Raw genomic sequence first — 72,089 nt, 5'->3', positions numbered from 1 at the left:
GCGACTCTGGGACGCGTGACAGATGTAAACAGTTGATGAGAAATGCCAATTTTCCACTTGCACCCACTGTGTGTTATGGTAACATTTTTTCTGTTCTGATTTTTTTTTCTTTCACACCTACAGATTCACAGTCCTTTCTCAGCAGGTTTAAAGGCCACGGGCCTCCCAAGACTGCACTCGGATAAAGGCTGATTTATGCCATGGCTTGAAGGGGAGCAACGTGGGCAGGCATCCTGAGCTATAAAACCGTCCTCTTCAACACTCGGTTATTATTATAGATTTCAGAATGGCATCTTTTAGTTTCACTGATTATTATTATTTTTAATTAAGTGCAATTATTGACTGAAATAACGTGTTGTCCAAAATCTGACACTACTAGTGGAAAAAATATAAATTATGTAGCCAATATACATCAATTTTAGTAAAACAAACAAACAAACAAACAAACAAAATAACCTATTTTCATTTTCTAATTTCTAGCACTTGAGCTGCTTGAATTCTCAAAATTTGTGTAAAACCTGATTATTTGAGAATCACACAAAAAGCATCTTTATCTTTAATGGAAACAAGAAAGCAATGACGATTTTTATTTATTTATTAAAAAAGTTTAAGAAGGAAAAGAAGGAAATACAGTACTTCTTTCACAAACATCTTACCGATCAGCTTAAAGGGGACATATGATGCAATTTCAAGTTTTATTTCTCTTTGGAGTGTTACAAGCTCTTCATGCATAGATGAGATCCCTAAAGTAGACTGAAGTCTCAAACCTAAAGAGATCTTCCTTATAAAAGTTAAGACTCATCCCTGTCCACCTAAAATGCCTTTTTTAATCACACCCCCGCGTCTACATCACTATGTGGGAAGATTTGCATAACACCGCCCAAAATGTTTACGCAAAGAAAGAAGGCATAACTTTTATTCTCGCTGTAGTATTGTTGCTGCTGCCACCATGTCATGGAGAAGCTGGTTTTCATTGTGAAAGCAAAACTACTTTGTTTGGCATCCCAAAAGAGGACACAACTAGAAATCAGTAGTTAAGTTGTATATACAACACTGTTCCACAACAGATCAACCCAAATATTCAGATGTGTGCAGCACATTTTACGGAGGACTGTTTCCTGAACCTGGGAAGGCTGTGCACGAATGTTGTGGGGCAATTCCAACTTTGCAAGGACAGTCAAGAAGTTTCTGTGTGGTGGGATCATAGGGATCTAGTTGGCCTTTGTTTCTGGATTAGATCAGCAATATACGATGGAGCTATGTAGTGATTTAAAAACAAATAATACAATTTCATAGTTAATCCTAAAAGAAATGTGCAATACGGTAATATGATCTAATTTATGAGTGCTTGTTAGCAGTCTTGCAGATGCATTTTGGACCATCTGTAACCTGTCTAAAACTAAAAGTACCATAGTATAGTGAGGTGCAGTTATCTAATCTTGAGATGATGAATGCATGAATAACTTTTTACAAATCTTTCTGGGATTAGCAGAATCTAAGTATTTTCTGAAGATTTCATTTATCTGGTTGTCAAATTTAAGTGCACTGTCAAAAGTTATTATAATCTGTAATTATTTCCCCACTGGATGCAACAAATGCCTAGTTTGTAATGGGTTTTATTGGTTTTGTCTCGTCACACTGGAATATGACATTATGGTAAGGGACGTAACACTTCCATCACACGGATTAGGCATTAGGCCAATCACAATGCACTGTATAGCTGGCCAATTAGAGCACATCTCACTTTTTAGAACGATGAGCTTTGTAAAAAAATCAACACGTTTCAGAAAGGTGGGGCATAGAGGAGCAACAATAATGTACAGTATGTGGAAAATAATGTGTTTTTTAACCTTAAACCGTATAAAAACATTGCATTACACAAAATACACAAAATAATGTTATTTTTTGCAACGCCATATAACCCCTTTAAATCTTACCACCATCCCAAAGGTTCAGACTTATAAATAAACAAACCCAGATTTTCAGTGTGGTCCTAGACTTTTGAAGATCAAGATCATATACTGTACCTCCATATAAAAAGATCTATGTTTTGCACAAATATGCATTGTAAAATACATTACCTCCAGTGATATATGGTGTTATATGCTGTGTAGATCAAGCATGTATACAGTAGTTCTGTGTGTTTCATGGCAGGTATGTCCTTGCTGTTATTAATTCAATTAACAGTTAATTTACAAAACCTACAAGCAGCATAGCCAAAACATGCACCAAAAAGCATGAGCTCACTGGTTTGGGAGTTCCCTTACACTCTAACAGTTCACAGAATGAATTGTCTTTTGTCCCATCTAAATATCTACCCACAACCAGCTGGCCTGGCAAAATAATTTGATTATGACCTTTTAGCAGCTGGGTGTTACAGCCCAGAAATACTAAAGTTTTGAAGATGGAAGTTAATACTATCTGAGATGTGATCTTTAAATAAAACCAAATTATTCCTTTCGGATAAGAAAAAAATCTTGGTTGTCCAAACCCTTTATAGATATGATGTTTCTTTGGTCATGATTTATTGATAAATTGTGATATTAGAAGTTGGCATGAAGCACAAGTTGCTCTCATATTTTCTAACCTATTGTGACATGCTGTATGCCAAGTGAAACAGCTTCCTGAATGGGGGGGGGGGGGGGGGGTTGGGTGTTCATTTCAGTATGGCTCCTCTGACCGGATTATGCGTAGCTTTTCTCATAAAAAGTCATTTTCTTTTGACACTTTGGATATCAACATGTCAGGTGTTGTTGCAGGACACAAGCTGAAAATCATTGCAGAAATCGGATTGTGATGTTGTGAAGTTCAGGTCAAGCGTACAATTTTAATAAACCGATAATGGGCCTGGTCTACACACCTCTCTGAATTTTGAGACTGGTGGAGATGGCAGTATGAAATAAAGCCATGTATATCTGCCACTGCCAAATAAAACATATTAGTTTAACGCCCTGGATGCACAAATTGGATATAAATTATAGCGATGCACAGTGTGCACATTCAGTCATTTTGATCAGATTGTAAGTGAATACACAAATAATCAGATTTGACTGACAGTGGGAACATAGTTTATAAGATATCTTGTTCGTAGGCACTATGGCAAATCAACAATGACAATGGCATTTCATACAACACACAAACATGTATTTTTTTGGAAGAGCTGCTGTTAAATTAATGTTTTGAATAAGTCAATTCAAGAGTTTCATGTGGTTCAGTATGGAAGAGCATGAGATGGCTTATGGTCCAATTTGACATTGAAAAATAAGTTAATATGAGGCTGTATCAGATATTAGAAGGCATACTGATTTGCAGAAGGAACAGTGCTGTGTTATGAAATGTGTTTGTTGGCTCACAGCTTTTTAACAGGACTTGAAGAACCTTGAGACACGAGGGAAGGGTCCATGTCCAGCAGGGAACTCTGATACTGCCAGCCCTGCTTCCAAACACATTGAGCTTGATTGTGGTTTTGTTATGTCCTCAATTCTTTGCTAATTGTTCGACACTGGTTTTCTCCATTTATTGTTACAATAATCTTAGCATTTCATCTTCAAGTGTTGACAGTTTTATTCATGTTATGACGTTAGACATCCTTGTAGCTCCATTAGTAAATCGTGGCTCTTAGCGATACTAAAGTAGTGGGCTTGAGCATATGATCTTTTCAAATATTTACTGTGGATGCACTTTGAGGCACTTCAGACAAAGGCATGAACAGTTATGTTACATCACTGAAACACTTAGTTACTACGAACATATATTTTGCATTTACATACTGAATGGGTAAGAGAATTTGTGCACGTGTCAACATGCGTATGTGTTGGCGCTAGTTATTCTCTTGAGAAGCAATGTTAGGTCAGTGCATCCTCCCAGGCCAGGCCTTGTTTGAGGAAAGTAGGCAGGGAGTCATAAACACATCTCACTCTGTTTAAACACAGATGACTTAAAGTCTCCTATTACTTGGATGAGTGCTCTCTCTCTCTCTCTCTCTCTCTCTCATTCTCTTTCCTGTTGTTACCATGTCGCTGAACAAAGAATGATTCACGAATAAAGTGAGTGCTACTTTGAAACTATAATTTGAAAATATATACAGAATATAATTGATAACTATGTCCATCACAGTATCTTTGTCCTGCAGGAAATGTCCCCTGTAAAAGAGCCTTAGTTCCTCTTATGTTCTGTAGTGGATCACCTGGTGACATCTTAATACATCCTCTTTTATGAGGGTCTGCATGTGTTATTGAGGGAACAACTGAGAACAGGGTCCTGGACTGAACTGACACTTATTTATATAGCTGGGTGGTCTCCCCTTCCAGGAGAAGATTGTTAAAATAGTGGTTTATCGCGCCTTGATGTATTTGTAATGAGCACACTGTAGTGCTTGTGTTTTTCTTCTCCTGCTCACAAGTAGTGGGTGTCACTCACATACTTCATTGTCTAATGGAGGCTTTATTTATTTCTCTCATTCTGTTTATTGGGAGGATTTTAGCATGAAAATGTTCATGTTTTTGAAAGAAGTCTCTTATGCTGAGCAACACAGCATTTATTTGATCAAAAATAAAAACTGTAATATTGCTGTCATCTATTTCAGTATACTTTGCAAATTAAATTCATTTCTGTGATGGAGGCTGAATTAACTGCTGCCATCTAATTTTGCTGATTTGGTGCCCAAGATACATTTCTTATTATTATAAGTGTTGAAACAAATTGCTGCTTAATATTTCTGTACAAAGTGTGATACTTATTTTCGAATTATTTGATGAATATGATGTATAAAAAAGAACAGCTTTTATTTGAAATACATGTAAAAATCTTTTTTAATACAAAAAATGTTTTAGTCACTGACCCCAGTCTTTTGAATGGTAGTGTATATGTTGTGGCATTATAAATCACTTTAAAATAGCCTTTCCCAAACATCACTGAGCTCTCACTGTACCCTACCTGCTTATGTAGTGTAGTCAGTACATCAGGCTAATGCCATAGCACATGATCATCACACCGCTGTAGATGAGAGGAGAGCAGAGGAGAAATCAGCTGTCAAGTCTGTTTGGCCATTGAGAACATGTATTTAATGATGATGTGAAATATTGAAGTGTTTATAATAATTGGGTTGCACTTTATTGTACAGTACGTGTACTAACATGTACTTATAGTGAACTTACAGTGTATTTATCTAAGAAAGTTCTGGGAACACAAGGTAACTACATGAGGTAGGGTAAGGTTTAGGGGTAGGTTCAGGGTTAGTACCTAGTTATTACATAGTTATTGTAATTACTATATTAAGTACATAGTATGTACATGAGGAACAGGTCTGTAAAAGTGCTACCATAATTGTAATGGACCTACATACTGTACTTGTAGAAGATTTAAAGTGTCCTAGAGGAACACTGGAATGGAATTCCATTGTGAAAGTTTGAATGTAATGGTGCACTTTATTTCTTTTTTAATTTCCTACTTGATTTTCCTTTTTTCATTATTTGTAGATCATTATTTCCAGTCTTAGAATTTGATTTGCTGCGTGGTATTCATGAATATGTTATAGTTCACTTTTTCTTTTTAAATTGTTTTTATTGTCTTTTTAATTTTTGTAAATTATTAATTTGCAAGTTATGTCAACTATATATGTTGTATATATGTGTGTGTGTGTGTGTGTGTGTGTGTATATATATATATATATATATATATATATATATATATATATATATATATATATATATATATATATATATATATATATGTATGTATGTGTGTGTGTGTGTGTGTGGGCATGTTTTTGTGACATATCAGGACACAACTCTGTATAATGACATGGGTATGACACAGGTATTACAAGAAGAGGGTGACTTATGAGGACATAACCCATGTCCCCATTTTTCAAAATGCTTATAAATCATAAAGAATTTTTGTTTTTGTATTTTTGAGAAAGTAAAAATGCACAAAGTTTCCTGTGAGGGTTAGGGTTAGGTGTAGGGTTGGTGTAGGGCCATAGAATATACAGTTTGTACAGTATAAAAACCATTACGCCAATGGGATGTCCCCACTTTTCACATATATATATATATATATATATATATATATATATATATATATATATATATATATATATATATATATATATCATAACGTAGTAGTCATATTTTCATTGTAAATCTTCAGTCTCTACCAGTATGTCTTCAGTGAAGTTTAGTTCAGTTCTTTCTGGACTTAAACTTTTCTGTATGTGTAGAAATGAGACAGTGAAGTGACTAAGAAACGTCTCCCACCCTGTACTTACAAGCTGACTTCATTTCCCTGAGCAGCTTTAGACCATGAGGTATTTTTGAGGCCCTAGTTCCCTCACCTAATGTGACTTGCCCAGCACCCATGACAAGACAGGTTGGTCAGTATGACCACCAACTGTTTTTGAAAAAATTGTAGTTTTACATTTGATCAGCCGTACTGAACCTTCTCAAAATCTGGCAGGAGTATGGTGTTTGTGTATGTGTATGTCACATGGTAAGCCGCATGGGGTCTTCTGTTTACATGGCAAGGGGAATGGAAATATGTTTCTAAGCTGTCAAAGTTTAAAGGACAGGATTGCAAGGACCAGTGAGAGGGACAAACAAACAGAGAAAATTAAGCTTAATATAATGGAGTCAATCATCTCCGAACAAGCTTCATTTGTCACTTTTGGGTGTGTGTGTGAGGGAGGAAGGAATAAGACATGATATTAGCTTATTTCCCCACAATGTTTGCCATTGAATCACGATGCCAGACTTTTTAAATGTCTTCATTTTACGGCTTGTCTGAGTTTCTAAACACTAAAGATTTTGTTTGTAGCTAAGCTGGTGGCTGGGACCACAAATGTAGAAATCCCTAAAGCCATGTTTTCTGAAGGAAATCAAATTTACTCTATTACTGTCTGTCTCAAAATATCTGATTCATTTGTTGCATATTTTAATCTAGTGTTAAACTGAAATTCTTCTTTAAAAATGTTCTGTGGTAACTTTTACTCAAATACAGTATTTAGTCATCATAAATAAGACTAGGCCATGAGTCTGTTGACTATTAATTATTAAAAGTTAATATCTGCAGAGCATGACCATCAAAGGACTCAAAAGTAAGAGTTTGTGATGATTGTTCAAATGTTAATCAGACCAGAGCCCATCCCTGAAAAGCCACTCTGATGAGTAGATGAATAAATCCTTTCATGGTAGAGTTGAAGATGACCCTCCTAGTGCTGTTGCTGGAGACTTCTTGGAAATAACATAGTATATAGACCACTGAGTCTTCAATAAATCAACAATGAGGGCAAATTACACCCACAAGGGAACTTACAAACATTTCTTATTTTGGGAGGGGACGCTTTTGAATGTTCATTGTCTATTTTTAATTGTCTTTCCTATATGCACATTGGTGGTTACTTTAAGACTGCATGGGCTTCCCCTTAAATGTCAAAATATAAAAAAATACATCAATGTCATTAATGAATATAAAACGTCACTGAAAGTTTATTGAGTGCTTTATGCACTGTTGACAGCACTTGTAATTTAAAAGAACCACTGTACATGGAATGCTTGGAGATAGACAAGCGATCATTGGAAGTCTGTAGTGGCTTATAAGACATTATTTTAAGTCGGTTTGTAAAAATATGCTTTATTTGTCAGTTTGAGAAGACACTTTTAGGTGCAATACTGAGATAAAGTACATATAGAAAACATAAAATAGATCTCAATTCCTGTTTTACTGTGATAACATCTGCGCTTCCTTACTCTTAAAAAAATAAAAAAATAAATATATTCACCTAATATTTTCTTGAAGATCTATTATATTACTGTATTATATTACTCTAGGGTGTTCTGTTTTTTTCTCTCCCTAAAATGTTGATGTTCAAAGAGAGATGAAGTGAAAAGCTAAATAAGACAACATATTTGGAATTTGTCCTGGAAATTATCTCCATGAGCTCAGTGAAACATCTTCATGTGAAATACTTGATGAAATGTTCAAAGTACATACACATAGCCCTGACAAAATACAACAATCCGATCTTTGTTCAGGTTATAAAAAGGAAATGTTGTTTATGGTGTACTCACATCTTCCAAACCATTTATGCACACAGATTTCAGTTTACTGACTGCATGAGCAAATTTTTGGTCCTTTATGGACAGATGACTTTTTTTTTTAATTTTAAGTTTCTTCTAAGTCCACTCATTAGTTACATTTTGTTTTAATCTTAATTGTCTCAATGGCATGGTTTCCACAGACACACTTGCATACATTGCCTTCAAAAGCATTGAGTAATTATTTAACATAGCCAAATTTAAAACAATGTAATTGGTTGTTACCCCTGTGTTTGTGGAATGTTAGATACTATGCTTCTCTGGAAGGGTGTCAAAGCGTGAATTGGAGGTCAAAGGCACAGGCATGAATGGTGTCAGTGGAGTCACTAGGGTTGTCTCTGGTCACTCTCCCATAAATCAGAAAATGATATCAAGGTACAAGATGCTGTAATTTAGCTGAGGAATCTAAATATAAAACTAGATATATATTCTCCTGCAAAACAAATATTGGTAACTTGTGAAATCCACCCTCAAGGCAACCTCTTAATTACCCTTAATTGCTTTACAGACACAATGAAAGAAGCACACAGGACCCTCCTGCAAGTGTGAGTTGTATGATAGATGTGACCAGACGGAGACCATGGACACAGCTTCACAAGTACTTGTCAATGTCAGGACAAGAAATGCTGTATGTTACTGTGGACTATTACAACCAATTCCAAAAAGTTAAGAAATTTTGTAAAATGCAATAAAATCAAGAATCTATGTTAATTCTCTTTAACTTTTATTTAACCGACAAAAGTGCAAAGAAAAGAGGCTGGATACTAATGAATTTTAATGCTAATTTGATAGCCAAGGAACTGGATTGACGCTTGGTGAAAAGTGCACTTCTCAGCTTTGAGGAATAGCTGATCTTCCCAGAGTTTTTGGAGGACCTCAGAAATGCACAGGCGTGGGTGATCATAACTCCGGTGAGTGGGATTATTGATTAGTGGAAGAGCCTGGTGTTTCCGGGACAGCAACACACACCAAAAATATAGACAGAGGCAGAATAAAAGTAAAAAGTTATAGAATATTCAAATTAAACTGAAACTTAGTACATAGGTCAGTCGGTAATAGGCGAGGGCGTCATGTAAAAAGGAGCATCTCAATCTTTGCAAGAAAAGCTAAATCATGGCTCATCACTTTGTGCCAAGTTTCATGACATTTCTCAATGCAAAATCACAAAGAATTTAGCTCTTTCACAAACTGCCATACATAATATTGTGAAAAGATTCAGGGGATCCAGAGAAATCTCAGTCTCTGTAGGGCAAGGCAGGAAACCTGAATGTGTATGACCTCTGAGCCCTCAGATAGCATTGCATGAGAAACCTTGCTGAGGTGTTAAATATAACCACATGGGCTCGGGAGTTCTATGGAAAACCATTTTTACTTAACACAGTCTGCCCCTGCATTAGTAAATGCAACTTGAATCTCTGTTACTCAAGGGGAAAGCTATACATCAATTCTATGCAGTGATGCTGCAGGTTCTCTGGTCCAGAGCTCATCTTAGAGAGTCAAAAAGACAGTGGAAATGTGTGTTGTGGTCAGATGAGTCCACATATCAATTTCTTTCTGGGAAAATTAAATTAAAAGTTCCAAAGACCAAAGAGACCATCCAGATTTTCATCAGCAACAGATGCAAAAGCAAACATCTGTCATGATATAAAGGTGCAGCAGACCAAATGACATGGGTGACTGTCAAAACTTTGACAATCAGTATCCTCAATTCCCAAACAATTAAACATTGTTATTAAAAGAAATGCTAATGTGAAAGTTAAACATGCCTCTGTTCCAGTTTTTTTTTGGAGTCTGTTGCAGCCATCACAATCAAAATATGTTTATATTTACAAAATAAAATTAAGTTGGCCAATGAAAAAAATAATAGATTTATTTATTTTTATTTTTATTTAGTTAAATAAAGATTACAGAAAATTAACAAATAACATATTCTTGATTTTGTCATTTCACAAAATGTCTCAACTTTTCTGCAACTGGGGTTGTAATAGTGTTAATACAGTTAATACTGTTTATAATATTAAAACAGCTTTGATTTTTCGTAGTACAAGTATAATAAAACATCTGTCAGATTTAAAATGGTAAGTTGCATTAGGCATGCACAACAGCTAGTTACTAGTACATGAAGTAAAAGTTTGGCTGGTGTAACTTGCATTTGCTTGTCAGGTTTTGAGTGTATGCTTTTACCTTTCCTTTAAATAATGTAATAGATTTATGATTTCTTTGGTGAGCTTTCTTTGGTATGGGTCTAAAAAAGCATTCTTTGATGTTGATCCAAAATAGCACTATAGTGTATCGTATTATAGTAACAATGACATTTTAAAATACATAAATGTATTAAACTATAAATGTGAACCACATGTCAAATGGAGTGGTACATATGCATTTTTAATCTAAAGCAGGCTCAATAAAACTCCAGCTCAGCTGTGTCTCTTCTCAGGATCTCCATTTATAACAACCTTGACCTATAGTGTAAGTATATTACAGTGAATTTTAAAGTTTGGTATGGGGGCTTCTGGTAAATCGAGGGCCTTTCACACAAAAAAACTAAAACTGTAATAATACGTATAATGATAACGTTTTAAAAATCACTCTAACAGAATAGCAAAATCCACACCAGAACTACAGTATAACATAATACTGCTGGAAGCCATTTCAAATGAATTTTCGAGCCGATGAATGATAAAAACATTAACAACTAATCAAAATATATCAGACTTTACATTTTTTTGAATGCTAATATAGTTATCGTTAAAGTTAGTTTTTATTCTTGGTGTGAACACGCCTTTACTCCTAAAGATCCCAGTATAAGCATTTAAGATTGAATATGTGCTAGTGTATACAATAGAAGTCACAGGCCACTTTTTAATATATACTATACTGTATTTACAAAAGGGAATGCATTTACTTTTGTTTATACGGTTTGTCTGTTTTATGTTCAATGGGATTATGCAAGAGAAGCTGTTTGGTCATTAAAGGGATAGGTCACCCAAAAATGAAAATTCTGCCATCATTTATTTACCCCTTATGTTGTTCCAAACCAAAAAGACTTTGGTTCATCTTCAAAATGCAATTTAAGACACTTTTAATGAAGCCCCAGAGGTTTCACTGTGATTTTGCCAAGTAAGACCAACATCTTTTGTTAATCCTGGAACAACATTACTATCGAAAAACATAGACGTAACCCTTTCCCTACCCCTAACCTAACCCTACCCATAATTTAGCCTTAAAACCAGAGGGAAATGATAGCTGAATAACAAAGGTGTAGAAACACCTTACCCTGTTTGTAAGCCTTAAACTGATATTTTCCTGATTTAAATCTTCTTCCAGGATCAACAAGGATGTTGATTCAGGAACATTGTGTACTTGGTGAAATTGCATTCACTGTTGCACAAAAAGTCCAGGTAACCAACATGTACAAGATCCAAAAAGGTTATAAAGGTGTTGTAAAACTAATCCAAATCTAGGCTTTTATTAACATATAAACACACATAAATAGATCGCATTATAATGCTAAGAACTAACCCTAAGTCTAAATCTTGCCCATCTACTTTATTTAATGCTTGATATCCTAACTGCATCATTAATGTACATCTATTGCAGCTACATGTGCTCACTGCAATGTAGTTCCTGCTTTCCACAGACAGGACAGTATAAATGAACTCTAGTCCACTTTATCGCCCAGATTTCTATTGGCTTTACTGTGCTTATGAAATGGTGAATGGAGCTAACAGAGCATTACTGACAGACCCGTTCGGAATATAGAGTCAAATGTGACACAGTTGCCACACTCTATGAACCTTGAGCAGAGTGTTTAACAGTAAGACAGCATCAACATAGTCGTTGTTCGTAATTATAGGAGTTACATTATTGTGTTTGTATTATGCCTTGTACAGTTTATGTTTTTCCAAAGATCATGTTTCCCCAACATAAGTCACGTTATTATGCAGCATGTCTGGACACAGAATGTGGTTGTTGGGAAAAGTGTCAAAACCCTTGTTTCTTGCTGAAACATGCATAATGTGCCTAATAATGTAATAATGTAATAATGTAATAATGTTATAACTGTTCTACATAATCATAAATGTAGCTTGTAAGAGGGTTAGGAAGGTATATTTAAAATAAATTGTATAGCTTCCCTTTCTGTCCTTGGTTCATCATCTGGTTTGAGATAATATTTAGTGCATTTACCATGCACTGTTTGACTGTCATTGACTGAGAATGTCTGAATGATATGACATTAAGAGAATATTGTCCTTTTTGTCTTGTCACTTGAAATAATGGTAAACTAGGGAGTTTCCAGGGTACAACCTAAAATATAGCTATTCTAGCTCTTCTTTTAGACACAGTTCATTTGTATCCCTGTATTATGAAATTAGTCTGATTACTTGGAAAGTCCATAATATTTTTACTCACTTATGTACTGTAGCAGGACTTTTGGGAAATGTGCCATATGTTAAGTGATTGGTTAGATCACCTTTAGGTAACGGGTAAACATCCAGTTTAATTTGTCAGCCAGGAGCATAGTGATTCTTTCTGAGTTTCAACTGGATTACCATGTCCAACCATTTTGTGTAAATGGACGTGAATAATGGTCAAAGCACTGACCCGTGGGGTGAGGGTATGGGTGATGAGTGTGAGCTTTTCCGGGTGAACTTAAGATGTGTTATCTTGGAAGGAAATTAGACAAAAAAAGCACTGACCCGGAAATGCCCTTCTTGGCTAGATATTAACTGGTAAGGACTCTTGAACTGCTGTCTGTTCCATATTCTGTTCCATGTTCCATATCTTCCATATTCTGTCTGTTGGTGTATTGAATTTTTGAGTTGAAGAATTTAAGTTCAGTTGCTGCCTTAAATTTTTAAGTATAAACGAATTTGCTGTACATGCCATTTTTTAATTCTTGTCTTGAATCCTAGAAAAAAAAAACTAAAATGAAATGTATTCTTTTGCATGTTTCTCTAACACAATCTGTCTATATTTATGTCTGTCTATTACAGTGGTTACACTATATTTAATTAGACTAAATTAAATAATTATAAAACAACAAAGTACATATCAAAGTAATTAAAATTGCAGCGTGAACCCGTCTCAAAGTTCACTGGGTCACTTTATAACCTTGTAAACGGTTGCTCTCTGTTATCATCTAGTGATGTAGTAGTGCGGTCTCCCCCGTGTGGAGGTGCAACTGTCCGATGCATGGGATCCAATGACTGTTGAGATTAAATTAAAACAGGAATAATTCATGACTTGTAGTAAATTGTTAACATGGAAATACATTATGGATATTGTGTCATGTGAATATTTTTCAATTGGCCAGATTTAAAACTTTATCCTTTTATTTGATTCTAGTAATTTTGCTGTTTATGATCACGTGATCTATTATTCGTGATTCATTATGAAAATTAGGTTAATTTAAGCTGTTGGGATTTAAACCTAAGGGATTTTTTTTTGTTTCTTTGTCTGTTTTTAGAAGGAGCCACATTAAGAAGATTCAAAATATATATTTGTTCCAAAATAAATTAATTACAGTGATTTCATTTTTGAGGAGAAAGAGTTATTGGCAACAGCATTCGTTTCACTGCTATATGGTTAACATTCACTTAAATTCGGAGTGAGTAGGGCAAAGTGAAGCTCTCTTTTCGTCTATTTAGATGTGCTTGCATTGTGAGTGTGTGTGTCCTCGTCTGTTCTAGTCAGGGCACATGTGACGTGTGTCCCAGTCACTTTCCCCGCACCTCCCCTTTGCTTTGGTGTCCACTCACTTTTTCGGGTGAGCAGTGAGCCCCTCCTCTAAATCCCTGACGAAGTTATTTAGGGTGTAAAATGGATTTGAATTTGCTGTTAGCGTTCACATTTTGTGACCGGACCACAGCAAGCAACATACGGTCCAAAGAGAATTATCAAACTGAGGAAAAGGAGAACATTTTTTTTTTCCTTATTAGGACTCGAATGAATGTTTCATGTTGACTCACTGTGACCTGGGATTAAGTAAGATTAAGGATTTTCGTTTGGAATTATAAAAAGGTACAGTATTTCATTCATGATTTTGTACTGCAGTCTGTATGTTATGACATTGTCGTCAGTCAGAATGGTTAATTATTGCTAAATTTATGAATGCATGTCACGACATAATGATGAAATTTAAATAAATAAGAAAATAATTAACAATACTAGATGTGGTTTTTAGCGATTGTTTTTAGTTTTCGTCGTATTGTTATCATCATCATCGCCATTATTTATTTTCTGTTCCAATTATTATTTTATTATTTATTATTTTAAAATAATATTCTACAATATTTTAAATGAGACACAGAGATATTAAAAGTCCCCATGACCTCACTCAATACAGGAGTAGAATTATCCAAAGTGAACCAGTGAACTGATAAAGCAGTGCCAAAGACTCGTTAACAATCGTTAACTGATGCTGACCATAATTGAGCTTGACTAGTCAAAGCTTCCAGGTCCGTTTAGGGCATCTAGTTTAGAACAAGCAGTTCTGAATATCTTTTCGCAGATCTTATTATTACAGAGTGAGGAACTTCCAACAGCAGTGCAAGAGCGAAATCCTAGAGCGCGCAGCAGACATTGGTGCAGCGCGTGCGTGAATGAAAAATGATGATGTCTCTGACATCAGACTTCTTGGATTATAATGAGATTTTTAATGCATCATGTAATTCTTTGTAAACTTTTCCTACGTAGATACACTTTCGTCTAGTGGAGAGTATTTCGACCCCACGTGTCCGTATCTTTATTTATTTTTTATTTATTTTTTTGAATGAAGATTCCTTTTTTATACTGTTGCTGTGTTCCTGCACTGCAACATTTGCTTCCATCCATTTTTGTCACAATGATTTCTGCTATTTATACTTGGTTTTATGAGATTTGAGTAATTAAATTCAGAGTGGTCAAAAGTGCGATGACATCACCACTTTGCGTTTCACCTCTTTGATCGTTGAGGCGGCAGTTAAACTTCAAATGGCACGTTTAAGGAGCTGACTTTTTCATACTGTAACAGGCTCGGAATAAACAATAAAACGTACAAGTAACTGCATGAAATCCTATGAAGAAAGAAACAAAAGAAACCGTAATTTTCACGTACGTCATGTACTTTTAACTTTCACACTGCACTTAAGTTTTGGGTTGCTTAATGTTACTTTCTCATATGGTCAGTGGGTAGTCTCGTGAGCCCCAATTTGTAGTGTGTTGGTGGCAAAAGTTTGTGCTTCACCCCCCCGCAGGGGATTATAGCCATTGAATACTCAATTCCGCCTCCCACCCCCTGAGAGGAAACACTTTGTATGACCACCACATCGCTTTAGTCAGATGATTAAAGCCTTTCAGCATTCATGAGTCTTAATAGATAGCAAATGTTATTCAGCTCTGTATATACAACTAGAATTAAAAGACTTGTCAAATCAATGATTCAATGATTCTTCTCTTCACTTCCTAGACTGGAAGATGTTGCTGAACATAAAATGCATACTGTGGTTGATTTGCGTATACCAAACTACGACTGAATCTGGTAAGTTTTTTAATTTATTTATTATTTTGTTTTTATTTAACCTATATATCAAGGTGTTTATCTCTAATTATACATCTCTACATGTTCAGGAGTTTCAGAATGTAAGGGTTGGAAATTTGATTTATTAATGTAAGACTGGGGTTTGCATGTAGTGAAGCAGACCTTAAACTCTCATTCCCACAAACTATTGTCCCCCAGCTGCCTCTAATGGTTTACTTCCAGGCACCTATACTTTTTAATTAGGATGTTCTTGTAGTCTGGTGCAAACAGATGGCTTGTCTTCATCACTCTGAAAGGCCATGCTCTCACACGGAGGTGTGCTACCCTGAGGGGTAATCCCACCTGTCCAAAGCATTTCTCACATTGTTGGTTCAAGTATATAGTGATTTTCTTTCAGTTATGATCCTTTCAGCGTCCTCCTTTCAAGGTTATCTGTCCTTCTACAGGAAAGTATTATCTGGTGTGCTCACCCGTAGGCTTCACAGAGGCAGTAAAATAATTCTCTGCTCAATTATCATAAACACAGTAAGGCATAATTTCCTGTGCTTCGCGGTGGATGCAGCTGTGTGTATAATGTCTCATGCCTTTCATTCTCTCAGTTTCTAGCACGTTATTGGTGATGCGTCCTGTCAGCGGCTTGTTGTCCGGGAAAGTGACCCTTCCATGTTTCTTCTCAATCAACCCCACTCTTGGACCTCGAAACAGAAATGCCTCAGGAACAGACTACCTGCGCATCAAATGGACCAAAATTGAGGGGGGTGTTGAATCGACCGTTCTTGTCACCCAAAACGGCGTCATTAAGATTGGTCCAGGGTACAGGAACCATGTATCTGTGCAGAGTCATCCAGAAGACATTGGGGATGCTTCTTTGACTATGGTGAAGCTTAGGGCCAGTGATGCTGGAACATACCGCTGTGAAGTGATGTTTGGGATTGAAGACACACAAGACACAGTCAGTTTGAATGTTGAGGGTGAGATTTTTCTCAAATACATTATTCATTTTTTTGAATGTGTCTCATATTCTTTCAAATTTGTCTTGTCTTTTTAGAGACACCATTGTGGTATCTAAAGCACATATGCTGCCAATATACTGAAGGAAATTCCTTAAAGCTAATTGATCAATAAAAAGTCATAACCCAAGTAAAGTTCAATCTGTTAAGTGGAGCTGTTTATGGGAGAAAACCCACAAGCACAGATTATCTAAATTGTTGAGGGATTTTAAGGTTGTTTTGGACTCTCCCAGATTACAGTTACAGTGTAAAAAGTCACATTCATTCCAACAAACATTGCCTCTCTTAATGTCTTCCCTCTGTTTGGATATATTGTGATGGCAGTATGGGCTGATTTATGCTCAGGCCATGTGAAAGGATGGGATGGGTCAACCCTGAACTGCTTTGGCTCTAGAACTGCAGCACCACCCTGCTCTCAGCAAAGACACACTGCCGTTTTAATTAGATCCATTACTCATTTAATTTGAATTTGTTCCAAAGTGACAATTATGGGGTGGATGGAATGTCCCCATATTCAAATGAATGTCCCAACACTGCTTGCTTTATTAATTTGTTTATAAGCAGCCTGCAACTTGCAAAAAAACAAAACAAATACAAAACAAAACAACAACAACAACAACAACAATCTATTAGTCTTCATATTTATTTTGGTCACTGACAACAATGATTGTAATACAATATGTCCCCATTTAACTGAAAATGTTAATGGATGGAAGGGTCTTTGTTAGAACATGTTCATTATTGTTTGTTTTACTTCTTCTTTTGAACAGGCGTGGTGTTTCACTACAGGTCAAAGGTCAGCCGATACATTATGAACTATGCACAAGCTGTGCAGACCTGCCGCGATGTTGGAGCCACCATTGCTACAGCAGAACAGCTGAGAGCTGCTCATGAGGATGGATTTGATCAGTGCGATGCTGGTTGGATAGCAGATCAAACAGTGAGGTTAGAAGCATCACACATCACACACACACACACACACACACACACACTGTACTTCTATTTCCTCTATTGGCAAACTCATTTATAAGTTTTAGACATTATGTCAACATGTTGATATTAAAAGGAAATTGCAAAGGCTGTACTACTTTTTTAGTCATGAGAAACTTTTTCCTCTGTGTGGATTATTTCTATCTGTAGATATCCAATCACTAGACCAAGGCCCGGCTGCTTTGGAAATCTACCTGGAAAACCTGGTGTCAGGTCATATGGCAAACGCAGGCCCACAGAGACCTTCGACGTCTACTGCTATGTGGATAAACTCGAGGGTACGGATCAATACATGCTATTTTTTTCAACATTTTTTTTTATTTTAATTTGAATTCTTAATAATAATAATAATAACAACAACAACAAAAACGGCAACAAAAAAACCCTTGTTGACAAGGCCAGCAGTTCTGTGGTTATGTGAAAGAGCAGTAGTTTATCTATTTTATTTGCTCTATGCTGACATATTTAATGTGGTTTTAAACTGCGGTTAGCCATAAATGAGTATCAACCATTTTGGCTGTGGTATTAAACGTTGAAGTGTAAGCTTTCAATATTTTAGCTGCCACAAAAGAGAAGGTTTTTTTTTATGTTTTTAATTTTTAAGCAAAACTGTCTCTTTGCAGTTCTATTTTCAGTGAAAGCATGTTTTGGCAAATGTACGCTGGCTTATCAGAGCAAGACAAAAATCACGCAAGTGACATACTTATATTTAAAGTCGCATTTTCAGTTACTAATGAGGATGTGAAAATGGTAATTGTAGAGAATTAAATTTCTTACAAAACTAAGGATGTCCCAAAAATGACAAAATAAAGGTTTTCTCATAATTTGTCAAGAGACTTGTTATTCTTAATACGTGCTAAGTTCAGCTCCATGTTATAACAAAGGCATGAAAAACATCTAACATCAGCAACAAATGGAAAATGAATTCATGAAATAAACACTGTTGTATTGTATGTTGTGGTGTTTAATATGTCTCACTCTCTTACGAAAGAAGATCTGGGTATGTCTTTACTGTTCTGCTGTTAATTACATAGACATCATAAAAACCTCAGTTCTAGCTTTTGACAGCAACACCCAAGACTGGGCGAAAACAACTCCCCGTCATTTTTATTTTCATTTGATTCACCACAGCATTCGCTAATGGAAAACAATTCTTTCTTTTTTGAAAACTGTTTAACGAATTTGCATTTGTCGTGACATTTTTAACTAGGGCTTTCCCCCTCCACCCAATATCTGGATTTTCATTCATTGACTGGCACTTTGAAAATACTTGTTAGCAATCTCAAAATTCAGCTAATTTCAGATATAATATTCAGTGTTTATTTTTTTTTACTTCAGGTAATGTTTTCTTTGCGCCCACAATGCGTAAGATGACCTTGGATGAGGCCAAGGCTGAGTGTGAAAGCATGAATGCAGAGCTGGCCTCACCTGGTCAACTCCACGCTGCCTGGAGACAGGGCCTGGACCGCTGTGATTACGGATGGCTGTCTGATGGCAGCGCTCGCCACCCTGTCTCCATACCCAGAAGTCAGTGCGGTGGTGGTCTGCTGGGCGTCCGCACCATGTACCGCTACCAAAACCAAACCGGCTTCCCAGATCCCAGTATGAGGCTAGGAGCTTACTGTTTCAAAGGTAAAGACACTGAACTTATGAATTGTTTATGATGTAGTAAATTAACACCTGAATGGTTGCGAGAACAGCCAGTTTACCAGCTGTTTTGACGTCACTTCTCTTACTATGCGTATTATGGAGCCCTCACCCCATTACACACATAAACATGAGTTCCACATTTACTGTGAATGCGTCTGAAGGGCATTAAATCAAAGCAGAATATTAGTTAAAGCACCACGTTTTGTTAATTGAGGTACGCCTGGTGTGGAAAAGGTTACATGAGAGTTGCTCATTCTCAAATGATTCACTGACCTCACTCTGATGCATTCTGGGTTCCCGCCCGTTTCTAAGGAAACTAAACTGGGCTTGGTTAACAAGAGGGTTTAAACATCCAGAGGTCCGTTATGCCACTGTAGTGCTCTGTGGCTTGATGACAGATGCTTGTCAGACTTTGCCTTTCGGTGTTATGGGTCCTCAGACTTCAGAAAGACTTGATGATGTTCCCATCAGTTTTGATGACCTCATAACAATATTATGCAACCGGGGGAACGGTCTTGAAAGATAAACAGTACTGAGACTTGTCAAAGTCTATGGCCACTTTGGTAACGCATTTAAGCAAATATTTTCTAAGCTGGTAATAGGCACATCAACTAGGGATGGATGTTGCTTATTGATATCATAAAATTTGCACTGATTCTATCTAAATAATTTTTCTTCTCTCCATCATGTTTTAAGATTAAGAGTCTTTTGTTGCATAACATACATTTTTCATAACAAAGCACAAGCCTACAGCCATCAACAAAGATGAAAGAGTGCTTAGGTATCACCTGCTACTTTTCTTTTTCTGCCTCTTTCCGCTGTCAGACTCTCATTCCTTCCTGTCATGTGCACCAGCGCTTATCTGAACAGACATGTGGATGAAGGAGAACGCTACTACCAAAGCTCCAAAATCAGTGGGTGTCGCTAACCCTTGACCTGGGGGGGTTTATCTTTTCTACTGAGGCTAATTTAGACAACCTACCCCATGCTAGGCAGGGCACTCACCCAGAATGACAGCCAGTGACTGCTGTGATAAGTAATGGACCTGGGGTTAACCCTAACCCTCGACACTATGACCTTGGTGTTTGTTTGGTCTGTTTCAACTCCATCAAGCCTCTCTGGTCCAACAGGCAATTAAGTATGTTAAATTGTCTTCTCTTACATGGTGGATTTGGTTCTCATGTTCTTCTGCCATTTGATGACCATGCATGTTTAATATAGTGAAGGAGCTGCATTAAATCCCAGGCTAATCAGGCCAGATTAGGATGACAAATGTTGTGTTTTTGCCTCTCACCACACCTTGCTACATAATAGCATCCCATAGACCATCAGACAATGCATCATGTGGATGATGGACATTTTTATTACAGTTTTTCTCAGTCCACATCGTCTAGTCCCTTAGCACATCATAAAATCAGTTTCTCATTCTTTTGAAAAAGTTGCAATTGATTTGGTACATTCATGCAATTGATTATGTATATTTATCTGCAGTTTCCTACATTATCAGTTGCTAATGTCATGTTGTTCAAAATATAATATATAGTTCTCTGTGCAATAGTCTCACCCCCCAAAAATAATCTAGTCATTAGTTTATTGTATAACTCATTAAATGCAAAATGGTTGATCTAGTTGTCATAAACTGTCAAAGCATATTTTCTCCACATTTCTATTGGATTTTTTTGTAAATTTGCCATGGATTATGGAGGTAAATCTTGACTTCCACTAATGAAGAGAAATGTAGATCATGACAATTATAAACCTGTTCTCTGAAATAGTTTAAAGTTGAATCTCATGAATCTTTACAGTTTTTCTCAGTCGCTTTGGTACATTTCTCGAATCGTCCTTGACATCTGCAAAACAGTACTGTAAGTGCATTTCTCAAAACAACTCATACAAATGACAAAACACCATGGATTACCTGCAAAAGCCAGACTCTTGTTCAAAATCCTTAGTTCATCTCTCAAAAATAAATATCTGTTTCAATGTCAGTGTCATCAGAATGACAAGTCCTTGTGTCAGTTTATGGACAAGACAGTCAGATTGCTTAGTCATGTTGTCAATATAACAGTGTACTCTGGAGGTTGGATGTTCTGATGTAAACTATGGCAACATTTTGGATGACAGTTGCTCTATTGACCAGTATGCCATATGCTTATGCATGCCATATATCCATTTTAAAGGTACAAATTTACACATTACTGTATGTGGGATATTGATTGAAAGAGACTGGAATTCCCAGTTACACTTTAAAGGGGGGGGGGGTGAAATACTATTTCATGCATACTGAGTTTTTTACACTGTTAAAGAGTTGGATTCCCATGCTAAACATGGACAAAGTTTCAAAAATTAAGTTGTATGTTTGAAGGAGTATTTCTGTTCCAAAAATACTCCTTCCGGTTTGTCACAAGTTATGGAAAGTTTTTTTTGAGTATGGCTCTATGTGACGTTAGATGGAGCGGGATTTCCTTATATGGGTCCTAAGGCACTTCTGCCGGAAGAGCGCACGCTCCCGTAGAGCAGAGCACTGAGAGGCTGAGCACAGACATTCACTGATCAGAGCGAGAGCGTCGTGAAAAGTCACAAAAGGAGTGTGTTTTTGGTTGCCAGGGCAAGACAACCCTGCACAGATTACCTAAAGAGAAACAGCATTAAGGGACCAGTGGATGGAGTTTATTTTTACAGAGCATCAACGGAGTTGTGCAAGTGTTTGTGTTTGTTCCCCTGGATTTCGAAGATGCTTGTTTTACAAACAAGGCCCAGTTTGAAGCCGGATTTGCACATCGTTTATTTCTTAAGGATAATGCAGTCCCAACGAAAAAGGGTCACAATCGCGTGTTGGAACCGCATGCGAAGATTAAAAGTGCTTCAGATATCTCTGTGTTGTTAACTTAGCCATCGGCGTGTAAGCACATCAAGTAAACAACATGCAATGTTGTCATCAAACTGCACGAGTAAAACTGCTTCAAATATCTCTGTGTTGTTAACTTAGCTATCGGTGCGTAAAAAAAAAAAAAAGACGACAAAGTGGAACTTAGTCATTTTCCAAAACCGCTAAGCAAATATATACAGTTTCAGTTCATACCACATAGAGACTTCGTTGCTGATGCTGCTCTTGTTAAATTTCAGCCTCTGGATCTGATTCTGGATCTTAAATATACGCCGAATCTGACTGTAAGCCATGGTTTGTTTTGGACGCTCTCGACGCAAAAGCCTACTCGTGCTCGTGATTCTTTAGCTCCGCCCACACGTCACGCCTCCAGCCGGTCGTGTTTTTCCGGGAAAAATCGGTACAGATTATCTTTCTTTTATGAATATAATAAAACTAAAGACTTTTTGGAGTTATGAAGGATGCAGTACTACTCTATAGGTACTCAAGATTAACAGGATATTGAGTGAAAACGAGCATTTCACCCCCCCTTTAACTAGTGGTCTGACTAGAAAAATAAAACAAATAAAAATTAACAAAACCCTTAACAATGCCATTGTGATATAGAAAAGGAAAAATATATATAGGCACAAAGATGAAAATAAGTCAGTTTTCAGAATTTGTAACTCTTGTGTTGTCTATACAGATTACAACTGAAGTTTCTTGAGATGAACCTTTGAGCTATTTCAGAGAAATGGTTTCTCATTGGTTGATCTACATTCTCTTAATTAGTAAAGATTCACTTGCACAATTCATGCAAATTTTACCAAAAGTCTAATAATAATTTGTAAAAATATAAATAAAAAGTGTGCTTGGCAGTTTATGACAACTAGATTAACCATTTTGCATTTAATGACTTATACGATGAACTAAAGACTAGATGTTTTGAGGGGTAAGACTATTGCACAGAGAACTATATAATACATTTCGAGCGACATGACATTAGCAACTGATAGTGTAGGAAACAGCAGATAAATATGCGTAATCGCATGAATTTACAAAAGCAATCGCAACTTGCTCAAAAGAATGAGAAACTGGTTTTATGATGTGTATAAATGACTAGATGATGTGGAGGTTGTACAAGTAATTTTGAGAATTTCATTTCTGATTTGAGAAATGCATGACTTTTGCATAGACAGTGGACACCACACTAGTTCAACATTCTGACATTCAAAGAAACATCCAGGAAATGATCAGGATCAACAGTTGAGAGGAGGAATAGGAGTAAGGATGCATGGTGGTAAGGTGCAAAGGCAAAACAGGTTAAAAAAATAGGAGCATATCAGATTAAATAAGGGTCACTTTGGACCATGTTGACAACATACCTTAGCATTTTGACTTGATCTTGTTTGTGAACAATGACACAGACTTTTCATTCTGATAGCGCCGATATGTTCACTGGCATAAATATTTATTTTTGAGAGATGTACTGAGTAAGATTGAGAGTAAGTTACAGACTTTTGCAGGTTATCCATTTTGTGGTGCTGTTTGTATGAATTGTTTTGAGAAATGCACATACTTCTTTGCAAATATTAAGGATGATTTGAGAAATGCACCAAAGCAACTGAGAAAAACTGTCGAGGAAAAAGTACCTCATGGCTGACGTCAGTTGAATAAAGAGAGCCTGTAGATAATGGAGAACAGCTGGAGCCTTAGTTGCTGTCTTGTTATATCTAAAGATTATGCTTTTTTGTGAACACAGGGTAATTAAAAGCCATTTAAGCATGTAAGATGTTTGTGTGCATGAAAATCAATTTGCAAAACAATTGTTAGGTTGTTGTAACCATTCTGACACCATTCATCATTCATGAAAGAAATCCACTGAATGGTTTAAAACCAAGTTAATCTGAGTTAATCTGATGTGCTGTTCACACCAACCTTTACATATGTAAAATCATGCACTGCATAGAATTAAATGTACATAGAAAGTTGTGCAAAAACGATCATGCCCTTATTTTCCTTTTTATGGAGTTATAGTAAAAATCATTTTCAGATTGAAACAATTTGACAAGCTTTATCACTCAAGTATGTTTCAACATTTGTTCGAAATATAGGCCTCTCTGGGACTGTATGATCAAATCATCGCCTTTCAGCAGTACTGGGATGATGTTTCATAATAATTCAATTATAATAATAATTCAATCAAGCACAATGTCCCAAGAGATGGACTGACATTTGGAAGCTGCTGTGAAAATTGAAAGATTCCCATGGCAGAGATTTGTCCAAATTTGTAATTTGGATATCAATTCTGCTTGGGTAATGTAATAACCATGTAAAACAAAAAAACAAAAAAAAACAAAAAAAAAAAACATAATATTTTAATACAAAATCAATACAAAACAGATCAGAAATACAGTAAAAACAGCAATATTGTACAATATTGTTGCAATTTAAAATAACTTACTGACAGTTTTTTTAACAGCAATGTACATTTATATTTATTTAACAAATAAATGTTTTGCTTATATGTGTTATTTGAATATAGAATTTGCATATAATTATAGGATATTGGATGTTTTTTCCTTTACCTTTTATCTGAAGCATTAAACAAGAAATTGCAATCTTGTTACATTCTTCTTCTTCTTCTTTTTTTTTTTTTTTACTGTAGGTTCTAAGCTTTTATTCAACCATTCCTCCTGGGTGGATGTAACAGTTCTTAGTGGTACCACTATGGAGCCCACTACTGCAATCTTTACCACAGGCCAGACTCTCTCCAGTCTCTCTCCTGAGGCCAGTCCATCTCATGCATCACAGGCCACCTCTGATGATGACCTCTCTCCAACAGAGGCCCCTTCTATGTTTTCTACAAGCATGGCACCACCAAAGACAAGCCGCGTCCCTGACAGACTAGAATCTGTTATCACACCTCTTGCAGCATCAGTCAGTGCAAAATCTGAGGAAGGCTTTCTCACAACAAAACTTCCAGATTTTGATATTAGTGATTTTGACACTGAGAAGGCTGTTGATCAAGCAGAAGTTCGTGGAGATGTGATCCGTGGAGAACTTACTACTGCAGTTCCCACAGCCAAAGAGGAACCCTTAGAGGAGACAGAGGACAAGAACATCATTAAAGTAAATACCATTCAGCCTGATATTTTACTCTCAGACTCTCTAAGCACGAAACCGATGTTTGCAGTTGGCAAAACAGAGGAGTCTATCCTGGTTGGGGTTACAAGAGACAGCATTTTAGAATCAGAGGCCACTGTAGTCACAGTAAACACTGAAGAATCTGGACACAAAACGTTATCGCCCTCTCTTAGTGAATCCATCACAAAATCTCCAGCACAGATTCTGATGCACACAGCTGGTGAGACCAGTGCTGGTAAAGGTGAGGCTGAATCAGATGCTTCCACACAGTCATCTTTTACACTGGCAACAGAGGCCACTTTTCTTGTGAGTGCTAAGTCTACTGTGTTCTCTGAGTATGAAGATGAGACTGGTGTTGTTATGGTGAACCCCCCACCTCTGTCTACACAGAGATCTACCAGCCCAGAACCTGAACCTTCAGAGACCTCCAGTGGAGTTACCATCACTGATTCTACAGTTACATCAGCTGTTTTAATGCAAAGCTCACAACCTGGAGAATCTATAGCAACTACAAGAACCTCCAAATCTACACAGAAGGCATCTCAAACATTCACCAGCTCTTCAGAAAGCAAAACTGTTGAAATGATTGGCCATGTTACAAAGTCACTGGGTTTGACAACACCCAGTTCAGCTACAGTTGCTGCAGGAGAAGCAAAAGCAACGCATTCATTTATTGTCCATGAAACATCACATGAAGAAGCTACATCAGACCCTTCAGAGGCATCCAGGGAGACACTAACAGAGGCCATGGAGACCACCACTGATTCTGATCACACATCAGGTAAGATTTTTCTGTTTCCACATGCTTTTTGAACAAACTGGCTTAAAATAGTTTATATTAATTTATATTAAAGAGATGTGCAAGGCAGGGCCATGTTGTATTATGTTTAAACATTATTTCATATAAATGTGAACGTGTAACCAGGGCTGGGTATTGTTAAAAAAATGTAGATATCAATACCAATACCAATACTGATACCTTGATTTCGTTGAAGTTTTCACTCAAAACTCAGTTTAAAACAAAAATGCCCTAGATATAGCCTTATAACCATGGACATCCTTACACACTTCAACCTCCACGTCTCTGGATGTAACCAGTGTGTTTTAACTTGATGCCTCACCAGAGCCAATCACCAGTACTTGTTTTAGGCACATTAAGCATTCTGCATGCTTATTGGCTCACTGATAATGACGAGATTAACCCCTTAGGTATTAGGGCTGAAACAATTATTTATAATAGTCATTTAACCTAATGTAATGGCCTGCAATAATGTGGTTCACTTCAGTGGTCTTGCTTTCAGTTAGAATTACAACTTGATTTTCTGCTATGAAGCTGTCCAGTGTGGAGCTAGTTAATGATAGAATCATTTTATTAGTGAATGCAAAATAAATAAATAAATACAAAATCATTACATGAAAGTGATAGTTTGGTTTGCATAGATTTTAGCTCCAGCTAGCTCACCTTAATCAACTGTTTTGATTAATATAGCGCTATAAGGTGTTTTAAGAGAGCTAATGTGATTTTATTTTAAATTTGGTACCGAACGACAAGACATTTGTTGATACGTGTATACCATATATACCAAGAAGGACAACTGTAAAGATAATAACTGGCATTCTGTTTAGTGATTCTAATGGTATTATATAGTGTTGTGTGGACTTGCTTATTTCCATAGGATTGCAATGATTTTTTAAACTTTGTTGCTGTAGTTATTGTTACAATTATCATTCTAGATGTAAAAATATCTTAACAGTGCTGTCCAGGGTCCTGAAAAGTATGGTTCTTTATGTTAAAAATTTACCCATGATCCCTTCTGTCATTCTCTGATAATGTCAATTTTTCGATACTTTCAAAACCTTTGTGCTCTAACTCTGTCTGAAAATGCTTTCAGTTCTGAAAACTAAACTGCCTGCCCTGTTTGGTGATTTTACAGGGAGTATTGAAATAATTGTAACATTTTGGATGGATACTACAGTACCATACAGCAGCGATTTAGCCTTGTGTTCTTTGGATTGCCCTGGCAATGAGTCAATCCTGTTTAATCTTGAGCAATCCTGTTTAATAGCAATAGACAGGGGAATTATCATCACTGTGGTTCTGAGAGAAAGAAAATTACTTTCTTGATGGTTCAGTCTGGTCCACATTGTGCTCAGTAGGACTTCACTATTGACAACTTTTTAAGCTCCAAGCAGTAACCATTGCATATAATACACTACAGATGCAGCATTAGCTGGCTGATCTGTTTAACTTTCTTTTTTTTTTTGCCTCCATCTGGCAGAAATGGTTTCAATACAGATTAGTTTAGAGAACTGTTCATTATGGGATGCCTTAACAAATCAGTCAGACACTGCAGACTTGGCCAAATGAGGCTTTGGACTCATTACCAGTGCAAACACAGAGGTCTGTTAATGCACTGATGTCAGGACATTACAGCATGGCTGATGTCATCTCTACAGCAGAGTTTCCTCCATATAGAGATGGCTGAGAAAGTGGTAGTGAAGAGAATGTGAGCGTTGGATTATGTTGGTCTATTTGGTTGGTTGTAAGAAATAAGTGTAAGACAAAAGGAAAGCAAAGATGTAAAAATTAAGTATTACATATTTAATTTCAAAACACTGGGACACAAAGATTAAACTACTGAGTAAAGGACATTATCCAGGTTGCTAAGGCCAGTGAGGTAATGATTTAGGGACAAAAGGACATTTGTGCCTAACGACAGCCCTCTGCACTGCTCTCCATTTTGAGCATGCTCCAGCTTGTTTTTACCAGATGCATACAATGATGCTGGGAACTTTGGGTTTGGCCATTCCCTTGTGTATGAAAGTTGGACTATAGGCAAATGAATGAGAACGAGAGGAGGGTTTTTTTTTCTGTATTTTGCTGGTCCAGACTCCAGTTGGCTTATCCAGTTGTCTACAGACTTTAACCTTTGTCCCTGCATGTGTTCCCAACATCAGCTACTAATCTGGATAAGTTCAGAATGTGGGAAATATTGGTCTTCATCTGACCTTGAAATGTATATCAGTAGCTGTGTGGGATGTTTACCTGATATCACTAATGTTGCTTTAAGATGACATGGTAGATTTGGTAGATATGTAAGGTTTTAGTTTGTGGCAAGAAGGAACCGGATATCTGTCTTTGCTCTTGACTATGATGACACTGCCACAATAAGGACTTTAGTGGAAAGGATCAGTTGTTGTGAGGTCTGTAAATACAAGAGCTGTCTGTAAAAGTATCGAGCCATGTAATGTGGAAAATATGAGATGCAATCCAATGAAATTGGTTGCAGCTATAGGCAACTGGGGTTTGGTAACTTCATTACTACAATACGCCCGCCCATGCATCATGTTTAGTGCAGAGTTTTTTTGGTAAAACATCAAATCACCCAGCTGACTTAGACCACTACAGTACAGATTTGGCTGGATACTCTCCGGACAGCCCTTGTACTGTATGCATTGAAAGACGTGTTGTTGGTTGTAATAATCCAGAATAAAACTTTTTACTTTTTCCAGTATAAAACTAGTTAAAAAAAAAAAGAAAAAAAAAAAGAAAACATGTATATATTATTTTTGTCTTCATTGACCAAAGTATTTTATTGTGGCACAAAATATACAACCTCTTCTGTCAAAATGATCTATTAATGCGCATATGTATTGAATTTTTTTTTTCAGCATGTTTGAACTTTTGTCAGTTTGTGAAATATTCAAAAGTCTGATTTGATAACTGTACCACCTAATTACCAAACTCAGAGTTGTGCATCATTGAGACATGAATTGAAAGTGTATTTTAAATTCCTAACTAATTCCTGAATTTTTACTGAATTTGATGTATTTGATATAGGGATGCACGATAATATCGGCACAATATCGGTATCGGCCGATAAAAGCTTAAAATGACCATTATCGGTATCGGCCGATATGAATATTTCTGCCGATGAGCCAAACCGATATTCTCCAAGTGAAATAATTGACCTGTTTTTCAGATGTGAATGTCTGTCTACATTTGTAAAATAATAAATTTATGGTAGAATCAGTACAGAAGAGATACATGGATTTCTCTTCAGTAAAATTAAAGTTTAAATATATCAGTATATATTTGTATATATATCGATATCGGTATCGGCATCGGCCAAAATTATTTTGAAAATATCGGCATATCGAATATCGGCCAAAATCCAATATCGTGCATCCCTAATTTGATAGGATACAGAATTTCAATTCATTCTTGAATGTAAGGAAGTAGAATTGAAATGAAATGGAATTGAAAGGAATTCATATGTCTATACAATTAGAAATGAATGTTGGTTTAGGAATGCTTTGGTTGAAAGATGAAAAGTTTATGGTTTAAAAAAGTTTAGGATTAAATATAATAGATTACCTGTAACAAATTTCAATTCAACTTCCAATCAAATAAGTTTGACAGTTCAGTTCATATTCATGAATTGACAGAAACATGATTCAAAATTTCTGAAATTTTGCACAACACTGCTACAAATGCATCTGGACAGAAAAGGGGCAATTAATTCAAGTATTTGCATTATTATTTTTTTCAACAGTTAAACAAAGTCTGATGCCTTTTGGAGAGCCACATTCTCACACTCCCCAGTTGGTAGACATCCCTGAGATACCTGATGATCTTCTTTCTGTTAATGGGGAGACTGTTGTGGCAAGTGGAGATTTATCTGATACTCTATCTGATACCATGACCCCAACGGTCAGCTTCATAAATGGCAAGTTTGAGGTGACACTTCAGCCTAAAGATGTGGCAGAAGAAGTTAGAGGAGATACATTTGGAAGTCATTCTCTTGGAGTAAAAAACCTAAGTGAACAATTAGAAACAACATTTACATTTGATAGTTCATTAGTAGAGGCTGGTAGAACACCACATGAATCACCGGTGTCAGTATCATCAGTAGTGTCCCCATTGTTTTCCACAACCCTTGATCCAGACATTAATTTTGGCCAAGGAGGAATAGTAGTAGAGTCCACTCCGCCATCACCTCCCATTGCAATTAGTGAAGAGGAGACACTCATATCTGAAGGAACTGTCATGCCAAGCATTTTAACCTCTACCACTGAAAAGTGGCCTTCTGTAAAACCAGTGCTCCCGAAGGGATTAACAGATATTCCTTTGGATCTTGATGACACTACTAAGTCATCTATATCTTCTTCAGTGCACAGTACAAGCTCAGTAACAGATGGCAAAGTGAAAGATACAGTCTATACAACACAGGTCATGGGAATGACAACTCCGAAAGATGACTCTTTCAAAACGACCAGCTTAACAGATGCTGAGGCAAAAAGAGATCAGACTACTAAGACATACAGTAGAGAACCTGTTTCCACTTTTGACACTACTGAAACTAGTACAGAACGTACATTTATATCATTAAGCACTGGGGATCTAGATCTCACTGAAAGCACAAAAACAATCTCAGGGACCAGCTCAACAGATGTTGAGGCTACAGGAGAACAGACAACTGAGACACATAGTAGAAAACCTGTTTCCTCTCTTTACTCCACTGTAACTAGTGCCGTAAAAACATTTACATCATTGAGCACTCGGGACTCAACAGAACAAACAGTCACAAGTCAAGCAATATCACATAAATCAACAACCACAGACAAAGATAAGTCAGCAAAAGAGTCTGAATCCACTATCATTAATGTTACAGAGCATCTATTTTCCTCTGCTCAGACTGGACATTTTGACAAGACATTATCTGAAAGCACTGTAACAAGCACAGTGTCTACAGAGAAGACAACTGCCAAAGATGTGCTGTCACCATCACATTTTACTATAGTTTTGGCATCTTCTGAGCCTAAAACATCAGGAGATGAGACCTCTGACATGTTCAGCAAGAATTTAACAACAAGCCCTTCATTGTACACCACAACCAAATCAGAACAAGAACTCAGCAAAACACCATCTGAAACTACAGAAACAATCTCAGTGTCCAGCTTGACAGATGCTGAGATCACAAAAGATCAGATAACTGAGGTACATAGTAGAGATCCTGTTTCCTTTCCCGACTCTACTGTAACTAGTGCTGTACATACATTTTCATCATTGAGCACTGGGGACTCAACAGGAAGAATCTTCACAAGTCAAGATAATACAACACACACAGGAGTAGTTACTGTGACGCAGTCAACAGAACAATCAACAAAGTCATCCGAGACCACTATCACTGATGTTTCAGAGACTCTGTCCCCATCAACAATGACAATTTCAGTGTCCAGCTTAACAGATGATGAGGCTACAAGAGAAAAAACTGATCACTTTACTTTAAGAACAGGCAGTGCCACAATGACTTCAGAGAACACAACTGACCAAGATATGCAGTCATCAATCTCCTCACTGGACACCACAAGCAAATCAGACCAAGAACTCACCAAAATATCATTTGAAACAACAGAAACATTCTCAGTGTCCAGCTTGACAGATGCTGAACCTACAATAGATCAGACAACTGAGACACATAGTAGAGAACCTTTTTCTTTTCTTGACTCTACTGTAACTAGTGCTGTACATACATTTTCATCACTGAGCACTGGGGACTCAACAGGAGAAACCGTTACAAGTAAAGATGTTACATCTCATACAGAACCAACCACATCTACTCTGACAGAGGACAAATATCTCTCAGCAAAACCATCTGAATCCACCATCATTGATGTTTCAGAGACTCTGTTCTCCACATCCCAGACTGGACATTTAGAAGAAAATTTATCTGAAAGCCGTGTTACAATGATCTCAGAGAAGACAACTGCCAAAGATGGGCTGTCACCTTCAAGTTTTTCTTCAAGCTTGACATCCATGGTGTCTGAAGCTTCAGGAGATGACAGCTCTGATTTGTTTAGCAAAGAGTTCACAACAACACGTTCTTCCCTTTATACTCCAACTAAACCAGAATATGATCTTACCAAAACATCATCTGACACAACGGAAACAATCTCAGTTTCTAGATCAACAGATGGTGAAGCTATAAGAGATCAGTCAACTGAGACACATAGTAGAGAACCTGTTTCCTTTGTATACTCTACTGTAACTACTGCTGTACATACATTTTCATCACTGAGCACTGGGGACTCAACAGGAGAAACCGTTACAAGTAAAGATGTTACATCTCATACAGAACCAACCCCATCTACTCTGACAGAGGACAAATATCTCTCAGCAAAACAATCTGAATCCACCATCATTGATGTTTCAGAGACTCTGTTCTCCTCTTCTCAGACGGGAAATGTAGACGAAACATTATCTGAAAGGACTGTTACAATGATCTCAGAGAAGACAACTGCCAAAGATGTGCTGTCACCATCACATTTAACAATAGTTTTGGCATCTTCTGAGCCTGAAGCTTCAGGAGATGAGACCTCTGACATGTTCAGCAAGATGTTCACAACAAGCCCTTCATTGTACAAGACAACCAAATCAGATCTAGAAGACACCAATCCCACACTGACAATTTCAGTGTCCAGCTTAACAGATGCTGAGACTACAACAGAAGAAAATGATCACTTGTCTTTAAGAACCAGCAGTGCCACAATGACTTCAGAGAACACAACTGACCAAGATATGCAGTCATCAATCTCCTCACTGGACACCACAAGCAAATCAGACCAAGAACTCATCAAAATATCATTTGAAACAACAGAAACATTCTCAGTGTCCAGCTGGACAGATGCTGAACCTACAAGAGATCAGACAACTGAGACACATAGTAGAGAACCTTTTTCTTTTCCTGACTCTACTGTAACTAGTGCTGTACATACATTTTCATCACTGAGCACTGGGGACTCAACAGGAGAAACCGTTACAAGTAAAGATGTTTCATCTCATACAGAAGCAACTACTACTACTCTGATGGAGGACAAATATCTCTCAGCAAAACAATCTGAAACCTCCATTATTAATATTTCAGAAACTTTGCTCTCCTCTGCTCAAACTGGACATTTAGACGAAACATTATCTGAAAGCACTGTTACCATGATCTTGAAAAAGACAACTGCCAAAGATGGGCTGTCGCCTTCAAGTTTTTCCTCAAGTTTTACATCAATGGTGTCTGAAGCTTCAGGAGATGACACATCTGATTTGTTTAGCAAAGAGTTCACAACAACACCTTCTTCACTTTATACTCCAACCAAATCAGACAATAAACTTACCAAAACACCATCTGACACAACGGAAACAATCTCAGTTTCTAGATCAACAGATGGTGAAGCTATAAGAGATCAGTCAACTGAGACACATAGTAGAGAACCTGTTTCCTTTGTAGACTCTACTGCAACTACTGCTGTGCATACATTTTCTTCACTGAGCACTGGGGACTCAACAGGAGAAACCGTTGCAAGTAAAGATGTTACATCTCATACAGAAGCTAACACATCTACTCTGACGGAGGACAAATATCTCTCAGCAAAACCATCTGAATCCACCATCATTGATGTTTCAGAGACTCTGTTCTCCTCTTCTCAGATGGGAGATGTAGATGAAACATTATCTGAAAGCACTGTTACAATGATCTCAGAGAAGACAACTGCCAAAGATGGGCTGTCACCTTCAAGTTTTTCTTCAAGCTTGACATCCATGGTGTCTGAAGCTTCAGGAGATGACACCTCTGATTTGTTTAGCAAAGAGTTCACAACAACAACTTCTTCATTTTATACTCCAACTAAATCAGACTATGAACTTACCAAAACACCATCTGACACAACGGAAACAATCTCAGTTTCTAGATCAACAGATGCTGAAGCTATAAGAGATCAGTCAACTGAGACACATAGTAGAGAACCTGTTTCCTTTGTAGACTCTACTGTAACTACTGCTGTACATACATTTTCATCACTGAGCACTGGGGACTCAACAGGAGAAACTGTTACAAGTAAAGATGTTACATCTCATACAGAACAAACCCCATCTACTCTGACAGAGGACAAATATCTCTCAGCAAAACCATCTGAATCCACCATCATTGATGTTTCAGAGACTCTGTTCTCCACATCCCAGACTGGACATTTAGAAGAAAATTTATCTGAAAGCTCTGTTACAATGATCTCGGAGAAGACAACTGCCAAAGATGGGCTGTCGCCTTTAAGTTTTTCCTCAAGTTTTACATCAATGGTGTCTGAAGCTTCAGGAGATGACACCTCTGATTTGTTTAGCAAAGAGTTCACAACAACACGCTCTTCACTTTATACTCCAACCAAATCAGACAATGAACTTACCAAAACACCATCTGACACAACGGAAACAATCTCAGTTTCTGGATCAACAGATGGTGAAGCTACAAGAGATCAGTCAACTGAGACACATAGTAGAGAACCTGTTTCCTTTTCAGACTCTACTGTAACTAGTGCTGTACATACATTTTCTTCACTGAGCACTGGGGAGTCAACAGTACAAACCGTTACAAGTAAAGATGTTACATCTCATACAGAAGCAACCACATCTACTCTGACAGAGGACAAATATCTCTCAGCAAAACCATCTGAATCCACCATCACTGATTTTTCAGACACTCTGTTCTCCTCTTCTCAGACGGGAGATGTAGACGAAACATTATCTGAAAGCACTGTTACAATGATCTCAGAGAAGACAACTGCCAAAGATGGGCTGTCGCCTTCAAGTTTTTCTTCAAGCTTGACATCCATGGTGTCTGAAGCTTCAGGAGATGACACCTCTGATTTGTTTAGCAAAGAGTTCACAACAACACGTTCTTCACTTTATACTCCAACCAAATCAGACTATGAACTTACCCAAACATCATCTGACACAACGGAAACAATCTCAGTTTCTAGATCAACAGATGCTGAAGCTATAAGAGATCAGTCAACTGAGACACATAGTAGAGAACCTGTTTCCTTTTCAGACTCTACTGTAACTACTGCTGTACATACATTTTCATCACTGAGCACTGGGGACTCAACAGGAGAAACCGTTACAAGTAAAGATGTTACAGCTCATACAGAACCAACTCCATCTACTCTGACAGAGGACAAATATCTCTCAGCAAAACAATCTGAATCCACCATCATTGATGTTTCAGAGACTCTGTTCTCCTCTTCTCAGACGGGAGATGTAGACGAAACATTATCTGAAAGCACTGTTACAATGATCTCAGAGAAGACAACTGCCAAAGATGGGCTGTCACCTTCAAGTTTTTCTTCAAGCTTGACATCCATGGTGTCTGAAGCTTCAGGAGATGACACCTCTGATTTGTTTAGCAAAGAGTTCACAACAACAACTTCTTCATTTTATACTCCAACTAAATCAGACTATGAACTTACCAAAACACCATCTGACACAACGGAAACAATCTCAGTTTCTAGATCAACAGATGCTGAAGCTATAAGAGATCAGTCAACTGAGACACATAGTAGAGAACCTGTTTCCTTTGTAGACTCTACTGCAACTACTGCTGTACATACATTTTCATCACTGAGCACTGGGGTCTCAACAGGAGAAACCGTTACAAGTAAAGATGTTACAGCTCATACAGAAGCAACCACATCTACTCTGAGAGAGGACAAATATCTCTCAGCTAAACCATCTGAATCCACCATCATTGATGCTTCAGAGACTCTGTTCTCCACATCCCAGACTGGACATTTAGAAGAAAATTTATCTGAAAGCTCTGTTACAATGATCTCGGAGAAGACAACTGCCAAAGATGGGCTGTCGCCTTTAAGTTTATCCTTAAGTTTTACATCAATGGTGTCTGAAGCTTCAGGAGATGACACCTCTGATATGTTTAGCAAAGAGTTCACAACAACACGCTCTTCACTTTATACTCCAACCGAATCAGACAATGAACTTACCAAAACACCATCTGACACAACGGAAACAATCTCAGTTTCTAGATCAACAGATGGTGAAGCTATAAGAGAACAGTCTACTGAGACACATAGTAGAGAACCTGTTTCTTTTCTTCACTCTACTGTAACTAGTGCTGTACATACATTTTCATCACTGAGCACTGGGGACTCAACAGGAGAAACTGTTACTAGTAAAGGTGTTACATCTCATACAGAAGCAACCACATCTACTCTGACAGAGGACAAATATCTCTCAGCAAAACCATCTGAATCCACCACCATTGATGTTTCACAGACTCTGTTCTCCTCTTCTCAGACGGGAGATGTAGACGAAACATTATCTGAAAGCACTGTTACAATGATCTCAGAGAAGACAACTGCCAAAGATGGGCTGTCGCCTTCAAGTTTTTCTTCAAGCTTGACATCCATGTTGTCTGAAGCTTCAGGAGATGACACCTCTGATTTGTTTAGCAAAGAGTTCACAACAACAACTTCTTCATTTTATACTCCAACTAAATCAGACTATGAACTTACCCAAACATCATCTGACACACCAGAAACAATCTCAGTTTCTAGATCAACAGATGCTGAAGCTATAAGAGATCAGACAACTGAGACACATAGTAGAGAACCTGTTTCCTTTTCAGACTCTACTGTAACTACTGCTGTACATACATTTTCATCACTGAGCACTGGGGACTCAACAGGAGAAACTGTTACAAGTAAAGATGTTACATCTCATACAGAAAAAACCCCATCTACTCTGACAGAGGACAAATATCTCTCAGCAAAACCATCTGAATCCACCATCATTGATGTTTCAGAGACTCTGTTCTCCACATCCCAGACTGGACATTTAGAAGAAAATTTATCTGAAAGCTCTGTTACAATGATCTCGGAGAAGACAACTGCCAAAGATGGGCTGTCGCCTTTAAGTTTTTCCTCAAGTTTTACATCAATGGTGTCTGAAGCTTCAGGAGATGACACCTCTGATTTGTTTAGCAAAGAGTTCACAACAACACGTTCTTCACTTTATACTCCAACCAAATCAGACAATGAACTTACCAAAACACCATCTGACACAACGGAAACAATCTCAGTTTCTGGATCAACAGATGCTGAAGCTACAAGAGATCAGTCAACTGAGACACATAGTAGAGAACCTGTTTCCTTTTCAGACTCTACTGTAACTAGTGCTGTACATACATTTTCTTCACTGAGCACTGGGGAGTCAACAGTACAAACCGTTACAAGTAAAGATGTTACATCTCATACAGAAGCAACCACATCTACTCTGACAGAGGACAAATATCTCTCAGCAAAACCATCTGAATCCACCATCACTGATTTTTCAGACACTCTGTTCTCCTCTTCTCAGACGGGAGATGTAGACGAAACATTATCTGAAAGCACTGTTACAATGATCTCAGAGAAGACAACTGCCAAAGATGGGCTGTCGCCTTCAAGTTTTTCTTCAAGCTTGACATCCATGGTGTCTGAAGCTTCAGGAGATGACACCTCTGATTTGTTTAGCAAAGAGTTCACAACAACACGTTCTTCACTTTATACTCCAACCAAATCAGACTATGAACTTACCCAAACATCATCTGACACAACGGAAACAATCTCAGTTTCTAGATCAACAGATGCTGAAGCTATAAGAGATCAGTCAACTGAGACACATAGTAGAGAACCTGTTTCCTTTTCAGACTCTACTGTAACTACTGCTGTACATACATTTTCATCACTGAGCACTGGGGACTCAACAGGAGAAACCGTTACAAGTAAAGATGTTACAGCTCATACAGAACCAACTCCATCTACTCTGACAGAGGACAAATATCTCTCAGCAAAACAATCTGAATCCACCATCATTGATGTTTCAGAGACTCTGTTCTCCTCTTCTCAGACGGGAGATGTAGACGAAACATTATCTGAAAGCACTGTTACAATGATCTCAGAGAAGACAACTGCCAAAGATGGGCTGTCACCTTCAAGTTTTTCTTCAAGCTTGACATCCATGGTGTCTGAAGCTTCAGGAGATGACACCTCTGATTTGTTTAGCAAAGAGTTCACAACAACAACTTCTTCATTTTATACTCCAACTAAATCAGACTATGAACTTACCAAAACACCATCTGACACAACGGAAACAATCTCAGTTTCTAGATCAACAGATGCTGAAGCTATAAGAGATCAGTCAACTGAGACACATAGTAGAGAACCTGTTTCCTTTGTAGACTCTACTGCAACTACTGCTGTACATACATTTTCATCACTGAGCACTGGGGTCTCAACAGGAGAAACCGTTACAAGTAAAGATGTTACAGCTCATACAGAAGCAACCACATCTACTCTGAGAGAGGACAAATATCTCTCAGCTAAACCATCTGAATCCACCATCATTGATGCTTCAGAGACTCTGTTCTCCACATCCCAGACTGGACATTTAGAAGAAAATTTATCTGAAAGCTCTGTTACAATGATCTCGGAGAAGACAACTGCCAAAGATGGGCTGTCGCCTTTAAGTTTATCCTTAAGTTTTACATCAATGGTGTCTGAAGCTTCAGGAGATGACACCTCTGATATGTTTAGCAAAGAGTTCACAACAACACGCTCTTCACTTTATACTCCAACCGAATCAGACAATGAACTTACCAAAACACCATCTGACACAACGGAAACAATCTCAGTTTCTAGATCAACAGATGGTGAAGCTATAAGAGAACAGTCTACTGAGACACATAGTAGAGAACCTGTTTCTTTTCTTCACTCTACTGTAACTAGTGCTGTACATACATTTTCATCACTGAGCACTGGGGACTCAACAGGAGAAACTGTTACTAGTAAAGGTGTTACATCTCATACAGAAGCAACCACATCTACTCTGACAGAGGACAAATATCTCTCAGCAAAACCATCTGAATCCACCACCATTGATGTTTCACAGACTCTGTTCTCCTCTTCTCAGACGGGAGATGTAGACGAAACATTATCTGAAAGCACTGTTACAATGATCTCAGAGAAGACAACTGCCAAAGATGGGCTGTCGCCTTCAAGTTTTTCTTCAAGCTTGACATCCATGTTGTCTGAAGCTTCAGGAGATGACACCTCTGATTTGTTTAGCAAAGAGTTCACAACAACAACTTCTTCATTTTATACTCCAACTAAATCAGACTATGAACTTACCCAAACATCATCTGACACACCAGAAACAATCTCAGTTTCTAGATCAACAGATGCTGAAGCTATAAGAGATCAGACAACTGAGACACATAGTAGAGAACCTGTTTCCTTTTCAGACTCTACTGTAACTACTGCTGTACATACATTTTCATCACTGAGCACTGGGGACTCAACAGGAGAAACCGTTACAAGTAAAGATGTTACATCTCATACAGAAAAAACCCCATCTACTCTGACAGAGGACAAATATCTCTCAGCAAAACCATCTGAATCCACCATCATTGATGTTTCAGAGACTCTGTTCTCCACATCCCAGACTGGACATTTAGAAGAAAATTTATCTGAAAGCTCTGTTACCATGATCTTGGAAAAGACAACTGCCAAAGATGGGCTGTCGCCTTTAAGTTTTTCCTCAAGTTTTACATCAATGGTGTCTGAAGCTTCAGGAGATGACACCTCTGATTTGTTTAGCAAAGAGTTCACAACAACACGTTCTTCACTTTATACTCCAACCAAATCAGACAATGAACTTACCAAAACACCATCTGACACAACGGAAACAATCTCAGTTTCTGGATCAACAGATGCTGAAGCTACAAGAGATCAGTCAACTGAGACACATAGTAGAGAACCTGTTTCCTTTTCAGACTCTACTGTAACTAGTGCTGTACATACATTTTCTTCACTGAGCACTGGGGAGTCAACAGTACAAACCGTTACAAGTAAAGATGTTACATCTCATACAGAAGCAACCACATCTACTCTGACAGAGGACAAATATCTCTCAGCAAAACCATCTGAATCCACCATCACTGATTTTTCAGACACTCTGTTCTCCTCTTCTCAGACGGGAGATGTAGACGAAACATTATCTGAAAGCACTGTTACAATGATCTCAGAGAAGACAACTGCCAAAGATGGGCTGTCGCCTTCAAGTTTTTCTTCAAGCTTGACATCCATGGTGTCTGAAGCTTCAGGAGATGACACCTCTGATTTGTTTAGCAAAGAGTTCACAACAACACGTTCTTCACTTTATACTCCAACCAAATCAGACTATGAACTTACCCAAACATCATCTGACACAACGGAAACAATCTCAGTTTCTAGATCAACAGATGCTGAAGCTATAAGAGATCAGTCAACTGAGACACATAGTAGAGAACCTGTTTCCTTTTCAGACTCTACTGTAACTACTGCTGTACATACATTTTCATCACTGAGCACTGGGGACTCAACAGGAGAAACCGTTACAAGTAAAGATGTTACAGCTCATACAGAACCAACTCCATCTACTCTGACAGAGGACAAATATCTCTCAGCAAAACAATCTGAATCCACCATCATTGATGTTTCAGAGACTCTGTTCTCCTCTTCTCAGACGGGAGATGTAGACGAAACATTATCTGAAAGCACTGTTACAATGATCTCAGAGAAGACAACTGCCAAAGATGTGCTGTCACCTTCAAGTTTTTCTTCAAGCTTGACATCCACGGTGTCTGAAGCTTCAGGAGATGACACCTCTGATTTGTTTAGCAAAGAGTTCAGAACAACAACTTCTTCACTTTATACTCCAACTAAATCAGACTATGAACTTACCAAAACACCATCTGACACAACAGAAACAATCTCAGTTTCTAGATCAACTGATGCCGAAGCTATAAGAGATCAGTCAACTGAGACACATAGTAGAGAACCTGTTTCTTTTGTAGACTCTACTGCAACTACTGCTGTACACACATTTTCATCACTGAGCACTGGGGACTCAACAGGAGAAACTGTTACTAGTAAAGATGTTACATCTCATACAGAAGCAACCACATCTACTCTGACAGAGGACAAATATCTCTCAGCAAAACCATCTGAATCCACCATCATTGATGTTTCAGAGACTCTGTTCTCCTCTTCTCAGATGGGAAATGTAGACGAAACATTATCTGAAAGCACTGTTACAATGATCTCAGAGAAAACAACTGCCAAAGATGGGCTGTCGCCTTCAAGTTTTTCTTCAAGCTTGACATCCATGGTGTCTGAAGCTTCAGGAGATGACACCTCTGATTTGTTTAGCAAAGAGTTCACAACAACTAGTTCTTCACTTTATTCTGCAACCAAGTCAGACTTTGAATTGACCAAGACATCATCTGATATGACAGAAACAATCTCAGTGTCCATTTCCACAGATGCTGAAGTTACAAGAGATCAGGGGAAAACATCCAAAGATTTTGTATCACTGTTAAGTTTTACTTCAGTTTTGTCATCTTTAGGGTATGATGGTTCAGTAGCTGAGCCCTCTTATATGTTTAAGAAAGTGTTCACAACAAGTTCTTCACTTCATATTACAACCAAATCAGATGATGAGATTACAAGTACTACAGCACAAAATATTAAAGCTTCTGTGAAAATGCAAACAGAACAAACTACCACACAGACCCTTTCTACAGTACCTGCTATAGACTTGACCAGTGCAAGCTCAGTGTGGAACTCAACTGATGCAGATATTAAGCCAACAGAGAGACATCCAACAGAATCTGTTTCTTCTTTTATCTCTGATTTGTCAGAAGTAACAGTCCAGCAAGAGGTTTCCAGTGATGAAGACAGAATTACACTGACAACTAAATCATATGATAATTATATTGTAGCCACTGATGAGGCAGAAATTCATGAGACTGACCAAACATCAGAGCCAATGAGACCTGCAAGTTTTTTACATTCCACTTCAACAACTGAATTGTTTTCAAGCACAGTGCAAACAGTGGATACAGACTCATCTTCTGAACAAGGTAGTGGAGACATTTTAGAAAATGAAGTGGCTGAAAATGATGGCGCTGACGAAATATCCTCTGATGTTGTAGAATCAATACCACACCATGTTGCACCACCAGAGGACAAGACAACTGCTGTTGGTGTTGAATCAACTCCTTTTTCTGTAGTGCAACCTTCAGAAAATGTGACAGCAACAATAGATGTTACAGCAACTGTGATTGGAAAAGCTATACCAAGCTCATTATTTACTCTCACAGAGGTAGAAGGTAGATCAAGTTACACAACAATAGAGCCTGTTAGTTCAAGACTCACCTCAGTGTCTTCTAGACCTTCTTATACTAATACTGAATCACAGTCGACTAAACACACCACAAAATCAATTATTAGTCCTACTGCAATTGGATCAGGTAAACCTGGTCTTATTTCAGTGGCAACAGCTGAATTTGACCACACTGCACCTTCAGCAACAGTCACCGCTAGTTATGAAGCAACATCAGCTCTTCTCAGGACAAAAACACTGTTAACATCTACTAGCAAATTCCAAAGCAAGCACACAACAATTTCATCTGATGCAGAGGATGACACAACAGATGATGTAGGATCAGGGGTGTCCCCTGTCATGCATGTTTCATCAGCGGCCATCAAAACTCAGACTGGTTCTCCTACAGTTCATATAACTAGCATTGGCTCCACAGAAGTAGACAGGGACATCACTATAACACAAAATGCAATCCCTATCATATCTGCATCTGTCGAGAGAGAAGGCTCTGGTATTGAAGAAGATGACCAAGAAACTACTCAACTCGATAGTTCTGGCGAAGAGGACAGAGTAAGTCCAACAGAGGAAATGCATGACAATTATACCATGCCCACTGATGACATGGAAATCAGTGAGGCTAACCGCACATCAGAGCAATTGAGCTTTGTAAGTCCCTCCCATTCTACGTCCTTCACAACTAAATCAACATTGTCTACCACGGTCCACACAGCAGTGAGATTTGTATCTACTGAAGGTAGTGAAACAACAGCTGAAAGTGAAGTGGATGAAGGAGATGGCTCTGGTGGTGAAATATCACCAGAAACTCTTGGGTCAATTCGCCCTGAAGCTGCAACACATGCTGCAGAACTGACATCTGATGCTTTATTAGATTCAGCTACACAAAAGAGTACCTTACAGCCAAGCACTCAAGAAACTGACTTAACAACCAGTGAGGATGACAAGGAATTTACCTCGCCAGGAGATCCTTCTGATGAAATATCTAAAACGTTAACAACTAAGGCATATGAGGACTTATCTGTAAGAACTGATGAGGCAGAAATTGATGAGACTGAGGGGGAAACAGGTTTCTCGAGTGCTGCATCTGTCACTGGCAGTACAGATTTCATACATCAGTCAACTTTATCACCATCTCCCTCATTCCTGAGCTCCACCCAGTCAACTGTTACGTTTACAACTACACTTTCAGAAGATGGAAGTGGGGAAGACTCAACTGAGGGGGATGGAGCAGAAGATGATGGATCAGGTGATGATACAACTCCTGTGACATCTTCACCTTTGCTGTCAAGCTCAAAGATGACAGAAACAACCATTATCATGACACCCTTTAGTTCAGAGAAAAGTGAACAGTACAGTACAGTCAGAGTTGTTTCACAGGGACACACAACAAAAGAGACGCAGAGTGTGTTTTTAAGCACAAATGCTGAAGGTTTTGCTGTGATGTCAGTGACAGCACCAACAGAGCAGGAACATTCTGCTGTTTCTGTCTCAGATTTAGCAGCCACTAGCTTTACAGCTCCTGGAACCCAATCTGGTATGATAAACAACCAAACTAAGTTGCCTTCTTTCGTGACACGTCAAGATCCCGTATCCACTGCTACTCCATTGGTCATCTCTAAAGACAGTGCTGATCAGCAAGTCACTCCAACAAGCCCAGTCTTAATATTCACAGAGGAGGAGGAAGATGAAGATAAGCTGTTTACAACTGTAACAGAAAGTATGAGAGATCGTAGCATTGAACCAGAAGTTTTCAGTAAGGATGATATGATTATTGATGCAGATACTCTGTCTGTTTTAGAGCAGTCTTCTCCCTTCGCCCCTACAATTGTTACAGAAGAAGCAGCTGGGGTAACCCCAATTGTCATGACGGCACAACCCTTAAGCTTTATGACAGAGGAACCAGAGGGATCTGGAATGGATGGCACTGAGTTACCTCAGTTACATGTATCATTTGAAACCACAACAGACAGGTTAATAGTTCAACAAACCCAATCAACCCCAAACATCCTGCAGAGTATTTCAACATATTTAGAAGAGGAAACACAAGCAACTCAATCTCCTGAGGCTAATGAAACTGATGTACTTGAACACACACAAGATGGAAAAACCTCCACAGAACCCACAGAATTTACAATGGAGACACTGACTGATGTCTTCTCAGGAGACACTTTGTCTACCGATGATTCTATTCTGGAAACTGCTTTAACCCCCATGCCATCTCAAGTGTCCACAGACAGAGTCAAAGAAATGGTCTCAACTGAAGAGGACCCATTTGAAGATGTATCAACACAAGCTTCCAAGACTAAAAACAAAACAATGCCACCAACAGCCCTAAAGAGAAAGACAACACCTCTGCCTCTACATACAATATCTTCTGAGGTGGAAGCTTCAAGTGAATTATCTGACCAATATGAATCAACTCAAACAACTATGTCCAGTCACCTTTTAACATCCATTGATTTTACAAGTAGTTCTCTTTATGCTGATTCTGTTTCACCTGAAGAGGAAATTAACTTTACTGGAGATTATGTAACATCTGCCTCATCAAGTTCTGGAGAAAGTGCTTCTTCACAACATCTAGATGAGATCACAGACACTGAACAACCAGTTTCTCCAGAATCAGATTTAGCAAGCACTGCATCTTTCCATACTGCATCAAGTGATAGCATGACTGAAACTGCCAAAACCACTACAAGTACATACAGCAAAACAGCAGCAACAGATGAAAATGACTTAACAGCGGACACAGAGGAAACAGTATTCATGACAAGTGCTGATGACATTGAAATAAGTACTGCCTCTATTGATAAGGCAATTCAGGGAAGTGATTTAACAAGCACAGATACATCATCTAGATCTGGTATTTCAGAGGAAACTGCAAGTGCATTATTTTCTTCAACAGATTATGGCTCAGGGGACCAAACAATTAAAACAGTTACAGTATTGTATGATACAACAAACTCACCTTTAATAACTGAAGATGATTCAGTGACATCATCTATGGAGAGTGATATTGTGATACACTTTGCAACAACCCCTTTGCACGAAGCAATTGCAGTAACTGATGGGGAACTATATCACCAAGCTTTGTCTGAGATGACAGTGACACATAAGCCCAATGCAGACATAAGGATTGATGAAGACGTGCCATTCCCATCAACAACCATTTCCACACCTCTTATAGCTGCGTCAAAGTTTAATATGACTACAGACATAGTAACATTAGTGGGATCTCCTTCATCTACACCCATACCAGGGCTGAATGACAAAACGGGAGCTCCACTTTTCTCTGAGGAAGAGACAGATAACATAATAGATTATGATACAAAAACTGAACCTTACAACGTATATTCCACACCAGATTTCATGAACAAAACAGACATCGACAATGAGAGAGGCGTAAACATTAGCTCAGAAGACGCGACAAGCATTGATGACATCACTTATCCTGAAGGTGAGAAGAGCTTCTCTACCCCATCACCTGATACTGAGACAAGCTTTGAGAGCGCCTCACAGTCTTATGTTGAGACTGGTTTTGAGACCACCTCACTGCATGATGTTGAAACTAGCTTTGAGACCACCCTAGAAACAAAAAATTACACTGATATTGAGAGCTCCTTAAAATCTGAGGAGGACAGTGCTGACGGAAACACACAAGCAGAAGTTCTTAATACTGAGACCACCTCACAGCTTGACACTGAAACAAGCTTTGAGACAACCGTGCAACCAGACATTGAGGGTGAAACTACTTTTGAGAGTGCCTCAAGAACTGAGAGTGATGCTTTAGTCACCATGTCACCAAACAGTGGAGCAAGTAGTTCAGAGAAAAGCACCTCTAGAGAGGTAAACACTATATTATCTGATAAGCATCACACCACAACAAGACTTTCTGATGTCACAGATAAACCAAGTTCCACTGCTACAAGTGAAGAAACATTTTTGGAAGAAAGAGCTGAGCATACTACCCGATTCAAACAAAATGACACAGGATTTAGGACCACCACACAACCTCAATATGATGGTTCTGTAACTTCCAGTATTTTGAAGAGCTACTCAGAGAAGGATTCAGTTATCATCCCATCATCTGATGAGGTTCAGGCAGTATTTTTGTCTACTGCAACAGCCTCAACTTTTCTTCTGACACCTGAGTCTGATATAAAGATTGTCAGTAAGGAAACTACCTCAAGGAAACAAGAAGCAGCTGTTCAAACTGAGGAAGCTGTAACTTTCTCAACTGAGATTCCAATTCAAGAAGAAGCTCAGATGACATCATCAGTACCTACAGCCCAAAGTGAGACTGCAACACCATCTTCTTCCCATGAAGATGTTTCTGAGGCCACTTTAGTTAAAAGCACACCTACAAGTGCACAGAATGAAAGCACAACACGCAGCACAGCAGACCTTCCATACACAATGATCGGGCAGACATTTGATATTCCAGGTAGGTTGTAAACACTGTTTTAAAGACCAAATTAATAGAATGCATATACTGTACTGTCAATACTTATACCAGTATTCTTGTTTTGTACATGCACTATTACATGCCTATATCTTCTCCCTCTCTCACTGCAGATGTTCATTCCTGTTCTGATGATGTTTGCTTGAATGGAGGCACTTGTGTAAAAATAGTCGGTGCTCAGATCTGCAGCTGTCCACCTGGATACAGTGGTGACCAGTGTGAAATAGGTATGCTGTATCAGTGTTTCATTCTTTTATTAAAGGTGCACTACAGAACTTTGAGCTCAATATTGCCAAATGTGATCAAACATAAACTGACAAGTTACTTGACATATTCTGCATGAGCTGTGCTTTGCACTGCTGTTCTGCATGGATCATTTTTGATAGTTTGAGCAATGAAGTAGCTATAGTGCCAGACCTTCTTTACTCTGTTCATGGAAATTATGTATTTAGTTATGTATTACTATGTATTTAGTTAATTTTTTTTTACAGCCCAAAATGTCTTCTAGTGCACCTTTAAATTCTCATTAACTCCCAACTAATTGTAATGCACTTAAGTACATTATTTACCCACCTTATTGTTTTCAATTGTTTATTTAATAGACATAGATGAATGTCACACAAACCCTTGTCGTAATGGAGGAACATGTATTGATGGCCTGAACTCATTCACATGTGTATGTCTTCCGAGTTATGCAGGAGCACTGTGTGAGCAAGGTAAGATTAAATTTAACATATAATCACTTGTTCAGTTTCTTTATGTATAAGTTTGTAGATACCTAAGGGAGGTCACAATACTAAATCTGTCAACTAGCTAATAAGGCGTGAAGCTACTGTAGCCACAGAAACAGCTGTGGAGATGTACCATTTCAACCCTTTTATTTTTTACATGAGGTCATCATTAATAAATATACTCAAACGTACTTGGCAGATATGGGTTTGGTAAATGTGACTCATGCTTTGGTAGATCCTGATAGATAATAGATTTTAACTTGATGTAAGTAACTGTGTTTGTTCCAAAACCGTTGCACGCTAGCAGAAAGACATGATGCTGTACTTTCCACTATTTAAAAGGATACAGTTTTTGAAACTTTCTTATTTAAGCACAGCTGTTAAGATCATCAATCTTTCCCTTATTACTCTGTAGATGTTGTTTTACACTTTACATAAGTGAGATTACTTTCTTGAGAGTTTTATTCCCTTCAACGTACAAGTGCTTGTAAACATTAAAATGGTAACAGCAAAATCTCTTCAGTTCGACTCACATCTGATTTCTTATGTAAATGAGTGCATTACCGTTTTGAGTACTCTGAAGATGATTTTCATCTCAAACTTGAGATAGCATCAACATTACAGACAGTAAGAAGTGTCTCCTGCTCTGAAACTGTGTCCTCTTACTACCTGTTACTGCCTTCTGTGATTCAGCAGTGACTCAGATTGGAAGTGTAAGTGGTTTAGCCTTAGATTGTGAAAGTGCTCAGATATGGCTGCTCACAGAGAAAGCAGAAATGCAGAGAATGCTAAATGCAATCTATGCTAAATGAAGTAAAATGCCATTATTTAAAGTCATAAGCCCACATAGCTTCATGCATTGTCACTTGTGTTTATACTGATATGTTATGGGCGATTTAATGGTTGATATATTAAAGAGAGTTTTAATCGTTTTATTCTTTGGTAGCTGTAGTTTATTCTTTGTTGCAGTAGTGACATATACAGTAAGAACCTGACATTTTCCCTCCTGCATGTTCATTTGCAGAAGGTTTATTAACATGCACTAACATTAGTGGTTCTGTCAGGGCAAGTGTGCAATAATCACAGTGATTTCAAATAAGGAATCAAAGCTTTCAGCTTGACATCGAACAGCCCTGGGTTTGTCCAAAAACAGTCAGTAAGTCTGTTTACAAGCACTTTAAAACATTTGATTTCAGTTGGACTAAAACAATAATTTGTCTTGTATAAAAAATATTATGTGAGTCTGACTGAAGTTGTAATAATAAAAAAAATGCTTTAGCTTGATTGTAACGGCACACAAAACATACTTTCTGTGACTGACATACTTTATTGGCAAATTTAATGTGATCATAGTTTCAAATTCTGATCTAGGTACTTTACAATCACTTGTCAATTAGACTAATAAATTGCTGGGTTCATAATATGCTTGCTTTAATACTTTGTGTTTCCCAAATGGTTAGAGCCATATAAGTGGCTGTTTGTTTTTACATGTCAGCTTTGCTCTTAAACAACGCCTCAGAGCAAGGCACCCAATCTGTAGACATTCCTATGCAGAAACTAATTGGCTTCCTTATATTATAGAAACATGGGTGTAGCTCTATCTCTACAAGATCTTGTTTAGCTGGCATGCAATTTAAAATGAGGATGAAAGGGTCCCTCAGGTCCAGTGTGAGCGGGAAATCATTCTCACTTGAAAAGAGTGACACTGAGCAAAAAAAAAAGTTTGATTTATTGTACTGATAACAACTTCACAGTGTATGCCCAAAGGTAAAGGAGTAATACAAATAAATTGACCATAGATAATATCAAGCACCTTTTTTTCCACTTCCAGCAACAGTATTAGCTCAGTTTCTGTGTCTACATGTCAAGTTAATGTGAAGTACCTCAACAATAATTCACACTTGATTTTCTACAGACACTGAAACATGCAGCTATGGCTGGCACAAGTTCCAAGGCCACTGCTACAAATTCTTTCCTCATCGGCGTAACTGGGACACAGCAGAGCGTGAATGTCGCCTCCAGGGGGCACACCTGTCTAGTGTCCTGTCCCATGAGGAGCAGCAGTACATCAACCGTGAGTAGACATAAACCAAGTTATGGTCATTCTGTCTAATATCATCAGCTCTAATTTATGCCATTGATTATATTTACATGCAAATCAAGAGTTATTTATTAGGAAGGATACTGTTGTTTTGTTTTCTTTTTTTCCATTTAGTTTTTTTGTCACTTCAAAAGGTTTTAGGGTTATGGAATATTCCATTGGTTAAGGAATTTTTAGCCAAAGAGTTTAAAGAACTGTTAGTTTATTATCATTAAAAAAGGGCCCGAATGCTCCTCTATCCCTATAAGCAGAAAGTGTGAAATATAAGAACAAATATATCTTTTATTTTTAACCGCTGACAAAGAGTTCCTAATATGGCTAATGAATTGACCTTTGCTTCTCTCTCCCCTTATAGGCCTCGGTCATGACTATCAGTGGATCGGTCTGAATGATAAGATGTTTGAGAATGATTTTCGGTGGACGGATGGTAGTGTTGTGGTAAGACCATTCTTCAAAACTTGCTTATTAGTTTCTCAAAGTATATTTTGGAAAGATGGTGATGATACACACATTTATTAGTGGACTATTTAGAGGTAATATTTCATTTATTTAAATAACATTTGAAAAGTTTAGCAAGAATTTGTTGATGTTAAAAAAGGAAAACAGGAGACATATGCCACTATCTCCACAGTTCTAGAGGTGTTCCTCCATTGAACAGGAAAGTGGCTAATTACAGTCGTTTAGTCCTGACCAGGCTCTCACTTCAAAGATAAAGACAGCATTTTGTGGGGAAGGGCCAGAAAGCCCCGGAGGGCAGGAGATAGGAGTTTTCATCTGTGGAACTGGAGGATCAAAATAAAACGAGGGTATAAGAAGCTCCCAGGTGTGGACAGGTAATGGAGGTGTGAAGGATGAGCAGCAGCTGGAACAGGCTGCACTAGATATAATCCAGACCTAAGATGTGAGTGTGTGACAGTTCAGTCCAGTTGGCATCAGTGAGGGGCTATAAACATGTCCGCTGGAGTTTGCAAGCACTCTGTACGTTTTCTGTATACAGAAGAGTTACTACATTAAGAGTTCATGTTTGTTAATGTATTTAAGTATGTGCCGTTGGAGTTATCCAGAGGGTCAAAAATGGCATTACATACATTTTCAAGCAGGAAGCACACATTCCTTTTGCAAGAGGATAATAACAGGACTTGCTGGCCGATTTTTGTGTTTGAAGACTTGGTTGTATTCAAAAGATTGCTGAAAGACCAGAGCTCCAACCTGTCTCTATAGGGCATAATTACTTCATGTTTCATATTTGTGCAAACTTCACTGTTAAAAAAACAAAACAAAACAGATATAGAAGACTGCCAATAAACATTTAATTCATATTATTATGGTTAAAGCAATATACTATACAAGTTGAGCTTAGCAGAGTAAGAGTATATTGTGTAGTTTCAGTATAGACAGCATGTGGAATAGTTCCTCAAAACACTTTCAATCTGTTTAAATATATCATTATATCAATACATTTGTAGATTCTATTAGTTTCTTTCTTTAAGTTGGTCTTATCAGTTGCTATTCTCCTCTGAGTGCATTCGTCCACAGTTGAGAGAGATGACTGATGACATCATACCTGTGCAAGGGGAAAATACAGTGAATAAAGTTTATCCATGATAGTTGAATATAGATGTATTACTATTCAGCTCATTGCAGTTTAATGTTGATGTATGTACTTAGCGCCCCCTACCGGAGTGTGCCTCTATCATCATCATCATTTCATTGACTTTCTTTACTGTACTCTAGAAAAAAAAAATCATACTCTTTTCATAAGCTTCCAACTTTGTTACATTTGTGGTGTTCTATATAAAACAATTACTGGCCTACAAAATTTGCATATACATTTATTGTTATGCTAAATTATTGCCAAATTGGGGATTTTATCTTTTTATCAACTTATTTTCTTTCAATTAGCATAGGTTTTGTATATCTCTTTGGAACTGATTGATTGTAGACCTCATTAATCTGAGCTAATGCACCTCAGTTTTTGAGTGAACTTTGCCAAGGTCCAAGAATGAATACAGAATGATAATAATAAAACATAATGAGAGACTGACAAGCTATTAAAAAAAATCAAATAAAATGAAACTGTAAATTCATAAATATTCTTAAATTCCAAATGTAGATGAGCTATAATGGTGCAGCTGCCATAAATATTACATAATTTAGTATGATTCTTCAAGTTTACAAGAACCACAAGTGTATTCAGACATCCTGTTGCTTACTGAGAAACCATACAAATGGGTGGAAAATAATATGTTCCGCACAAGCAGTATATTGCATTTTTGAGCCAGGTACAACTTCTTTTAAACACACACTGTCATAATCATATATTAAACATATCTGAAACGTATTTCTATAGGATTTATTGTCTTCCTCGCATTGCCATTCTCACCTCTATCCATATTCTTCCTTTGCAGCAATATGAAAACTGGAGACCAAGCCAGCCGGACAGTTTCTTTTCCTCAGGAGAGGATTGTGTGGTAATGATCTGGCACGAGGACGGCCAGTGGAATGATGTTCCCTGCAACTACCACCTCACCTTCACCTGCAAGAAAGGCACAGGTGAGCTTTTAGCACCCGAAAGAGGGGTACTTAAAGAATAATAAGTCATGCATACAGAAGGTAGACATTTATTTTCAGTTTAAATTCAATCTAACAAAATTATACTTATAACCAGGAGTACAATGGGGAATCTGTGAAACTTTGTCTGCTATACCCTAAGACACTGTATATCTATGGTTGTTTATAGACAGGAATCTAACATGAGATCTGTTGATTCCGATTAATCTGCAGTGGTTTAAAGCAGACAAGATGTTAAAAATAACATTTCAGATTCAGTACTCCATTACTGATGGTTACTCTGTTATGGGCTGTTGTCAACAGTGTCCTGCAGTCAGCCTCCTCTTGTCCTCAACGCCCGCACATTTGGCCTGCTGCGCCCACGCTATGAGATCAACTCACTGATCAGGTACCAGTGCATGGATGGCTTCATCCAGAGGCATGTTCCCACCATTCGCTGCAGAGGAGACGGCACATGGGATTTGCCAAGTATATCCTGCATGAGTCGTAAGTACTTGGTGAAAATCCAACACAACTTTTTCACAACAACCCTCCCTATAGAGCTTGATAATTCTGGCCTAGATACTATAAACAATACAGTGGTGTGAGTTTATTATAAGAGTTTATATATTAACTCCCATTCAAAGGTTTCCGGTCAGTATGCTCTTATGCTCACCAAGGCAGCACTAACTTAATTGAAAATACAGTAAAAACAGAAAGATTGTGATTATAATTTATTATAATAAATGTTTTCTGTTTTAATATATTTTGAAATGTAATTTATTCCTGTGATGGCAAAGCTGAATTGCTTCAGTCTTCAGTGTCACATGTACCTTAAAAATGTATCATCAATGTTGAAAACGGATGTGCAGCTTAATATTTTTGTGACAGACAACCAAACAAACAAACAAAAAATATATATGTACAATATATATTCTTATAGATTAAAATGGCTTAGTTCTAATTTAATTTAATGGACATCTATTTCTTTTCCAGCCTCCAACTTCCAAAGGTCATATTCAAGGTATCAGACATACAGAGTTTTTCGCAGTCATCGGAAGAGATCAGCAGAACATTCTGTTGATATTCCCCGACGACACCATCCCCATGGTGTAAAACACAATCGGACACAACAACGATTGCAATGGTAACACAACCTAACGCAAGGGCCCTCTTAATAATTTTTGATAGCATGAAACAGATCTGTCTGCTGGCTGAGAACAAAGATTATAAAAGAATAGATTATGAAAAGGACCAGAAAAAGGGTCACTGGATTGAAACAGTGGCTTTTTATCTTTTAACAGAGAAGGTTTTTAAGAACTGCATAAAGGTCACATATTCAGCTGGCCTCTGAAAACGAAACGATTATCTGACCTGACCTCCATCTGTCCCGCTTCTTTTTGGGAATACACAGTGCCTTCATAAATTATAACTCTCAATCCAGATGTATGTGAGCTATAAAAGTGCAACTAGCATGAATATTATAGTTCATGGTATTTTAGCCTATAATCACAATGGCATTTTGATACACACTTTGTATTTAGTTTTCTTCAAGTTTACGAGAACCACAGGTGTATGCAGGCATCCTGCTGCTTACTGAACAAATGAGAACTCATGCATATGAATGTGAAAGAAAATATATTTATATAGGGAGACTGAGCAATGGCTCACATGGAGTCAGTGTTTATGTGGTATAAAAAGGCCAATTATATCCTTAAAAAACTGCATCCAATGCAGTGAATGGTTTTAATATCTTAAAGTCAGCACAATATTGTTTAATGCTTTCAATGCTTTGACTTTAAGCTATTCATGTCGATTTTTAGGTTATTTATAATCCTCTGTTTGATGTCTCTTTTTTTCAAGTGTTTACAAGGCACATCTCGATTCACATGCATTAAATTCAGCCGCCATTCATATCTATGAACCAAAGAATCTTACTGTATTTACTTAACATCATTTTCATCAGCTTTCGTTTTTTTTTTTTTTTTCTCAGACAGTTTAAAACGACTTTAAAGAGAATGTACTTTGTGAGATGCTTAAAAGACTTGAATGAATGCCTTTTTAACAAGATGCCTATAATTTATTTCTCGAGCTGCTCCTTTTTCATTGTTGTAGTAAAATACAACACACTGAGGATTTCACTTGGCCAAACTGCACATTGACAGTGTGTTAATAGAATAATAGACGACATTTGGAACTCACAGAATTTAGATAGATTTTATTGTGACATTTGGGGTATATCAATGGACCAAACGAAGAGGATTCATAGTAACAGCAATTTTTGTTGAACTGGTCATCCATTTGTTTTTCCCAAGCATTTGTTTTTCTCTTTATGATCTTTTCTAATATGTGTTTACTTGTATGTTTTTAATTTTGTGTCCAACCCCCCACCCCCGAAAGTGCACATATCTTTTTATATTTATAGTATAACCTGTTTATTGTCAAATGTGATTGTCTGGAATGTTTGTGAAATGGAAAAATTGTAAGGAACGCTTTTATGCCTTCTTCGTAAACAAAGTTTATTATATTCTACTTGCATTCCTGGTCTTTTTCTGTTTTGAGATGAAGTGAGTTTTAGCATATAGGAAGGACTTAATGGAAGACATAGTTAACAATATGGGATATACAGTATTCAATTTAATTTTAAATGTTAAATTGACAAATCTAAATTATAATATAACATTAATCTATGCAACATTACAAAATAAATAAATAAATAAATAAATAAAAAAATAAAAAAAAAGACTGTGACAAGCGTAAGTGAACTGTATGTTTAGTGTAACTGAATCTTCATCAGGTTCATCAGCACTACCTAACGTTAACCACCAGATGGCACCAGTTCACTTACAAGGACATTTGAACATCTGAATAATTTTACCAGATATACCATTACCAGTAGCGTAGCCAGAAAATAGATTTTGGGTGTGCATATGAAAATCTGGGTGTGCCACATTTATTGTCATATTACTGTGCAAAATTATGGGATAGTATTTTTGTCACATTGCTTCCGTCCAACCACACTCCTAGTGGTAATTTGCAGGTCGTGTCAACATGTAGTTAATTGTTAAATGTAATAATTTTCTTCCAAATACGATAATTCTGAACTTCTGGTACGATCATTTTGAACTTCTGGTACGATACTTGGACATTTCCAATCTGGCAACACTGTCTGCTGATGTTGGGCCCGGGGAGGGAGAAACATCCTCATCAGGTGTAACGTTAGGGCCTTGTGTCCGGCTCATGGGCGTAGGTTTGGTCTCAGCAGCTTTGGTGCCCCTGAGAGTATGATTTAGATTGTTCAGTGACGTCACAGACAGAACTGCCAGATTCAAACTGCTTTCGTGTGTAGGCTGGCACTGAGCCAGAGACAGATGCGCTCAGCGCTTGTCATTTATCAGTGTTTTCAACCACATAACGTTTATTTTAGGTTTCATACATTTAAATATACATAATCACTAGTAAAAAAAAAATACATGTCAAAATACACTGATGTCTATGCACTGTAAAACCCGACAAGTTAACTCAACTCAAATCGTTTGAGTAAACTGATTGCCTTGACTGTAATACCCGACAAGTAAACTTTACTCAAACGGTTTGAGTAAACAGATATCCTTAAGTTATGTTAACTCAAACCGTTTGAGGAAACCGATTGCCTTAAACCATTTAAGTTGAAAAAACTAACAGTTAAGAGTAATCTGAACTTAATTCAGTTGAGTTCCCTGAAAGAAGATATACATTGCAATTAAGTAATTAAGTGATTAACTGAGTGATAATTGAGCTTTAGTGATGAACACCTGCTGTTAACAAACAGAATTACTGAAGAAAAGAGAGAAAGGAACAACAGCTGACTTCAGACACAGCCTCACTCAAACCTGACAAGTTATGTTAACTCAAACCGTTTGAGGAAACTGATTGCCTTAAACCATTTAAGTTGAAAAAACTAACAGTTATGAGTACTCTGAACTTAATTCAGTTGAGTTCACTGAAAGATGTACATTGCAATTAAGTAATTAAGTGATTAACTGAGTGCTGATTGAGAATTAGTGATGAACAGCTGCTGTTAACAAACAGAATTACTGAAGAAAAGAGAAACACAAGAACTTCTACAACTGACTTCAGACACAGACTTAGATGAAATCAACTGAAATAAAATACATGAAATCTCTCAAGATCTGATTAAACAACCCCACAAACAGCATCAGCAGCTCCACTTATTAATAACCAGACTGACTTTATTTCTGTCAGACGTCTACAGAAGATCTTATTGAGAATGAACTAAGGTTTAGATGTTGATTTATTGTTTCATTTGAAGTAACCATGTTAGAGATCAGCGTTTGCTTTAGTTGGGCTCTTGACCCTTGATTTCTGTCTTAGTCTTTTCTCTGGCTGTTATAACCGTGTGTTTCTAAAACACATTTGTTGCAACTCAAAAGCCCAGAAGAAAAGCCATCAGGTGTTAACCTGTACCTAGGTGTAGGTTGTTATACTTTATAAAGGTAATGGTAACTATTCACAGTTATTGATCCATTCGGAGTCTAATCTCTGATGTGTAATTAGTAGAAGTGGACCTAGTAAAAATGACACTAAGAGCCAGTGATTCTGTAATACTCAATTAATATTAAAATGACTTCATAAACATTTTGTACACAGACTTTTGTCTTCTATGGCAGTAACTGGTCAAACACAGACATCAATAATCAGAATATGAACCTCAACAATGGTGACAAAAAAAACATGCTGCAATGCATGCTGGGTACTATTGTAGAACAAAACTCATCCATGGCGCCCAGCATGATCTGCAGGATTTTTTTTTTTTTTTATGGTCACCATTGTTGAGGTTCATATGCTGATTATTGATGTCTGTGTGTGACTAATCGACACCATTGAAGTCCACACTGTTTGGAAAGTCTTTGTATTAACGGATTATCACAGAACCCCTGGGTCTTAGGATCACTTTTACTGTAATCAATCAAATTACATAACACTTATTTCATCAGAGATTAGACTTCTTATGAATCAATAATTGATGATTATCACCAATATAAAGTATAACAACCTACACCTAGGTACAGATTAACACCTGATGGCATTTCTTCTGGGCATTCGGGTTACAACAAATGTGTTTTAGAAACACACGGTTATAACAGCCAGAGAAAAGACTAAGACAGAAGTTAAGGGTCAAGAGCCCAACTAAAGCAGACACTGATCTCTAACATGGTTACTTCAAATGAAACAATAAATCAACATCTAAACCTTAGTTCATTCTCAATAAGATCTTCTGTAGACGTCTGACAGAAATAAAGTCAGTCTGGTTATTAATAAGTGGAGCTGGTGATGCTGTTTGTGGGGTTGTTTAATCAGATCTTGAGAGATTTCATGTATTTTATTTCAGTTGATTTCATCTAAGTCTGTGTCTGAAGTCAGTTGTAGTAGTTCTTGTGTTTCTCTTTTCTTCAGTGATTCTGTTTGTTAGCAGCAGCTGTTCATCACTAATTCTCAATCAGCACTTAGTTAATCACTTAATTACTTGAATGCAAAGTTTTAAAACTTACACGGTTTAAATCAAGGCAATCTGTTTACTCAAACGGTTTGAGTTAAGTTAACTTGTCGGGGTTTACAGTGTGGAAGCAGCAAAAACTATCTAATCAAAAGTAATTTGCAGACGTGTTTTATTGATATATCAGACACACATAGCAGAAAAATAAAGTTTACTCTATTCTTCGTCCAGTTCAACAGCCACTTACTTTCATGTAACGTTACTTCGGGAGAGACTGTGGAATTCAAGTGCTGAATGTTAAATCCGGCTGACAGGACTCATCTCGTTATAGATCAAGATCATTTCTAAAGGTTTTTAAACGAAGAATCGGAATATCAGATAGTTTACATGGTAAGCAATTTTGTGTTTATATTTTAATAAAAAATGAAAAACTAAAAACGAATACCGATACATCTGTTAGTGGCGACGGCGTGTCACGTGACAATCATGACGCGTTGCCATGGAAACAAGGGGTCAGTTAAAATATTTGTAATTTACGCGTTAAAAAAAAAACAAAAACAAACAAACAAAAAAAAAAACTTGATTTAAAGTATATATATATTTTCTAAGTAAACAACAATAGTCCAAGTTTAATAAACATTTTTTATTGAGACTATAAAAAATAATTCTGCATCTATTTTTAGGTGTGCCAGCTGCCACTCTGGGTGGCACAGGCACACCCGTGGCTATGCCACTGACCATTACTCTTAATAATGTTTTCAAAAACAAATTTCACTAAAACATTCATGATACCATGCCAATTTTAAGACAGGGCACATTACTGTAAAACCCTTTAAATATAGAAAACACCTTACAATTGGCTATTTATGATTATTTTTATTTAGTTTCTAGATGCAAATAAATAAATAAAGAGAACAAAGTTAAAAGGACATAACCAAACACTTCAAGAGCCTGGGAGATTTTTTTTAATTTTTATTTATTATTATTATTTTTCTTTTAATGGTTTTATTGGTGAAGTTAAACTTCGGAACATAGATTAATATGAGACCAAAACCAAGACCCACGTGTGTTGAGACAAGACCAAAATCAAGACAGGACGAGACCAAGTCAAGACCAAGACCAAACCAGCACTACTCAAATTCATCTGATAGATCCACATTTAATTCTGACCTGGCATGACAGTATAAATCAATGGTTCACAACCAGGATTAGCACACTAGGGGCTCTCAACAAGGTGCTTTAAGATGACTTATTTAAACTTATTTAAAATAAGACAAAATAAGCATCTTTGTGAACAAAATATTGTTGTGAACAATAGGGGGACCTTGAAGCCAAACACTGAGATCCACTGGTATAAATGTAATTATTTATTATTATTCTTTAGTTATTTACTTAACTATTGATTGCACTTGAAGATGGAAGTTTTACATCCAGTTAGAATACAAATGGTTATAAATAAATCAGACAATGCACCAAGTGATTTAGTGTTATCCCCATAGTTGTGGTCTTGACCGGTTAAAACAAAATCCTGAATCTTCTTAGTCTAAGACCAAGACAAGACGGTGTACAAATGCGGTCGAGACAGAGACAAAGCCAAGACCTTGAAAAAATGGTTTTAGGAGGCAAGACCACTTTTGAGTACAACACTAAACAGATTTGGGACATCATTATTTGGGTAGGATTGTGTACCAAAATTTTCTTAAGGCTAGGCTCAAAAAAAAAGGTATAATGATAAAAATATGGAGTTAAAAATGAAACCTATGTCGGTCGGCTAGAAACTAATGTGATGAGCTACACTTGTGTTCATTCTGCTAGAATAGCTTTTTGAATTGACCATACATCCACTATGACCTTGGGATCAGTTGCTTAAAAGTTATTGCAAAAAGGTTGTTAGTTCTGCAGAAAGTTAAACATCTAGCATATTTTGCTGGAAGTAACCATCTGGGTTGAAATTACATTTAGATATTGGATTTGTACAACATGGAAACTCTTGTCAAGTAACATCCCTTTGTGGATAATAGTTTTGTAAATACATCACGCAATCTAATGTAGAAGGAAAAACAGAGACACTTTTGATGCGCCATGTGTTTTTGAAGTCCCATGGCCATATTTTAATTTGACACGAATGTATTTCCCTGCTGGTGCCGCTGTGTCATTGTTCGTTAATACTCATGGTTTACTCATTTAAGACTTGGAAGACACTTAGCTATTTTCCATTGCAGAATTTATTTATTTATTTCTTTTTTATACAACTGGAATGAATTTACGGATAAAAAGGCAGAATTAGTCACAGAACATTGTTACAAGCTTTCTCTGCAAATGCTTCCAAAGCTTCTCATAGATAGTTGAGATACACGCACGCACACACACACACACACACACACACACAGACACACACATGCGCACACACACAGGTTTTATCTATCATTAATTCATCACAATGATGGAAATTCATAATGGTTTAGATATAAAAAACTGTAACACAATAAGAACTCTCTGTTCCCAAAAGCAATAGTAGATGCTATGCAGTCCGTTTATTTCAAGTTAAATTAATAGTATGTGTTGGGAAATTTAGGTCATGCCTAGCCAGGCTGGCATTCATACTACAACAAACATTGTGTTCTCAGCTTCTGGAAATTCAAAATCCATGGTTATAGACACTATAGAGTTATCACAGCTTAATGGAGAGTAAAACAAAAGCCATTTCATTTTTTTTAAATCGTTTTTAATTTTAACAGGTTTGCTTTGATTTATAAACCGTACAATGCATTTCCCATGAAACAAAAAAAAAAAGACATTTTGTGCATACAAAAAGACAAAATCAAACAAAATGTCACTTATGTGCACTGTGGCTTGCAGTTCAAAGCGGAGTTATGAGTGAATAATCTTTTCCCCTCAAATAAACAACATATATTATCACAAAGTGGCAAGCAATAGATGTTTTATTCATCAGTAAACAGATCTCATTATATTAAGTTATCCACTCTTAGCCTGTCACAACAGTCCAAGGTTACTGTTAGAATCAAACTTAGGCATGATGTTGTACATGGCTCTTAGTGCTGTTCCTCTTTCTCACAGAATTACAATATCAGACTTATTCATATCTACACTAAAGCAACTAGGCTAAAGTAAGTCTTGAAGTTAGTTGAATATACAACTGGGTCCTTAAAGAATCTCTAAGTGTAAATTGACTTTGTGGTTCTCTGCCATATAATGAAGTTCAATTCATCATTAGCAGTCTGTCAAATTCTGTCACTGTCTGTGATGAAATACTTGTCAAGATCTATGCAGGGACAAACACATTTAAAGAGTTTTTCAAAACGTCAAGGCCATAAAAGATAAGAACTGAAAAATAACACGCTTGATTAGATAGGTAAGAATATACATCACAGTATTTCAAACGAAGAGTAGACACGAGGAATAATTGTTACAATAACACAATAGAATTAGTTATGAATATAAAGCCTTGTAACACAACAGGCCAAACACATTCACTTTATATTTCAACAGATACAGATCACAGTTCAGAGCATTGAATAATACACCAACACACAAGACAAATAGTTTTAAAGAAATCAGCATTTGAGCGAGAAGAAGAAGTGAAGAAGAAGATCACAGAAGTGTTTTAGAAAAAGGAAGGTGTCAGGTCCATTTACGGTGCCTTTGCTTTTCTGTTTGGGCAAGTTTCAAAAACTTTCTGTCAAGTTTATACAATTTAGTAATATTTAAATATTGTATCGCAATATCACAATGGAGATTTTTGACAAACTCACACTTAACCCTACTAAAATGGGATTTGATCAAAATGTTGTGACTTAAAATTTTCTTTCAGCTGAATATCCTTTCTGAACTCAAATTTGATGTTCATACATGTGGTTTACAGATCTATATAAAATGTATATGGTAGATACATTAACTGTTTACGTTAATATTGAGAATGTATGGTCTTTAGAGAATCCTCTCAATAAATGTCACAGTTAAGGCTAATTCATGCAAAAAGTCCTTTATAAGTGTGGAAGTGAAAACCTGTGTATTGCTGCTCTTTGGTTGGTGACGTGAGGTGAAGAGCTTCACAGCTGAGGTCTGAAGCAGTAGACACCGTACAGCTTCTGCTTTTTGTCGGGGAAGCCAACAAAGCGAACCGCAGCCTCGGTGGGACTGCAGTTCTTCCTAGGCCTGGAGATCGGATAACGGACGCTGCCGTCGGCCAACCAACCAGCATCACACCGGTCGTATCCCTGCAGCTTCCAGGCAGCGTATATATGGCCCACCTTTGCGATCTCAGCTCCATCTCTCTTACACATGTCAACGGCCTCATCAAAGTTTAGCTTCTCGGGCTGGATCAGGTAGTAAAAACGTCCTATGATGTAAAACAAAGAGTTTCAGGGTTGTGGACACAGCCATTAAATGACATTCTCTATTTTATACTAGAATTGATTTGATTAACTCACCTTTAAGGCTGGCAGTGAAGCAGAACACGTCATAACGGCTGTTGGACTTGTCCCGTTGGCCATAGTTTCTCAGTCCGGCTGAGGTCCTCACGCCTCCGCAGGGCTCTCTGGGTTTGGTGATGGGGTACTGCACGGTTCCGTCATTGAGCCAGCCAGCATTGCACCAATCCATCCCGTTTCTCCATTCCTCATAGAGCTGCTCGAAGGAGGCGACCACAGCGTCCTGCTCCAGACATGCGCTCTCGGCATCCTGGAAGTTGAGGTTGTACCGTCCCAGACGAGGGGAGTAAGGGAAAACAACCCCTGTGAAAGAAAGTGAATTTTCCCCTAAGGAAAAGTTCAACTGAATTTAACATCAGACTGTTTTTTTTTCTCACCGCAATGAATGGATAAGAGAGATATCAGTAAAAGCCTTAGCTTTAGTGTTCTAAGAACCTCCCTACTTAGTTGAAAAGACGTATGTGGTACAGAGAGTGAAAAAAAAAGAAAAAATCAAAGAGAGAGAAAATTACTTGCAGGGCATCGGCTTTTCAATCTTAGACTCCATTGTTCCAAAGTTAACAATGGCTAGCTGTGCCAGCCTGTTTCATTATTTTCATGCACCTCACTTCTCTGTGTAAAGATCCCATTTGTTTCTCTGGAGCCAAGTCTGCAATGATGGTCTTGGCCAAGAGCAAGAGCTTGGCTAAGAGCAAGAACTACACGATATTAATGGAGAATGAGCAAATGATAAGTGGCAAAAACAAGTGTTGAAAGAAGAGTACGAGAGTGTCTTTATATTTCAAGTGCTAATGTTGAAAACCATTTACTGAGAGGAACTCAAATATGTCTTATGAAGAGAGTGATAGCAATAGCAATGTGTTGCAGTGCATAGATGCCATTTCAGGGACATATATGCCGTTTCTGGAAAATCTCTACTGTTTTATCTCCATTTGGCTGTTTATTATGTTTAATTTTGATTAGTAAGTGACTTAATTTTCATTAGTAAGTGACTTTGGATGAGAAGAGTCTGTTAAATGAATAAACAGGTGAAATTGATTACTTATATGACATCATGAAATAATAAAGTTACCTTGCAATTCAAGGTCCACTTCAACAATATTTTCATTCATGCCGTTGATGATCTCACACCTATATGTGCCATAGTCGTTAAGATCTAGGTCTGTAATGACCAAGGTACCATCGTTGTCATCCACCTCCAACAGATAAACGCGGTCCTGGAAACTTCCATAGGTCTTCTTGTGGGGCCCCATGGAGATGAGCACATTGGTTTCTGAAGAGTCATTCTCAACTTTGGCCCACTTGATTCTGTTTCCGAACAAACTGGACTGACCTTCCAGTCTACAGGGAAGAGTGATATTGTCACCTCTGTTGGCGTAGACCTTGATTCTTGATCCACTATCTGAAATAAAACAAAAGGAAAAGCCTTAGTTCACAGTAGGTCTACTATATTTGTTTTATTTTAGATTTAAAAGGACAGGATAAAAACGTTAGAGTTTAGCTTATTATTATTATTATTATATTTATTATTATTATTATTATTATTAATAAACTAATTTCCTACAATTTGGTTGATTAAATGGCTATCCAAAAATTTTGTCTTAAGGTTTTCAAGAAGCCTGCAGTTTTCACAAAAGAAAAACACAGAACCACACAAATCGTAGTCAAAGAAATAATCTAATTATGATTCACTGGAATTAGATGGGGTGCTTGTACATACACGGTGGAACCACAGACATCCTTCACCCATTTTGTGTCAATGAAGATGGATATTCCCCCATAAAGCTTGCAGATGCTGTGTCTATCTCTGGTAGTTGCTGTGTCTGCTTGTGGTTAGGGGCATAATTGTCTCATTCAAGATGTTTCCTGATCTCTATTTGAGTCTTGGAGGCCTCAGTCCATCACAGCTCTAGATGGAACATTTGATGGATATCAGGGAAACTAAAACCGTCCCAAGCGTCCTCCTGGCTGGCTGGATGGGGTATCACCATGAAAGTGGTGATTAGATTTAGCTTAAGGCACTGTTCAGTCTCTCATTTATCTGATGGTTTAAAATGTCTTTTGTTTTGTTTTGGAAAAGAATACTGTTGTACAGCAAGGACACAGTACATTGATCAAAAGTGACAGTAAAAACATCTACAACTTTGCAAAAGATTTCTATTTTAAATAAATGCTGTTCTTTTGAACTATCTATTAATAATAATAAACAAAATGTATCATGGGGTCCAGAAAAATATTAAGCAGCACAAATGTTTTCAGCTGTGACAAGAATAAGAAATGTTTCTTGAGCGCCAAATAAACATATAACAGTGATTTTTGAAGGATCGTGTGACTGAACGTGGTAAGGTATTTATATTTTTTTTGTTAACACTCATATTTGTAATATTTCACAATATTACTATTTTTACTGTATTATGTAAAATGAAACCTTGGTCAGCATAAGAGACGTCTCTGTCTTAATTCATGATATCTAATGCATCAATGGCATTGTATTAAACCATTATGGTAAAATGTTAACAAAAAACACTACAACTTTCAAAGAATCCCGTCATTCTGTTTTTCAATTTCTCTAGACAATCTTCAATTTTACCATGAAGTGGAACTTTATGTACAGTAACTTCAACCACATTGTCTTTCAGTCTGTGACATCCGCAGAACAGTTCTTAGCCTTAGTCCGGACAGCCTCAGGCATTTGTGCTTCCGACCAGTATGTTCTTCAATTAACATTACCATTTAGATGCAGTGTATCCGGAGGTAAACCTTTCCCACATGTTTGAGACAAATATGGGACTCATTAGGCACTCAAGACTTTCTACTCTCTGCGTCTCACTTGCCTTAACTTAGTCCACTATTACTCCTCACTCAGCTGAGCTGGAACCTTTCCAGATATGTTAACATGTGCCAAACCTGTGCTCAGATTGAGTTCACATGGGCTTAACACCTGATTGTTTCATGGATCAGAAGCCATGTTAAACTATACTGTTTCCACTTTTAATTATACAGCACATCGTTCACATTATGACCAACTGACTTTCTAGAAGTAATTAAAACTGAGCCCCACAGTCCTTACACTCATTAACACCCCACATCTAAATCCCTTTTTACACTTCACTGTGAGTCATGCACTCTCACTTTCTTCCTAATAAACTCTCACTTAGGAGACAGTTTACCAAAGTTACAAACTGGAACCAGAAGGAACAAATGACAGCAGCTTCCAATTTTGAAAATTTATAACTAGGCTTTTCAGATTTGGTTTCAACACATCTCTTTGCTGGCAGGATACATGTACATCATTGCAGCTAAGATTTTGTACCAGTTTCGCACAACTCTCAAACATCACCCCAAACCCACTAACTGATCATTTTCTCCATATTCCAGACTCCCGCCAGTCCCCATGAAACCCCCATCCCCCATCCCCCATCTCCACCCACCCTGCTCTTGCAAAAAAACACAAGGAAGGTGTTTACTCTTGAACGTCAGAATGGAGGTGTCTTAATTATTTAAAAGTGCCTCCATCCCACCATTTAAGATCCCAACAATTTGGTTTAAGACAGGATCAATATTTAAACATAAAAGCACATATTGATGGATTGACTGATTACAAAAAACTGAAACTGAGAATGTGATTAAAACTTGCATAATCATGACTGCAGGGCTAGAGTAGTAATTTTTATTATAATATGTAAAATATTTTAAAATAATAACAAATGTCAATGATAAATATATTTTTATATAATATTAGATGTTAATTTAATAAAAATCATTTAGAAAAATTGTCAATTTTTGTAAGAAGAAAAAAATATTAGAATTACTAAATTAACATGAATAAAATCAATGCTTGTCATGTATCAATATATATAAGAAAAAAGAAAAGACTCCCAATGAACATTCAAGCAGTAAGAAAATACATTATATAACCAAGTCATCAGACACATTTGTAAACTGAAACATAAACAGAGAGGGTGTTATAAATTTACATTAAACATTCATTCATCATGGCTATTTAATACACGTTTGGGCCCCATTGGCATCTTGAACACATCTGCTGCCCTTTACAACTTTGCTCTGTGTGAGGTACACAACTATAAATGCATGCAAACACACTGATTAGGGCTTCACATCTGTGTATACAAGTGTCACATGGAATCGTTCCCTCACAGTCAGACAGTCTTGATGGTTAAACTTCACTTCCTACAGTTTGCTGAGCAAAGCAGAGGTCAGTATAAGGCATGAACATGAATTATTGCACACAGCTGAATGGCGCTCTCTCTATCGCAACCATCCCTGTGCATTGATATTTGGGGTCTCTCTCACCCATCACACACAAAGCCATTCTCTTTCTTTTTCACACACCCCCCTACTCAACCATGCCTGACTAATGGCTGTATTATGTTTTGAACAGAGCCTCTGTGAATCAGGCCCATCTTGAGCAGTATCTAAGAGCCCAAAACCATACAAAACTTTCACTCCTTCTTCCAGTCCCCACTTCTTATCCATCAGCCCCAGCCTAGCCCAATCCATTCAAACCCATCACATTACAAACCATAATCTCAGAAAGAAAAGGACAACATTCAGTTAGGGGCTCCTTACATTTTTGCGGGCTGTTAATCTTGTGGTTGCTACTGTTAGATACATATATGCAGTACCATTAGTTTAAATTTGAATTTGGCAATTCCCATACAGCTGCATACTGGGTATAGAAAGATCCACTGCCTGTATCCTCAGCTACCAATATGCTCCTGACATCACTGGCCATCAGAAGCCTAATCTGCATTTACCCTCAATGAAAGGTATTAGATCTGCTCTCAGATGTGATCAGCAGAGCCAATTTTCACAGTCTGTTCGGTGATGGCTCATATTCCCCACTATCTGTCACTGTGAACAATTGTTAAACGACTGTTAAATTACCTGCAGCAGATGGTTAAGAGCTTATAAAAGACTGTGGTGAGCTGAATCTCTGTGGGCGGGTGTTCATGTGTATAGTGCATGGGAGTAGTCTTTTAGAGATTAATAGTGGAATATTACAATCAAAAATCTGGTTCATTTTGTGTCTGCATCGTCAAAGTGATAGCATCGAGGATGTTATGTTCATCCATGGTGAATTATTATTTGTCTTATTCCTCATTCTTATAAAAATCTGATGATTTAATAAATAATCCACCTTTTCACAATTTAAGCTGTTCAGTTTTACAGTATTACATTTATCTACCACACTCTTATATGCACAGACACAGAAACGTGCAAGCTGAACCTGTAATTTCTTTCATTCAATTATTCATTCATTCATGCACAAAGGGATCAAAAGTGGATCTTACCTTGCGGTTCGGCATGTAGACCGCTTGCAAAGACCACCAATGTAAAGAAAAACAGAGCAATCATCTTATTTTTTTTGTTCTTAGCCTAAAGGCCTAAAAGCAAATGAACAAAAACGGGGAGAAAAAAAAATGCAATCAGGTGATAAATCTGGTGAGTGTTGAAAAATACTTTCTTCCCCTTGTTGTCGTGAAGATGTGTAGGTGTTGGTAGTTGTGCCACAAGAAAGATTGGGCTCTGCAGAGGTCCATACAAAAGGCTTATATTGAAGCTTTGGCCAATTGTGGCCACTCCCCCTACCCTTAGAAACAGATGAAGCCCATCACCCTATATTTGTGTGTGTCTGTGTGTCTGTGTGTGGGTGTGTGTGTGTGGGTGGGTGTGCACTCCCTCATTTAAGAACAGCTTCCCTTTCTGCCATGCCTAGCTCTCCGTTTAGATTTATTAAGAAGAGACGCGTGGACTACAATGTGTTGTTTGTGCTAGCTGCATTATGATTTGCAGTAATTATTTAAGAATGTCTTTAAAATTAGAAAAGGGAGATTTAAAGACTGGAAATATAATTATGAATTTTAAACCTAACAAAGGACTATGTGACACATTATCTTGGTTTACGTACAGTTTATGCACTGCAAATGTTTGTGCACCTTATCTATAGTGAAGTGGTATCAGAAAACCACTTTAAATATCTCTCTCAACATGTAGTTTAGAATGTATTAAAACAAAACACTGAGCATTATTCATGCTCTCCGAATGCTGAATTACACAACTTGTCCACCTGCCTGTGATACGTCTAGTGCAGTGTGACTGTTTAATTTTTTATTCACTCGTACATGCTGTGTTATGAGATTTTATGTCAAAGCCTGCCAGACAGATTTATGATCAACCAAGAAATCCAACAAACACCCACCTTCCCATCTGCCCCTCTTCTCGGTTCCACTTGAAGCCTCTTCTTCATCTAGTGTAACCCCCTTTTCAGATTACTTAATGGACACTTGTATTGATATGGTACAGACAAGGTAAAGATATGACCCACTTCACCTAAACAAAAGTATGCCTGGACCCTAAAAACACCTCATTATCACAGGAGAGATAGGTTTAGGATATAAAAAGGAGAATGTGTGGTCTGTCAGGATGTTTTCTTAGTCATCCCAAATGGAGTGATGGTTAAATGGAGTAACCTGTTTAACACAGATGTTTTAAGCCCCCATCACAGCTATTTTAGCAGTTATTTACAGATTGTAGGTGAGGCACCCTCCATCCCCACAGGGCCCTCTTCTGTAGACTAAAGCTCCATCCAGTCATATGTTCCCCACCCTGAAAATAAAACAGAAACACAGAAGACATGGGGCATTATGCCAAAACCATCACAGTGATTGATTCACACAAAAACTGTGGAAAAGGAGGAAGGGTCTCTGGACCGGAGCATGACTGACTGGAAATCTCACCTCATCGAGGATGACTCATTTTCATTTATGCTTCATTGGTTTTCACTTACATACTGAATGATAATAATGTGGGTCTTAAACACATACTTATGTTTGATTACCCCAGATGAAGTCATGAGTTGCTTAAAAACAAACAATAATAATTGTGGTTATGAAAGCTAGTATGGGCAACTTGATTGCTTGCTCTTAGTTAATTAAGGTTAATTAAGGAAATTTTCATTTTGGCTGAAAGTGTAACAAGGTGTAGTTTTCGATTGTTAAGTTGGCAAAATTCACTGCTGAAATCTTTGAATGACTAGTGTACAATGGCAAAAGAGTACAAAAGCTTTAAAAGATGCTGTACAGATCTTGAAAGGCCAATGTTAAAGCGATGAACTAAGGATCTCAGGATACCCTTACGAAAGGAAAATATATTTACCAATATATTTCTTAAAATATATTGTGATATATTGTAATATATTATTTTACCTTTTTATTTTCTAATATTTTATATATTTGAATACATTTAATAATATATTGATGAGACATATATTATATAATATATTGCAAAATATACAAATGATTGCCGCTTTCAATATATTGCAATATATTGGAAAAAATAAATATATAAAAGAATATATGCCTAATATATTACATGATATTTCCCAATATACTGCAATATATTTTTGTTTCATAAGGGTATATAACCAATAAAAGTATTTTGTTATCTCTATTAAAGACAAAAAGTGTAGAGCTTAAGCCTGGTCTAAATCATTCTGCTCTTTTTCATTATGAAAGTTAGGCTAGGGAGTTAAACCCATGTCTGTTTGTACTGTGTGTGGCTTTAAGCCACAGTGCACATCTGGAACATTTATGGTACATTTAACCATACAGTTCATTTGGGTTTATTCAGTAAATTCACAGTCTTCACCAAGAACTCATTTTTACTCTTGAAATGCACCTAATTCTTGCCTAGTGATGGCAACACAATAAAAACACAAGCTTTTGCAGCAACACCTACTAAACAAGCGTCCCAGTGTTTAATAGATGATGTATGCTATGCATGCTGAAGGAAAAGTTGCTCACCCTCATATGACTTTTCATATGAAACATAAAATGAGAAGTTTATAGCATAATGTCCCAGATGCTCTTTTCCATTCAGTGAAAGTGAATGGTGGCTGGGTCTATCATTATTATGATTTTTAGCAAATACTTAAAACAAAAGTTTCAGTCTCTTCCTCACAGGATACACAGAAGGTAAAAGATCAAAGAGATGTAGAAACATTACACTGAGAAAAATAAAGTCTGAAGGCCTACAATTATAGTCTCACTTCTCACGTTATTTCTTTGAGTGATGATTCAATGATTAAGGAATAATAATTACACGTCAGCAACATGTAGGTGATCTATTAGTTTAAACCCTCCAAACTGATCCTGTTTCCCTTAGAAGCATGGGTCTCCTTATGGTTAAATTGCCTCTGTGCACAGATTAATCTTGATAAGCAATGGTAAAAGATCCCAATTTGATATACTGCATGGGAAATCTCCCAAAACAAACAAGGTTCTCTACTCAAGTGTGTGTGTGTGAGTGTGTGTTGGCAGGGCCAACAGTGGAGGAAAATCATGTAGCTTTCCCTCATAACATATAGGTTTCCAATTGCACCAGTACCATTATTAAAAGACTCATTTGTGCATGTGTTTCTGACTCAGTGAGTGAGTAAGTGTGTAAGAAAGCATAACCAAATGTATGTGTAGATACAGTGGTACTGTGTGTTAAAAAGCATTGAGATAAATCTCTTCTGCCCCACCCAGGACTCTTCCCCAAACTTGCAACATTTCAGAGCCAAGTGTCCAAGTTGCTGATCACATTAACAGATGGCCAGCAGTTTTCATATCATACAGATGCTCTGTGCTTTCTGCATTTGGCAGGGTGGTACAGTTCCCATCACTGTCATGCTGTTTTCTGGTTGTCTGCCATAATGGATTTAGGAGCTCAGCCCACACAGCTAAAACATGAGCAAACAAGAGACTGCTTATGTAAAAGACCTCAAAATCAGGTTTGATAACATTCAAAGCTTGTGAAAATAAAATAAAGCAACTAACTTACTATGAACAAAATGAGGCTGTAGTAGATGTTTTCCTGCAGCACTACATGTCCCTTCAGTAGCAACGTAGAGTTGTGACCCCTGAAACCTGAGCTCATACGTGTTACCCATACGTCATTGTTGAAACGATAATTAGAAACACAGGCACTGCTCTCATGGGTAAGTCGTGTGACGTACACCCTCACCTCAAAGGGCTTCAATGGCAAATGGGAGACAATGGCCCTTTTATGATTTCATCGCTTCAGATTTTACTGCGACTTCAAAATACAAATAATGAGATATCAAGACTGATTACTGTTCGACTGGATCTCAAAAGTGGATTGTATCATTAGTAAAAGCTCTCCAGAGAAGCAGGAATACAGCACAGAAGGTGCTGACTAATTGTGGGAGTCTGGGATGATGCTGTATTCTTGTCAGCATTTAAAGGTCATCAGATCAGATGAGATGAAGGGAGTATCTTCTGTGATGTCAATGTCGATTCACTGAGTCCCCATATGCACTTCATTTGTTGTGTTTTGACATGCCTTGCACAACTGTGTAGATATACCACCTGTGTTCAGTGCTTGGCATAATGTGATGATGGCATTGAAGGCCTTCATTGCTTCCAGCCTCAAACCCTCCACATGGTGGCCTATGGCTGAATGATGGAAATGGGATCCTTCAGCTGTAAAAATGCTCAATAGCTCAATAAACCAATACCTGAACTTTCTCCAGATTATCTTATTCTTATTCATTCAATTATCTTATTACCACTTACTAAACCAGGGGTATTTAAAGTTTTCAAGCCAAAAAGTTTTAGTGGGTTGAGAGACAGGGCGAAGACCTTCTGTTACACAATGTAAAAAACAATGTTGCATCTTGTGCAGCTAAAGATTTATATGGCCAAAAAGTGAGATGAAATTCGGAATATATTGTAATATAAATCAATGAGATCTTCATAACAGACTACTTACACAAAAATGCATGAGTCTTTCTCCTCTCTCTCCAGCCAGGCTCTCCATCTAGGCTCTTGGAGCCTGTGTCAGTGAGCAAGCTTCAATTTTTATTTATGTATTTATTTTTTACTCTGTGACTGTCTGTAAAAATATGTTAAAGCATAGAATATGCTATCATGCTTCTTACACATTTGATAC

The 72,089-nt window shown here is 37.4% G+C and overlaps 2 protein-coding genes across 3 annotated transcripts; one reads left to right on the top strand and one right to left on the bottom strand.

Annotated features, from left to right (window-relative positions):
* Positions 1-16,014: 16,014 nt before the first annotated feature.
* Positions 16,015-54,695, top strand: LOC128014963 (versican core protein-like). Its single transcript, XM_052598746.1, has 16 exons — positions 16,015-16,087; positions 16,215-16,586; positions 17,396-17,570; positions 17,766-17,893; positions 18,954-19,247; positions 24,800-26,059; positions 29,835-30,052; positions 30,977-31,279; positions 32,519-46,763; positions 46,895-47,008; positions 47,384-47,497; positions 49,428-49,586; positions 49,969-50,051; positions 52,022-52,166; positions 52,488-52,670; positions 53,160-54,695. Exons 1-16 carry the CDS (start codon positions 16,015-16,017, stop codon positions 53,312-53,314), a joined length of 18,021 nt encoding a protein of 6,006 aa, XP_052454706.1. The 3' UTR covers positions 53,315-54,695.
* Positions 54,696-60,369: 5,674 nt separating this feature from the next.
* hapln1a (hyaluronan and proteoglycan link protein 1a) lies at positions 60,370-67,665 on the bottom strand. 2 transcript variants are annotated; one of them, XM_052592189.1, is made up of 4 exons: positions 67,427-67,665; positions 63,184-63,513; positions 62,112-62,438; positions 60,370-62,020 (listed from the first exon to the last, which is right to left on the bottom strand). In XM_052592189.1, exons 1-4 carry the CDS (start codon positions 67,488-67,490, stop codon positions 61,731-61,733), a joined length of 1,011 nt encoding a protein of 336 aa, XP_052448149.1. In that variant the 5' UTR covers positions 67,491-67,665; the 3' UTR covers positions 60,370-61,730. The 2 variants fall into 2 exon arrangements, with proteins under 2 accessions (XP_052448149.1, XP_052448151.1); XM_052592191.1 differs by having other exon boundaries at positions 62,112-62,414; positions 67,427-67,664.
* Between the last annotated feature and the right edge of the window lie 4,424 nt (positions 67,666-72,089).

The sequence above is a fragment of the Carassius gibelio genome, chromosome A5, assembly GCF_023724105.1.
Source record: "Carassius gibelio isolate Cgi1373 ecotype wild population from Czech Republic chromosome A5, carGib1.2-hapl.c, whole genome shotgun sequence".
Lineage (NCBI taxonomy): Eukaryota > Metazoa > Chordata > Actinopteri > Cypriniformes > Cyprinidae > Carassius > Carassius gibelio.
The sequence above is the reverse complement of the archived record's forward strand: the minus strand, read 5'-3'. Positions and strand labels throughout refer to the sequence as shown.

Excerpts from the sequence above, each read along its gene's own strand:
- LOC128014963 (XM_052598746.1), top strand. The coding sequence starts at position 16,015 with ATGATCCTTTCAGCGTCCTCCTTTCAAGGTTATCTGTCCTTCTACAGG. Across the intron at positions 17,894-18,953 it reads CTATGTGGATAAACTCGAGG|GTAATGTTTTCTTTGCGCCC; the intron begins GTACGGATCAAT and ends TTTTTACTTCAG. Across the intron at positions 52,671-53,159 it reads AAGTATATCCTGCATGAGTC|CCTCCAACTTCCAAAGGTCA; the intron begins GTAAGTACTTGG and ends TTTCTTTTCCAG.
- hapln1a (XM_052592189.1), bottom strand. The coding sequence starts at position 67,490 with ATGATTGCTCTGTTTTTCTTTACATTGGTGGTCTTTGCAAGCGGTCTA. Across the intron at positions 63,514-67,426 it reads TCTACATGCCGAACCGCAAG|ATAGTGGATCAAGAATCAAG; the intron begins GTAAGATCCACT and ends GTTTTATTTCAG. Across the intron at positions 62,021-62,111 it reads CTTCACTGCCAGCCTTAAAG|GACGTTTTTACTACCTGATC; the intron begins GTGAGTTAATCA and ends TTTACATCATAG.